Source organism: Coptis chinensis, chromosome 3 (assembly GCF_015680905.1).
Source record: "Coptis chinensis isolate HL-2020 chromosome 3, ASM1568090v1, whole genome shotgun sequence".
NCBI classification, from domain to species: Eukaryota; Viridiplantae; Streptophyta; class Magnoliopsida; order Ranunculales; family Ranunculaceae; genus Coptis; species Coptis chinensis.
This window is the reverse complement of record NC_141458.1, coordinates 20730829-20802917: the sequence shown is the minus strand read 5'-3', so window position 1 is coordinate 20802917 and position 72089 is coordinate 20730829. Positions and strand designations below refer to the sequence as shown.

At 35.3% G+C, this 72089-nt stretch overlaps 4 protein-coding genes across 4 annotated transcripts; 2 read left to right on the top strand and 2 right to left on the bottom strand.

Annotated features, from left to right (window-relative positions):
• Positions 1–33728: 33728 nt before the first annotated feature.
• On the top strand, positions 33729–35349 carry LOC147508556 (EG45-like domain containing protein). Its single transcript, XM_086599143.1, has 3 exons — positions 33729–33887; positions 34619–34895; positions 35048–35349. The coding sequence occupies exons 1-3, from the start codon at positions 33770–33772 to the stop codon at positions 35052–35054; spliced, it is 402 nt and encodes a 133-aa protein (XP_086455269.1). The 5' UTR covers positions 33729–33769; the 3' UTR covers positions 35055–35349.
• Positions 35350–46424: 11075 nt separating this feature from the next.
• Positions 46425–46814, bottom strand: LOC147508555 (uncharacterized). Its single transcript, XM_086597251.1, has one exon. The coding sequence runs from the start codon at positions 46812–46814 to the stop codon at positions 46425–46427; it is 390 nt and encodes a 129-aa protein (XP_086453377.1).
• Positions 46815–61470: 14656 nt separating this feature from the next.
• Positions 61471–62908, top strand: LOC147508554 (EG45-like domain containing protein). The gene is made up of 3 exons (XM_086601020.1): positions 61471–61657; positions 62216–62492; positions 62654–62908. Exons 1-3 carry the CDS (start codon positions 61546–61548, stop codon positions 62658–62660), a joined length of 396 nt encoding a protein of 131 aa, XP_086457146.1. The 5' UTR covers positions 61471–61545; the 3' UTR covers positions 62661–62908.
• A 6187-nt stretch (positions 62909–69095) lies between these two features.
• On the bottom strand, positions 69096–69830 carry LOC147508553 (uncharacterized). Its single transcript, XM_086597250.1, has one exon. It carries the CDS (start codon positions 69828–69830, stop codon positions 69096–69098), a length of 735 nt encoding a protein of 244 aa, XP_086453376.1.
• Positions 69831–72089: the final 2259 nt, after the last annotated feature.

Genomic DNA, 72089 nt, shown 5'->3' with positions numbered 1-72089 from the left:
TCCTCTCTCTGACTTCTACAAAGCCTTGGCGATAGCCCCAAATCTTGCATCGTTCTAGCGGACCGGTGGGGATTTCGAATCCCCAAATATTTTTAATTTGTTACCCGCTTTTTTCATGGTTTAGACCATGAAAAACCTTATCAAGACACGCGTAGGATTGAACAAGTCCTAACAACATTCCACCATCCTACGGTTGGTGCGGAACAAATTAAACCGAGGGTATTCCCTTTCACCTTAGCCCGATAAAGCGGCGTCTTGGTTAAGCGCCCAAACGCCAAACTCGTGGACTCATAGGCTCAACTTGTTCAATTGTTCATGGAACAATTTTACCCACCACTAAAAGCCGGATGAAATGCTTCAAAAGATTCATTTCTTCCGCCCGGAATCCTCATGAATCCTTTTCGAGGCCTGGAATCGTTTCAGCGATCTTCTCATTGAATGCCCGCATCATAATCTTCGCGAAAAGACACGCTTTGTTCATGCCTTCTTCAAGGGGGCTTTTAAATCGTCATAAGGAGGTTCTAGATATCATGACTGGGGTAGTTTTCTTAGTAAAGGAGCCTTGGAGGCTTATAAATTCTTAGAAGATCAATCTAAGAAGAACAACAATTGGGGGAGGTAACGATTCCTCCCGCTCCCTCTCCTTCTTCTCTTGAGGTTAAACATGATCCCGAAGCTTAAAACTCTTATCGATGCCCTCACTAAAAAAGGTAGATGCCATCTCTCGTTCAACAACAACCCACTCCAGTCATGAACATTAACTCTACTCGTTGTAATGTCATTTGTAGTCTTGAGCATTCCGACTTCTATTGTCCTCTTGTCTATGCACAAACACCACCACAACCATCACACTTCAACCCGGTTAACTTAACATCAAGGACAAGGGAACTTAGGTGACGGAATAGAGGTTTAGTACCCATAACCCTTAACTATCAACATCAAGACATGAACATTCAACAAGCTTTAATTCCAATACAACCATCTACAGACAAAGTAGTAGTGACCTTGTTGGAGAAACAAAATCAAATTATGCAACAAAACTCCAACTTGATGAAAGATCAGCATGATCAAAACTCTAATATGATGAAACAAACGATGCAAATGATGCAGTCTTTGTGCCAAAAGGTTATTGACATGTCTTCTAACCAAAATAATAACCAAACCGGCGTGTTTCCAAGTCAAGCAGTGCCTAATCCTAAGTCAACAAACACCCCCTTTGAAATAAACAGTATTTACTGTAATGGTAATATAAACCAAGGGGACCTACAGGCAGTCACTACCCTTCGTTTAGGGCGAGTAGTTGATAACCAAGTGACTATGCCTAAAGATTACCCGCAAACTAAAAATGATACCATACCAAATACTATAATAGAAACTGAAGACCCTACAACTGTAGAAGTACCAGTTAAACCACAACCAAAAGGGAAAACATTACAAGACCCAATAATAGAAAGTGAAGACCCTACACCTGTAGAGGTTCCAATATGGACACCTAGATGGAAAATGGATAGAGATAAAGCAAAGACTAATAAAACTTTTATCCCTTCTGCTAAAAATAGCGATAAAGCACCATATCCCCAAAGACTAGTTGTGTTTAAAAGGGCGAGAATTTTGATGAGATTAGGGAAGTGTTTAAAAATTTGACTATAAACCTACCTTTTCTAGAAGCTATAAAAGTACCTAAACCTAAACACGCTAAGTTTCTAAAAGAGTTGTGCACCAAGAAAAGGAAAACCAACATACCCCACGAAGCATTCTTAAGCCGAACAATATCCCTATTTATCCGACATAACGGAATTGTTAAGTACAAAGGACCCCGGTTAGATCCCCATCAGACAATGCACCTTAGGTGATACCTTCATAACAACTGCTTTATTAGACCTGGAGGCAAGTGTTAACTTACTCCCTTTTTATTTATATAAACAACTAGGTCTAACAAAACTTCAACCAACCAAAATGACTTTGCAGTAAGCCGATCGTTCTATTAAGTATCCCAAGGGTGTAGTTGAAAATATTCTCGTTAAAGTTCAGGATTTTTACTATCCAGCCGACTTTGTTATTCTTGACATAGAAGTTGCTCATGATTCCATTCCCATCATTTTAGGGCGTCCTTTCTTGGCAACCGCCAATGCCCAAATTAATTGTCGGGATGGCTCAATGACTCTTTCTTTTGAAAATCTTTCTGTAGAAGTTAAAATGTTTAGACAAAAACAGGGACAACTAGGTTTGCCTGTAGAAGGAGAAGTGAAGTCCATTGAGAGTTTTGTACCTCACATTAGTGCGGCTGACACTTTAGTCCCCACACTAGTAGATACCCTTCTTATGGAAGAAGACAAGGATCACAATTTCTACTCCCTAGACGTAGATAACATCAAGGAGGATTTCCTTCGACTCTTTTGCAACCCTTCTTTGCCGCCTCGCGAGTTCTCTCCTATTGACATCCATTCATCTCTTGACGCCATAACGAAAGAAGAATTTTTTGCCCTCTATCCCAATGATTCTTCTTACCCACCTATTGAGGAATGTCTTGCATATCTCAAGGCCTCTGATGATATAGACCTAAGAACACTAGTTGAACACCATTCACCCACCTCACATCCTCATGTCACTCATTCACCTTCCATCATGAATGTTCCTCGCCCTCTACCTTTTCAAAGAACCATTGAGTTTGTACTTGACCTTGGTGTTTCTCCTATGCTTCATAACTATCTAAAACCATTTGGTGAAGAAGTAGCTTGAAGGACAAGCCACCTGACACTTTTTCATTTTTTCCATTTTTTCCTTCTCAAAATTATCCACATCCTACGTATCTTCCACAACCATCAATTTTCTCACGTTCATTTACTTGGCATCCCCTTTGTAGGAGGACAAAGAAGAAACTGTATGCTCGATTAGGTTTTAGATCTATAAGGCTTTGCTTTCATTCCACTAAGCTACGTCATAGGAAATTTTGGTGCTTAATTCTGTTTGATGGTGCATTCCATGTTAATTATTTGTGGAAAGACCCACAACTTTTTCGATTGTTGATATATGGTAAACTGCATTTTAATACATATATATTAGATAAAGTCTCGAGTAATCGACTTTAAAAGACTCAAGTTTTCGTAACAATGCCATCTTTTCGAGTATAGGCCAAACAAAATTTTCAAACTTAAAAAGAGTTTTCCAATTTTGTTTGGGGGTAAATGATTTTGGTATTCATTTCAAATCATGTTACCACCCTAAGCCTGTCATGTTTACTCCAATTAGAGTTTGTGTTAGTTAGTACATACCGGTTTAAGCAGGCTTCATATTATCATATCATCTTTACAATATTTCATTTACAGTCGCCAATTTTGCCACGTTTCTATGGTAAATTCTTTCCTTATCTCTTTACACTTTGAGGACAAAGCGTTTGATTGTTTTGGGGTGGGATAGAAACATTTGCCAAAATTAGACACTTTTAGGATGTAAATTACGCACTTTTATTTATAAAATGTTAAAAATTTTAAAAATTAGTTAGTTACATAATTTAATTGTGCTATTGAATTGTTTCATGAACCCCCTTCTCCCAAATTGTTTGGGGGTGGTATAGAAACACGATGTAAATGTTAAGCACATATTAGGTTATATATTACGTATTATTTGTCTTAAAAATAATAAAAATAAAAATAAAAAGTTTATGCTATACACTTAGGAATATTGGTATTGTTTCTTTCTCTATGCTCTTAATAATCTAGAAGTCTCACGTAGCTTTTGCATTAGAATAGTTTTTAGAAACTTAGGTTAATATGTAGGTAATAATCTTTGCATCTATCTATAAATATATTACATGAGTATCTATGATTGTTTGGCATTAAGTTTCTAAAATCTAGGCTAGAGTACTTATTCTACAAATCCTATGAGAATATAGCCTAAAACCTTATATGAGTGAAACATTTGAGAAATGACACAAGGGAGAAGTATATTCCGAATAGAGAAATCACACGTCCACTTGCTTGACCACTATATCATGTCATAAGAGAGAATTTAAGCCCTTTTTGGATCGATATAGCTAGAAATTCTAACCTAAGTATATTTTCCGCTTAGTAAGCCCCTAATTTGAGCCTTTCATTAGCCCTTTTCATAAACCACAAATCCTTTACCACATTTACAAAACAAAACAAAATAAAAATTCAACCTACCCAATTTAGATAAGTTTGAGAATAGAATGAGGAAGAAAGAAGAAGAGAAAAACCTGTGTAAACAAAAGTTAGTTAATTGCTTCAGAAAATAAAAAAAAGAAGTTTCCATCCAAAGAAAAGAAAAATAGAAATAAAAATAAAATAAAAACTCCAAAAAAATAGAATAAAATGAGTCAAAAGCCAAAGAAAAAGAAAAAAAATATATGGCTAAGGATGGAAACAAAGTGTAGAAGCAAAAGAACAAGGTTTTCTCTAGTTACGTAATATGAAGACCCTATTATCTCAGACTTGTCTTTTTGAATATCCGTTTCCTTCATTCTTAAACCATCTCCTAATCCCATGACACCTAATGAAGACCTCTAGCTCAATTAGGAATAGGTTAGTGGGATAGTAAGTGGCAGATGTGTTTGATCAACTTCGGCTTCCTTGTGTGTCATTGAGATTGTAAGGTAAAGTATGCCCACCGCATTAATTGGAGTAGCAAAACTTGAGTGGAAAAATCGGTGTGATTTTTGTCTTGACTTTTATGTGAGAACCTACTTAAGGACGCTATTCCAAAGTTTGAAGCGGACACATTCTTGCATTTCATAGCATTACTCATTGTATATATGTTTATTAAGTAGATGATTGATTATTATGCATATATTAGCTTAGGTTTCAACATGATTATTACGTATTCATTGCTAGTAAGATGTATAGATAATTGAGACATAAATAAAGGAAACAATAGTTTTATTTCTTAGTCGTTGTAGTATAGATGAAGTTTGTGAGTATCTTCTTTGGAAAACTCTCCACGAGGCTATAACTTCGTCCACTAGGGAATTCCTAGTGGTTTAAGGCCTTGTGCATATGGTCAATGATCAGTAACTCAGTAAAAGCGAGAGATAGAACTCCATTTTTGGTCACTTATTCTAATTTCTCATCTTTGCTTGAGGACAAGCAAAATGCTGTTTGGGGGTGGTTTAATAAGAGCCCAAAACTGTAGTTTTAACCCCTTAACAATCGTACTTTTAGACCAATTATGTGAATAATAAGTAAGAGTTAATATTGATTACGTGTTTTTATGCATTTCAGGCTTCAAAGTCCATTATGTGCAGAAATGTGCCACTTTAGCGAGATAAAGGAGAAAAAGTCGGTTGCTAAGGAGTTCTGTGATTAAAGGCCAATTTTCAAGAAGACAAAGCCTTTGTAAAGCCCGGTCAAAAGCTGAAAAGTCAAAGTCCACGCGGGCAGAAATAGTGCACAAAGTCAGCAGAACTTCCGAAGACCATAGCTTTGGACTCAGACCTCAGAATCGGGCCTACCTTATGTCAAAATGACCGGCTCGAAAAGAGCTTTCCAATGGTCCAAGCCTTGGCCCAATCAGAGAAGCAAAAGTGGACGAAACATCTGTCGAAGTCAACTACAGCTGAAGAGCCCATTTTGGACTAAAGAAATTGGGTTTTGGGCCCGATTTTCCGGCCCAAAACATGGCTCCAAGCCCATGCACGATTTTTGGATCTAAAAGTATAAAAACAAAAGCTTGGCTCTTTGTTAATGGCAGTTAGGTTAGGAAGCTAATGTTAATGGAGTTTAGGGTTAGAAAAAGATAGATCTAGATTAGTTTTTAGATCTAGATCTAGTTTTTTTACATTCATTCAATTAGTTAGTTTAGAATCATATTTTAGTTTTTAGAATAAAGTATTAGTTCTTCATTTCAATTTAGATTATTGCTTAAATTCTTATTTAGATTTAGTTGTCTTAAATTCATAATTAGTTATTCACAATCTTAGTTCTAAATTAGTTTTAATTTTAGTTTAATTTAATTATGTCTTATTGTTATTATTGTTCTTGTATTGGGAATGGTAGTATAGAAATTTCACATCAAATCATTACTCTCACCATTGTTCCTTTTGGGTTTGATTAGTTGAATTCGATTTAAGTCTAGAGAGTTAAGAGTGGACGAATCCTTACTCATTATATTGCATGATTATGTTTTGAGAGTAAGAAGAATTGATTTAAACGTAAGAACGGTAGGATTACGTATTAGTGTTGTTAACATTAATATTTAAGATTCTACTATTGTTTTTACGGGTATCAGTTGCGTACATGATTCGTCAGAAGTTGTCGATGCCTTGACATGGCGGAATGTTAAAATGGTTGCAAACTTCAACATCTAACAAGGATAAGGGGAAGCGGAGACCAGCCGCTATTTGCCCCATGGTGGCTACCAAAAACCCTGGCCGCAGCGGTACTAAATGGGGAAAATGAGTGACCCCTGGTACATGTTCTAAGACCACATCCTCAGGGATGTCGTAGGCCACCTTTACAGGGGCCAGGTTGGGTCAATGGTAGTGAGATGGAGGAGAAGGTAGTGCAGAGGGTCTATTGGAGGTGGATGGAACAGCGGCCCCACGGGTTGACTCCGTGGAGAGAGATTCTGGGTGGTCGGTGGAGGGACCGGAAGATTTAGATTCCACTGTAGAGCCAGATGATCTGGAGGTCAGGGACACAGATCTGGTAGATCCGGTAGCAGAGGAGCCACCGAATTCGGAGCCAGACATGGCACCATAGTAGGATGAACCAGACAGACGGGGGGGGGGAAGAGTGATGGACGAGCAGTAGGAAGAAAGAAATGGTCACGAAAGAGCAAGAACTAAAAAAGAAAGAAAATGATGACCAACTAATTAACGCTAACAAGAAAAGGAAACTAGAGAGGTATGGGCGCAAACCTGAGCAAAGAAGACGATCGGCGCGGGGAGCGTAAGTGAGATGCAAAGAGAGCTTCAGAAGAGAAAAAGAAGAATAGCACAAGAAAACTGGAGTGAGGGAAGTTGAAGGTACAGGTAGCAAAATGAAAAGTGAAGAGTCGGGAAGAGGGAGGAGTGCATAATAAAGGCGTTGGGCGGGATTTGTGTAGTCAGGGGCAAAATGGTAAAAAGGGGGTGGCGCATGTGGAAAATAGAGCCACTAAAGAATAAATGTGTGACATCACGAGAATTGAGGAGGCAGGGCTAGTTGGGCGTGCGCCGCAAGGCACGTGCCTAGGTACGCGTGGCAAGGGTCCAGAGGTCAAGGCAGTGGGTAGCGTGATGGTCAGAAAGATTCGAATGATTGATGGGTGACAAGACAGCGTGGTAGTTTGACAGCTAGGGAGTCTCGGCCTGCAAATCCGTTTGGATCTACTGACCGAGAGAGGGCATTTGTATTAACCCCTTTTTGGGCTACTGGGGTGGCATGTCCGCCGGCCCAAAGTAATATAAGAAAAAGAGGGCGCGAAACACCAGATCGGGGCCGCGGCTCTGTAAAAGTGGTCTGGCCGTACAGCAGCATGTGGAAACAGAGCGGTCAGAGTCAAAGAGGAGGCAACTTAATAGAGAAGGAACGGGGGTACAGCAGCAAGGTCACGGAACCCTAAGAGGACAGGTGTGCCAGTGTGGACCAGAGGATGGGAGGGAGATCAACGGATAGGAAGAAGGAAGGAGGATATAAATAGGAACAGTAGAGCAGAGAAAAAGAAAGAGGTGGAGAGAGAGAGAGGATTAGGACATAGGATCTTAGAGGTTGTAATTTGTGTGCATACATAAATGACACTTAAATATAGAAGTTAGAAGTTATATGTCTGTCCATGCTATTTTCTTGGAGTAGTGTAAAAGAAGATTGGTTTAGCGAAACGTAGGTCGTGATACCTATCAACCATATAGCAATGACTCTGATAAGTGCTTTTAGCTCTTTTACTCGAGTTCCTTCTCCAATTATATGCTAAGCGTCCAAGAGTATTTGTAAATTCTTGCCAAGAATTGATTTTTTTTTTTCTTTTTTATATGTCTTTTCTTAATGATTCTAATCTTGCTTTGTCATATTAACTTTTACTAATGGTTGTTATAGTATTTGACTAATTATTTTCTAATTTGATATTTCTCAAACATGTCGCAAGCATGCAACTTTGCCACCTTTTTTTACATTTGGAATTTATTAAGAAGTCTTTTATGCATTTTCTACTACTAGGTCTCCACAAAGTATTTCTAGATTTGGAATGAGTTTTAATTAAAAAAATTTACTCTTCTCGCTCATAACCCATAGAAGTTTAGCATACAACATGTAAATTAGTTGTATAAAGATTTTTGTGGTAAAGGATTCATTTGTGTACATATCTATGATTGCAGTGATAACAATCAATAATTTCCTTGAATCATCATAATTCAGTTAATGTAGTTTAGTCTATTTTCTTGATTATTGTTCCATTATTTGTTCTATAGGTGTGAATATCAGTTTTAATGAAATTTGGGTTTGTTCCATTATTTGGGTTTCTTTCACGAATTGCAGTGATAATAGGACTTGGATGCAATTAGTATATTATGTTAATCATGTTTATTGTTTTGTATGTCAGTGTGTGATTATGCGATTTGTGCTTCTGTTGAGTTTAAATAAATGGCTATAGTTTTTTTTCGCTTTCAAAATTTCCTTTTCCTTTACTCTTTTCTATGTTGCATGATCTCATTATGTAAAAGTAAAAAGTACTACAAATAAAAGCTTGATGACTCTTGGCCTCAAATATATAGAGGTGAGAATACGTCCAAGTTCATTTTATTATAGGTCCCTATGGGCTATGGCATACATGTACGTTTATGTTCATTTAGACCCTCTCTAAGAATTTGGTTTGACTTTCTAACATACAAACTATGCTGCTACAGGTTGTACATAGTATTAGGTTTCGAAATTGGTTTCATCTCTTTTGTTGTTCTTAATAATGCTCTTTGACTTTTTACTACATCCACTTGCTGACTATCCAACCCATGCCCCATTACATAAGAATATCGGATATACACACCCTTGATTGAAGTGATATTTCAAATACTTTCACTTTCCATCTATCTTTGACAATACATGGTAAATGATTCGGAATTAAGAATTCAAGATTACTATGAGCTATATATGGTTTCTAAGTTGTGTAGTACGTATAGTGCCTTAAAATATTTAATTAATTTTTCAAAAATGTTTTACATAGTATAACTCTACATACTATTCATAATGATTAATTACTGGATTATGAAGTAGGGTTGTTCAATATATATACTAATGCGACCCAAAGGCTCTGTTTGGCATCATAAAATTCTGTAGTACCTAACCATGTTTAGGCTATGTATAATTTGTGGTGGATACCCCAAAAGTAATCAGTCTGGAGACTGTTTGGTCCCTCAGATTTGTCTGGTACTGTTCTTCATTTTTTTTTTTATATCAATTATCCAAATTGAATGAAAATAACATCAAATTTTTCAGAAAAAATAACCACAAATCAACCGAAAGATAACCTGGATTAGTAATTTCAAAATGACAACCAAACTTCAATTCAACATGATTTCAACATAATCTCCCTATTACTTGAAGTCCAACAAAAAAAAAATTGATAATTCAAAAGCAATCCACTAGATTGTGAAGATAGAGAGAAGATTGAGAGTATAAAAAGGAGGAAATTGTCAAGATGGTTCTTCTTTGAATACCCAAATTCTATTTGTGGGTAATGCTTTGGTTTTTTGTTTTTTTAAATACACAAAAGAGAAGATGGTGGGATTTAGAACTTAAAATGGAGGAAGTGACAAATATTTGCAGTGGTCAGTTGAGATCGGAATGGAGACGGTGGAGAAGAAGAAGCCATAGAATGGGTGAAGAAGAAGGCTTTCTTCTGCAAGTTCTCAGTGTCTGTTTTTGTTTTTTGTTTTTTTTTGTTTTTTTGCTTTTTTTCCCTCGCGTGATTAAGTTGAATGAATATCTATCTTACCTTTCCCAAGAGATAACGTAATCCTTATTATCGGGACATTTCTATTATCCTTATTCATAAGTTGTGGCCCATATTCTGAAAATGGACTGGACCAAACAACTAAACACCTTATAAGGGTCTTATACATTATACAGGCTACCCAAACCATGCTACCAAACAAGCCCAGAAGGTACTGTCATGAGATTTTACAAATAACTAATCTTGCTTTGCTGTTTAGTACAATATTCTGGAATCTTGGCTCCAACAAGGTAACTATGTGAATAAGTGAGTTTCTAAATTGAATGTTGTAAAGTCTGTCAATCAAGCTGTCAAAGCTACAGTGAAAAGGGCTCAAGTCTTCACAAGAGAACTATATGAAGCACCAATGGTAAGTTTTGATTTATACAAGTGAGGGTCTGCCCAACCCTAGCTTATTCTCGGAAAAAAAAAGTTTTGTTTTTCCACATTGTCGACAACGGATCAAAGTTACTCGAGGATAGCATGTTGATCTTCCCTAAGAGTTCACATTTACATCACAGGACAAGGGGGAAAGACATGGAATTGATAGGGATCCATAGCTTTTTTTTATCAGTATTACGTAGGAACTATAATTTCAAAACTATCATTTGGATGTATTTCTGCTATTGTCTAGTTACTCTATATTATTGATGTCAATGGAGAAAATATGTGTGATGACGGAGAAAGGGAACATGTCCTCCAGCGTAAGATTGGTGCACTATCGTGAATGGGTGTCATATTCGCAATTCACAAACAAGTAAGTTTTTTGTTTTTGACATTTCATCCTTATGTCCAAGTATTGAATCTGGGCTTGCTACATTAATTTTGATAGACTTAATCATAGTACTAGAACATATGTTTATCATGACTATTAGGTGCAGTAATAAGACATGATGTGTATGGTGTTGCCCTAAAATTTTAATTTAATTTTTCTTTCTTTGACAAAAAATTGTTTGAATCTGTTGGGGATGCCATGAATGTGCTTCAAGTGTGTACATGACCAGTTGTGTTGGTTAATATCTTATAAGTGGTTTATTACTGTAATGTTATCACATGGTCTTCACAATTTGTTTTTCCTAAGAGCAAATAGAACTACGCATGTTTTGTATGTAAAAAAGTAGCTTGGTGTTGTAGTCAATTTTTAATTGATTGGAATCTCATGACTATAGAACAAAATAACTACAGAATTTAGTGTGGCGTTCACATTGGGTAGTTGCAAAATACTTTAGGATGATGGTCTATGACAATGTGTACGTGTTGTCAACATGGAAACTAGAAAGGTAATGTATTCCCTTAAAGAAGACAAATTTCCATTTAGTTTGACCATATTTTCCTGCTCAGCATTAGTTATTAACTGTTCATGGCAAATTGACAACGTAGAGCAGTTTTTTTTTTTTTTTTTTTTAACATCATAATCTTTGACTCTTTGCATGAAATAAAGTTTAAGCATTCTGTAGAGGAACCCTCTACAATTGATATTAACCCACATATGTATTAAATAGATGTATATATTAAATGGAAGTAATAGTGTCTGTTTTGTTTGATAAATAAGGAAAGTAATTAACATGTATTAGGTTTGCCCATGATGGTTGAAGACTTGAAGCTCTTATAACCTACTTTGCTTGCACTAATATGATTACAATGTACTGTAAGAAGAGCTTATTCCAATCACTATGAAGATTATTAGGTCTTTGCACTCTTGGAAGCCATTATGTCTTCCAAGAATAATGATTTATAGGTACCAAAATGAAATTTTTTTCAGTTTGTTGAATAGTTATCAAGGTAATAGACTAGCAAGGTGCGTCTAGCTTGAACTATTAATGAGAACTTCTATTAAAGCCTAATGTATTGTTATTTGAAAACTTTGAGTCTTTTAATCTTTCAGATATGCTTTGAAGTTTGAATTGTGTCTACTTTTCTTAAAATTTCCGTCTATCATAAACTATCATTACTTTTGTACTATGATCTTACAATATTGGCTATTATAACAATTATATTAACATCCATTGTAAATAAGACATTGATTCTTTTATACGTATGAAAAATGATTGTATAGGATCTGAATGTGAGTTACATAACCAATTTAAAAAGGGATAATAAAATCTTAAACACTAGCAAAGACTCAGAGAGAAAAAGAAAATCCACCATGTGAGTGCTAATAACCATGACGCCACAGCAAGCACTTGAGGCTCAAATTACATTAAAAAAACTACGCTGCTTTTAGATAATTTATTTGTACTGAAGTGTTTGTATTCATTTGTGTTGTTCATTTGGTTAGGGGATTAAAACAATTCTTTGGACTATTTTCCAAATCAATAGGAGTGGAGTTGGTTAAGTACATGGTTAAAAGAAGGATATACCTTAAGGTAGTGTTTCTCCTAATGATTTATATGGTTTTTAATGATGATTGCAATTGTGTGATGGTGTTGGTGTTGTGTGTCTATTAAAACCCTTTCAGGTATGTTCAAGGGTCATTCTAAATCTACAAACTTCAAATTTATACACATTTAATAGGTTATTGATGACTTTTTTCAACCTAGGTGACACTATTATGTAGTCTTAAATTTTCATAATTTTTTTTACGAGTTGCTTTCTATATAGATTTTGATCTTGAATTGCCTCAGTAAGGTATAGTTTTCACATTTATGTATTTATCTTACAGTAATATTATTTGTTTTGGTGGGTAAGCATAAGATGTAGGAGCTTGTAAGGCTTTGATTTGGATTTAATGCCTCTATTTGCTTTCATACTAACATATCTAAAGTTTAATTTTGTTATAGTCTAACGGACTTAATTATATGCCCCACATCTGCCCATTAGGCCCATTAGGCCACTTCTTTTTGTTTGGATACTAAGGTTTGTATGATACTACTTTAATATGGTAGTATCATTAAAGAAAGTAACCGAGTATACACCAAGAACCAGACTCCTTCTATGTTGTAACAAGTTGTTTGTTTTATAACCCCTAAGCTTAAGTAGGGCATATAATCAAAAGATGTGTTTCATAGTTTGAGAACATACTCTACTACTCTAGAATGTTTCGCACAGTCAGTTTAGATGAAATGTACAGATTTGAGGTAAACTCCAATTTTAGCTTAGTCCAACTTTCACCTATGTAGGTTTTTAATGGGGCATGTGGATAGTTTGAAGAGTTCTTGAGATGGGAATTTCTATTTGTGTAGTTATGACATTATTGTAATGTGAATCCTTATGAAAAAAGCAACTGTGGACAATCATGTTGAACATGAGTGTTTCAAGGACATACTTATGATTATGGAGAATTTGACTTTGAGAGTTAACTTGATGTAGATTTGCAATCTCTTGACAATTTATAATATATGAACGGCTCCGGCCTTTTTCAGTTTAAGATTTTTATTACCATATGCTAGAAGTATGTGTGTTGCTACGTCTTACTCATGTTAGCATATGTGAAGTGCTAGGTAATTTGTAAACAATTAATCTATTATATTTGCTAATTTATATACTTTTTGTATATGATCAGTAGATAGCTTGATACATATATAATTAATATGCATGTTACATGAATCTTAAAGACTGTTTGAGTATTAATTTTGGCATTTTTGATGTTTAGGTGTTTTTGTTTCGTGTATGTTTGATGCTCTTTTATGGTTAAACTCGGAATTGCCTTCACAGTTCACACTTGGCGGGCTCCAAGTATTCATACTTAGAACATTTTCCTGTTACAAAGTTATAAAAGAAAATGTCCATTGTGGCCTTTCCTTATTTGTTTAAACCATGATTGCCGACTTTGGAAAATTTTACAAGAAGTTGAATTTTATCGGTTTTTTAGCTTTAAGTGGAAAAAGAGTATATGCTACAAAAAGAATTCCTCTGTCGATGCCTATCTAAAACAAAGTAGTGTGTCATAAACCATAGAGATGGTTGGAATCATCTACTTTCTTGCATAACAACATAGACGAAGGGGAAATAATGGGATACAAGGCTGACATTTGATCACGAGTTGAAAGTTAACGATTTCAAATCCATTAAAGGAAGAACTCCCATATCAAACATTTGTCAATTGTTGCTCAGGTAGGTACCATGGTCAATAACATGGTGACCTTTGTGTTAATGTAAGCGATTTTTTTTTTTTTTATATTATTGTTATGTCAAAATTGTGTTGGACTTCAAACAGTAGTAATGTATTTTTTTTCAAATAGTGAATGACAAGTTATTTCTCCTTTGCTTCATTAAAAGTATTTTTTCTATTAATTTCCATGTGTGAATTTTCTTAGGTTTCTAAAATTACAATACTATTCAATATGAGAACTACATTGAAGCAAGATATTAAGAACTATGATATGAGAATGCAGAAGTACTTGGGATGGTAGAGCTAATTAATGTAAATCCTCAATTAAAACGAGATACACTCTTATGGGAAGTACGCAATGTTATCCATGAAATTTAGGAGATGGATAGTATAAAGGATAATCATGATGCAAGAGTGTAACTGGACAATTTGAAAGTGAAACGATTGCTTTGAACCAGTAGACAACAAACAATAGGAAGGAGCCAATATATCAGGTAATTGTGACTGTGAGAGGATTTAACATTAGAACTTATGTAACCTCTGTATATAAGATTTTATGGACAATGTGTCTGACATAATTTAATCTCCATTATAGGTTTAAAGGAGTTTTCTCTATAAACTTCACGTTATGAACAAACTCATAAGTAGGTTGGAAGGATTAAGAACATTCATGTTTAGAATACGGGCTCTACACTTTCTTTATTAAAAAATTGCACTTTAGTATAACTACAACCGTTCATATACTAATACGGTGATATGTAATGGTCTTCTATGCAAACCTAACACATGATCTTTATTTTATTTTATTTTATTTTTGATAAAACCTAACGCATGATTAGAGACTTGAGAAAGTTATTATGTTTTCTAACTATTTTGTTTTCATTAGGCAGGATTACAGGTTGTCCTGTAAATAAATTTTATTATTATAATTCACTAATCAAATTTAAATTTAATAAATATACATAAAAATGGCACCCGTTCGTTGAACGAGTCCAAAAATTGTAAAGGAGTGTGATGAACATTCGTATGTCGAGAGGTCACATTATGTTGAGGGAGTCGTTGTGTGTGGATATCACGTGGCTGATGGGATGTCCCTTACAATCACAATTTAATGTGTATCAGTTTTCCTATTGACTTTATTAGCCTTGACTAAATAAGCCCAATCAATATTGATCAATATCCCAATTTAATTGCATAATAACACACAACGGTTTTTGGAGAGAGGTGTTAGTTCGTGGTGTGGATTGGCGTCTGGGGAGACACGTGTGCGGTCAAGATCTTCTCAGGTTTTAGGTGAGCATCAGGTCTTTAAGTCTTTACATTGTTAATTAGGTTGAGCAGCCAATCAATACTAATCAATATCACAATTTAATATGTATCGGTTTCCTATTAGTCAATATCACAATTTAATGTGTATCGTTTTCATATTGATTTTATCAATGTTGCATGGACACGAACGCAAACACTGACGTGGATGCGGACGCAAACACGGCGACTCGGTTGTAACTCAAAAAAATAGGACGCGGACGCAAATTGGACGCAGGAATTAAATAATATATTTATTTTATTTTATTTTAGTAATTGAACATTATAATTTATAAACTAATTCATATGTATCATAAAATTCATGATTACTCAAAATAAACATCCACAAAATTAAAACAGTAATATATTTCCAAAGAGGAGGTTTTTCTTGTGTACTCATTTCAGTGAAATTTTTTAAACTTAACGGTTTAAAAAATAAGAAGTATAGGTAAAAGTATTTCATTAATGGCCGTGAATTCACTCTAATTACATTCTTTCTATACCCTTTTTTTTCCTCCTATATAGATTTCCAACCAAAGAAAAAATTATTGTTATTTCCAGTGATTCCCATTGTGAACAAGACGTGAAGGAACCCTCATAGCGTTTCCTGGATACTGATGATAACACGTCTTCATTGTCTCTCTCCTCGAAAATGGAGTAGCAGTAGCAGTAGCAAAAGTAATTGGAGTAATAAAACTTATTGGTATGGGGGCAGGGTGTGGGGCGTAGACATGTGGGTAATAGAAATAAGTTTTAGCAGTGGAATTGGCTTTTAAGGAAGTAGCTGATGGAGGTGGAGAGATTTTCTTGATGATTTTTGAGATTTTTAGTGGAGAGCAAGAGACGAGATCAGGATTGCCGAAAAGCAAGGTGAGAATAAGAAGCGATCAGGAGAGCCATGGAGAAGCGATCAGGAGATTGAGAAGCTAGGTCGTGGTTTTTTTTTTTTCTTACTTTGTCTTCTTTTTTTTTTACCTGCGTCTTGACTTGGTTTGACCGCATCCCAAACGCGTCCTGACTTGCGTCCAATGTGATTGACTGCGTCTAGACCGCGTCGGACACGCGTCCATCCCCGCGTCCGCATCCACGCGTGTCCGACGCGGACACAACTCTTTAAGACATGCGTCCGTGTATTAGAGGATTTTATTAACCTTGACTAAATATAGAACCCAAATTGGCCGTTTCGAGTATAAGTATTGAAGGGTTGAGCAACCCAATCAATATCCCAGTTTAAATATCGCCAAAAATGGTTGTTTCCAGTATAACTATTAAAGTACTAATTTAGGAGCCTAATTAATAGCAATCAAGATCCCAATTTAATTAATAACAAGTGTACAGTAGAGATCGAGTTGAACACCCTTGAAGGGTTTTCTCAATAACAACTAAAGTATTTACTTCACAAATTAATATATATATATATATATATATATATATATATATATATGGGGACACATGTACGCTCTAGATTGCTTTCTTTTTGAATTAATTAAATATGAAATTAGAATTTATAAATTAAATGCATACTTTTAATACCATTAAATTTCTTCCTATATTTGGGGTATGGTAACACCATATTATTATTGTTCTCATGTTGGTCAGTTATAACTCTTGGGTTATTACTTATTAGTAATGATTAGATTTTTGGACCCGTTCAACAAACGGAGATCGTTTTTATATAATTTTTTTTTCATTTTATTATTATGTATCAAAAATCTTACTTCCATACTATATTGAAACTCATACAGTAAATTAATTGATTAAAATTCCCAGTGCCAATAATTTGTTATGGCTATTAAACAAAGTTACAAACATAGAGCACTGAGCAAAATCCATTATAAAGTAAAAACTTGCGCTGTTGGTTATCAGTGTGGGGAAGAATGGCACGAAGGAGCTCCACTGGCATTTCCTTATAGCACTTGTTACTTCTAACCCCAATAATTGCAATATTTGGACCCACTAAAGAAAACAATTAATTATACATCTTTGCTTCCACTTGTACTTATAAACGACATATTAAAATGAGATTTTTATATATGAGAAGCCACAATTGGTTTTAATCTAAGAGTTCAACCTAAGTTTGTTTTTCCCTTATTCCAAAAAACTACAAAAGAGAACCAACCTTAGAATACTCATTTTTAAGTATTTAACCTCAAAATACTCATATCATCAAATAAAATTAAGCACAAAACAAAATTTTATTGAAATCTTTCATGCAGCTAGTAGAGTTCATGCATCAAAATCGATTAAACAAAGATATTGAAAGAAAACCCGATAAAGAAAGCAATTAATTATACCTCTTTTTTGCTTCCACTTATACTCAGACTCGACATTAAAATGATATTTTCACAAATGAGAAGCCGCAATCGGTTTTAATCTAGGCTGGGTAATCGAAGCGTTCATTTTTCCCTTATTTAAAAAAAAATAAAAAAAAGCTAGAACTATTGTGTATGTCTTAAGTGTTCAAAGCCGGCATATGAGAACTTAAGATGAGTGGTAGCAATTTGTTCTTAGTCTCATTAGCATAAAACAACCCAAGTTTATTTACCATATCCACACCGTTTTTCAACATTTCCTACAAAACCCAATTCCTAAAATTTAGCCCAAACCCCAAATCCTAAAAAATAAAAAACTAACAAAATAATAAAATAATACAATGTCACTACCTTATTGAAAGTGGAATTAGATGTCATGGTATGTATTTTTAATAACGCTGAAAGCGGTAATTCATCAAAATTTAATTCTCCTATTCTTAAACCCAACTGCAAAAGCAACACCACGAATTACATCTAAATCAAATAAACATATATAAATCTCGATCTATTCAAATGTTAACAATAAGATTTTGTGAAACCTACCATGGTGGTTTTTCTCAATAACGGCTCCTAAAATGATTTCTTCATCCAATCTTTGTATTACTTTCCTACAAATTGAAGTTGCAGAAGATCAAAATTTACATCAAATGGAGGCATTATAATCCATGTTCATTGCAAACCCAAGTTATATGTGCCTAATAGAAATGTAAAGATGGCAACGCGCAGAGTTATTTTGAGATTTGGATAAGAATAGAAAGATATTTAATTGAGAGTCATTAGACCCCCCCAAAAAATAGGGTAGAGGATCTTAAGAGAATTGTTACAAACTATGAGGAGTGCCCACTAGTACATTGTATAGCAGTCAAACTGATAAATAGCACCGAAAAAGAAATACACTAATGCTCAAAAAACCTAAACACAAATGCACTTAAAACCACATACAATTGGTGGGATAAAAAAGAAATCAATAATTACCTGCTTATCATTAAGCAATTGGCACCTTTGATCCTTTAGTTAGTTAACGTCTATGAAAATCAATATATCTATCCCCAATCTAAACATAAACAAAATATCAACATCAGAAAACACCATTTGAGCACATATTCAACAGAAACCACATACAGTTGGTGGGATAAAAAAACAATAATTACTTGTTTATCATTAAGCAATTATTGGCACCTTTGAGCCTTTAGTTAGTTGACGTCTATGAAAATCAATATATCTTACCCCAAACTAAACATAAACAAAATATTGACATCAGAAAACACCATTTGAGCACATATTCAACAGAAAGAAAACAATCAAACAAACAAACAAATGATTTTGAGATTACAAAAAGCTTAAAGTTGATCTTAGAGTACTCTTTGAGTGTTGGTCAACATTGTATCATCCATTCATCAAGGAGCCAACTTAGAATTGTTCGTGGTCTTCTATTTTTTCTATGACTCAAAGTTGGTCAATTATCTATTCTAGAAATTCAGCAAAACTAAGTTGGTGTCATACACAGTCTACACTTATTGAATGCCAAAATTTAGAACACAAACACCTATCAATTCAATTTTGAAGTAAGCCATAAAATTATGAAACCCCCGAATACTTGCAAATGTCTCTGAATATGAGAAAATTGCGAAAAAAAAAAAACAATCGTCAAGAAAGTAAGTATAATTAAGCAACAGATATGGGGTAGCGATTACTTTAAGAAAATACTTCTTGTACACCCTCACTGACTTGATATATCATTTTAAAAGAATTTTTTAATTATATTTTTTGGAAATATTAGCAAATTAATTTAAGCAAATGCAATTGAATGCAACATGAAAACAAATGCATTGAAATAACAAATTTAATGGGAAAAAAGAAGAAGAATAACAGATATACCTTTGACAATGTCTATGATTGGTTAGATAGATAAGCATTCCTACTATTGAAGATTATCATGGATAGATTTATGCATTTTCATTCAAGTCTATGAAGGTAAAAAGTGTAGAAGATATAGTGATTTTTGTTTTTTTTCCTTTCCTTATTTTCTTTTTTTTTTCATCGAGTTATATATAGTTAGTGACCTGTGTCTTTGTGTTTTGTTTTTCAAGTTGAACAATCACAACTTTATCTGGTGGCTTTAACTAATACTAAGACACCCCTATTCAAGGTCAGGTATTTTTTTAGTAGGTCTGAATTGATAAGGAACAACTATAACACTAAATATTGAACTTCCATAAACGAAGCAATGTGTGTTATAAAATTTCACAATCATTAAAAGGATGCAATCAGCATATTATAAGATTGTTGAAGATGCACAAAACATGTCTTATGTCGTATGCTCATATTTGATTTCATGAAAATGGACAAACCAACCTATGCAGCATTTCAGAAAACGTAATATTACTGGAATTTTTTACCCTTCAGCCTTCCATATGTAGTTAAGATTCCCTCCAAGGCAGAATACACCAAGTCATATGTTGGTGGTGTAGTAAACTTATTGTACGCACCAAATTATAACCAAAAAGATAGTGAATCAACAAAAGAAAACTTTACTTAATCAATGTGGGAAGAACTGTAGATGCAAACGTTAACATAAAACCCCCATCAGAATATATCAAACCAAGAACTCAATACTACAAACATTTTTTTTCCAAAATAATTTCTTTAAAGTTTTCCAAAAAACGGATATTTTAAGCATTAAATTTCATTAAACTCAATACTACAACAATTGTGACGCACAGAGGACATAATATATATACTGTTTCCCATATAGAATTGTGAATCTATTCAAGTCCAAGGAAACAATTCAGAATTAGAATATGGAATTTTAAGAGTCTTGTTGAAGAAAAGTAAAAAATACCGACGGAGCAAACAATATTAAACTTTTCTCTAGTTTAGATCTAGCTACAAATAATACTCCTTCCTAAGATGTCAACAAATCTGCTACCCTATGTGTGTCCCTATAAAACAATGTACCCAGTGGAGGTGCAATTATTATGGTAACATGGCTCCCATGCCTTTGAAATCAAGGAATATGAGAAGTATATATATATATGTGTGTGTGTGTGTGTGTGTGTGTGTGTATCATTCTTTAGTCACGTTATACCAATGAATAATCACATATCCGATAAGATGATATACCCATATATACCCATATTCTTATATACCCCGGCCAAATGACAAAGTGGTGAAACCCAAAATTGAGCACTAAACAAATATAACATAGCCCAAACAAATATGAAAAGTATAGCCAAAAATATATTATCAGCTGCATACCGTAAACACGACCAATTCAACTCAAAGTACTTTAAAGTGCCAAGTTACCAACCAAGAAAAATTAACATAGCCAATACTCCCACATAGACACATTACTTTGAACAACACCCCAAGAGACCATCTCTATGGTAGCACTGGATCGATGATATAACTATTTCCAGTAGTTTTATACTTCATAATCATTTCATGCGCATACTCAAGTGAGCTTAATTATGACAATTCTATGCATTTCATTTCTCACAAACCAACTCATTACACATACCCCTTACACATTCATTAATTCAACACATATCAGAATGAGAATGAGGAAAATAAGAGGAGAGAGTCTTCAATTAAGAGCATCATCGTTTTTTAAAATAAAAAAATCCAGCAGAGTCTCCTCTGTATTTTTAACATTTCAAAAACCTAAATCCTACCATAACCTGAAAATCAAAGAAATACAATTCTCATAGATTAACCATACCAAGATATATAACTTCATATTTATACATAACACAAATTACTTCTAAAACTAAAATAGAGCTCATTAAACATTAAAGAAGACTTTACATAAATTTTCACCTGGGACTAATTCTAGTAACGAAAGGGAAAAATAAAATAAAATAAATACTGCAAGCCCACTTATCGAGTTCCTCATTTCTCTCATTCTCCCTTCTATGCATACTACTCGATCACACCAACTTGAAATTGATTAGGAGCTCCTAGAACAACTTCAGATGGTTGCACACCATTCTACTACCCTATATATAAATGTGTCATGGAGCAATGACTGCAAGCATGCATGTCGCTAAAAAATTATGGCAATTTAACTTGGTACCTGCAAGCAAATCACATACACATGATTTTTTTAGACTTGATACATTTAGCATTTGTTTACAAAAGAGATGGTTCTCAAAAGAAAATAATCTCTATTCTTGCTTTCTCCAGTTTATGGCAATGAGGTACAACTGATGGAGAAGGAGTAAATCTTCGATTAGGCCGGGGGCACATATAACATATTAGGGGGCATAGTATATCTTCAATGGGGATGCACATATATCATATTGGGAGGCGCAGTAGGATGTCGTGTTATGGAATTGACTTGGTGAATTAACAACTCCCTTCCCTTCTCTTCCATTTCTTCAGTTTGTGGCAATGAAGTCGCGACCTAAGATACGCCCGTTAATATATTAATATAGTTGTACTTGTCAATAACAAACAATCAATATAATTAATATGAAACAACACTTCCGCTGGAAAACAAATGTCACAAAATCAAACATTGAAATTAAATCAAGTTTGTAAAATAGCAACAGGGAAAAATTAAAGGGGGACAAACGAAGAAGTTTGGAAGCAGCTCGAGACGTTGGGTTGGAAGAGAATTCCAACCACATTTCTAGAATGAAGAGAGCTATAGAAGAGGTAGAGTAATCCCCTAAAAGATTGAAACTCAACTGCAAGAACCCTTAGTTGTAAAGTCATATACACTTCTTTTCAAACTCAGGTGATCAACACATCTTATATCACAAAATCAACTAACTGTATTTCTAATGTAGCTGTAAATGGAAATAACCCAAGTTCTACAAAAGATATTAATAATCGCTCCATCGTCATTATAATATCAAATCTGTAATTCCAACTACGAAATCCTCAAACATTTTTCCAGCATTGGTCTTCTTTTCATTCTGAGTACATAAACTTAGAACTTACACATTCTAATTTGGAATAACTCAATCAACATTCCAAGTGTGACTAAAAATAGTCTTAATCATAAAAACATTCTAATTTACCCTGCGAAAGTCTGCTTCTACAAAAAGCATATGTAACTGGACAAATATTGGTGAGCATACATATATATGTAAAAAGATTAAAAATAAAATGAGAAAAATTTCGTTATCAAGTGATATATAAAAATGGTTATGATATAAAGTGAAATCACATAGTACTATTTCACCATAGTTATGTCATTAACCTTTACAACCCCAATTCGCTCTTTTGCCATGATTGCCTAAGAAGAAAATTATGAATAAAGTTAAATAGTATCATACAACTGAAGGGAGTCCATGATCTCAAAACAAAAAGTGAGTGAAATGTTATACCTAGAATATTGGTTTTGGTTTGAAGGGAGTCCCAATAAAAGAGCATAACAATGGAGACTCAAAGTAGAAAATGATAGAACGCTTAATTGAAAAGCACCGTGATTGGAAGTTTAAATTTGAACTCAATAGACTAGAAAAACTCAAAATTAATACGCTAAAGAAAATAAAAAACTTACAGAATGGAACAAAAATTTTGTCCACTTTAAGAATCTGAATCAAACCAACATATACAACAATTGGAATTTATAAAAAAAATAATGGTGATAAAAAAGTGACAAAATGGTGTGCTGAGAAATGGTGGGAAATATTAACAAAAGCTTCCGCACATGGATGATTCATGCAATTGCCAGGCCAGATTACATCACTTTATATTTTCACAATGTTATTATGCTACTCAATAATTAGTTTCTACAACTGCAAAACACTGCAATAATATTTGCATACAAAGACGTCAACTTCCAATTGAACTCTTCACCCAATTTTGCACACACAACTAAAGAATCAAGTCCAGAATCAAGTTTGCACACTAAGGTTTGTAAGACATGCATAATAATATCTCCGTGTAATGTATAGGAATAAAGTCATCATAAGGGAGGAGCGAAATCCCATTTATTCACAACTCACTCAGCACTGTTTTTTTAACATTCTAGCTCAAATACAAAATTCAAACAGAGGCCAAACAACAAAACTTTCAATTCATTTACAAAGTAAGATTAAGACTTTGATATAAATAGAGTGTAGGTAATCAAAGAGGACAAAGAAATTAATTCAAAAAGAAGAAAAATAAAATCAAAATAATTGAATTGGGTAGACACCTTGTGTGTTCGACGATGATTTGATGAAAATAGCGACAGGCAAAACTAAGATTTGTTGAATTTTGAGTACCCTTCGTATTCAACAGATACACCACGATGAGTTTCAATAATTCTAACAAAAACACCGAAAGTCAGGTTTTTTCGGCTCAAACCCACGACCTGGCATGAAGAGAAGCCCGTAAATACCAAGTGGGAGTCGTTTCCATTAATGTCCCATTTCAGAAATTTAGATCAACACTCAGTAGCCATTCGATGATTGGTAGAAGCAATCCTAACCGTCCTTTGTCGTAGGCTAAATGTAATTTTGTCATGTAGTACTAAATAAAACCCTATCTTATTATATCATTCGTACCGAATGGTGGTTAATCATGCAAAAGTTCAGAAGCTACATAACTTATTTACACTGGCCTTGTTTCAATAAATATTATTTTCAAGAGAAATAAAAAATAGTAAACCTATTAATGGATCAATGAATGATCTTCTTACCTTACGTATATATTTGAACACCATTTCTCTTTGCCCTTAACTTTCTCTATTTGGTTATCATAGCTTATATAACACCCCGGCTTTTTCTTTTGTTTTCCTAGTATAAAAAATAATAATAATAAAATAATGAAAATAGATAATGGATAGATGATAACTATTAGTTAAGGATAAAAGTCCCGTAAGTAATAGATAAGGGTTGTCCTTGTTTTTCGGGAAGTTTTCTCACGTAGAGTTTTTGGGGAAAAACACAGCGAGAGTTTTAGACAGAAAAACGGGATTTTTCTGAAAGAAGAAAAGGAAGTTTTTTCTTGTAGCTGGCTGATAATCGGAGAGCGCTGCAGGTGAGTAGTCATAATATGTTTATATTTCTTTTATTTGTTTCTATTAATCATATCAGTAATGCCGTTTTCCATTTTTGCGATATTGTCAACTCTGTCGGCTGTTAGATACAAAAAGTTTTCAAACACTACAGTAAATAAAACTAGGACGAATTTTAGCATTTAAGCTGTTGAAGTCTGGACACCGGTGGTTAATGGTGTCGCCATCAGCACCAAACCGTTCTTTTTTTTGTGTGTTTGAAGTATGTTTTTATTTGATTTGTGGTGATGTTGAACTGTTAAATTTGAATTTTTATTGATGATGTTTGGTTGTGGTAGTGAAGAGTTGGGTATTAAATTGGTGTTTGGGTTGATTGGGTGAGGGGAAGCTTTGAAACAGCCATTAATGGCGTTCAACCAAGACCCCAAACCGTCCTGATTTTTTATGTTGTTTGAATGTTGGTTGTGTATGATTTTTTGTTGAGGAATTGTTGTTGGGTTGAGGTGGATGTGTTGGTGGTGGATTGGGTGCTGGAGAGGGGACAATTGGAGCTTTACAGAGTGTTAATGGCGTAGGTCGCGATTTTTTTTCAGTATAATAGAATCATTATTTGATGGTATAGGTAGGTGGGGGTTTTTGTGGGGATGAAAACCGCTTGGTTCTTTTTAGTCATAGATGGCCGGTGGTGGCTGCATCGGTGGTGGAGGCGCTAGTGGAAGTTTGGTGAGGAAGGAGATGAACAGTGCATTTTCGATTTGGGCTTGGGCCAAATCGTGATGGGCTCATATGTTTTCACTTTTGGATTTTATTTTTGGCTTAAGTTTAGACTATGGGCCTTAGGCTTTGGGACTTTTGGGTTAGAGGAGTTTAGGCCGGGTTGACCAATGTTATTTATTGACCGAGAGTTATTTGTTGACTTTTGACCAGGGTTGACTTTGACCAGTCGACCCAACATTTGACTTTTTCCTAAAATTATGATTCGGTCTATTAGGATAAGTCTAGGACTATTAGCATGTTTGACTTAGGCTAAGACCTTTCTAAATATACTTATGTACGTGTATTTACTACCCTGTGATATTTTCGTCTTTTATGATATACAACGTTATGATACTTATACATCAATGAAATTAATAACGCGTAAACCAAAAATAATTGAATCAAGATACTCCTTTGTTCTTTGAAATAATAAATGCAATAAGGTTCAATCATGCGTAAACCAATTTACCACCTCTTTTAGAACTCTCTACGCCTCAAGTTTTGGAATTGAGTTTTATGACTGTTGATGTCATATGTTAGGTGGGCATTTATTGAATGTGCTATAAATGGCCCGTTAGCGTTATATATGGGTATTCATTGAATGTGTCATGAATGACCAGATTCTTTGGACTGCCCTAGAGAGGAACTAAGGTATTCGCCTTACGGGTTAGTTGTATTCCTTGAGTGTACGGGAATGTAGGGTTGGGTATTCCTTGAATGTGAAGGGAATGACCTAAGGTACATAGGTACTAAATGATGAGTGTATAAGAAAAGAAATTGATTAATTGATAAGAGAAATTGATTTGATTATGCGAGTGTTTGGGTTACTTTTGAATACCTAATATAATATCTACATATGTTATATAGAAGTTCTAACTTTCTTTTGCAGGAGAGTAGGACTTAATAACATTTTGTGCAGGGACGCGGTCCTACCCTTATACAGCAGTGGATATCGGTAAGTTTTAATTCAATAATTTAAATATTAAAACGAGTTATTAGAATGAGTTAATATAATGAAAGTTTTGCTTGGGAAGAAACTATGCCGGTTGAAATGACGGAACTACCTGTCTTCCAAGCTGAGAATGATTAAGTTATGGGAAAATATAACGTGATTGTTTGGATAATTAAAGTATGATAATGTTTATATGTGGTTAGTCTACTCATACCAGCAAATTCTATTTTTGGTGACCCATGTTTGCTTTGTTTTGGCAACGTGGGTGTGTTCTTGGGAACATAGGTGGAAGGCAGTGGAACCGCGGCGTTTGATTTGGATTTGATCTGAAGCAGTCCATTAGTTCTTTTATTAGGTCTGTTCTTTTTGAAAGGATGTAATAACGTACGTTACATTTTTAGCATGACATGAGAATAAGATATTTAAGAATGTTATTCAGAGAGTTTATTTGATGTTTTATTGGGACGGAAGATAGCCTTTTTATAAAGTAATAAAGAGAATTTTGGAGATTATTTTTGTTGTTAAGATTCTTTTATGATGTGGGTTTTAGGTTTTGACATGTGTTGTATCCACCCCGTCATAGCCTAGGTTTTTAGACAATTGAACCAAGTGATGTTTGAGATATTTATATTTCAAATATTCATTTTTTTTAATTGTTTAGAAATTCGGGCTGTGACAGCTTATGTTTGCTCATTGCAGTGTTAATGAATATGTAAACACAACACCGAAACAAAATTTGGATCAGTAAAGACGGGGACATGTACCCGATAAATGTATTAGCAGGCGAATTCTCAAAGAAGGCAGTGTGCAAATAAGGGGCATATATTACTATATAAAAAAAAAAAAAAAATCATGAAATTATCTTTTAAATTCAATAGATCGAATGTCTGAAATCAATGTAAAAGATCCATATAATTCAAATAAAAACACACGTAAACTACTACCAAACTACTGGAGATCATTTCTAGAAGCAAATAAGCCATTTGAACAGTTCTATACAATCATACGCAAGGATAAGTGGTATATCGAATTGGCATCACTTACTGTGTCCATTCAAGCCCATACAGGAAAATTAAAATTATTAAGAAAAAGAAAATGAAAAACTATTATACTACATTATACCTTGTAGAATCAATCTACTCTTAGATAAATAAGAATTTATCTATGCGCCCTAACGTAGAGACAAATTCATATTTTTCAGGAGAGCACTCAACCTTATGGTGTATACTTACGCGTATGAACAAAATGAATATGTGTTTCTGTGAATCTGACCTATCTCTAAATCATTAAAAAATAATAATAATAATAATAAAAAAAAAGGTTGCAAGCGGAATTGCTAATATCCGGTGAGATGGAATTGTGATGTAGAACCACTACCTATACTCATTTGTATACTCATTTCCTCAATAGATTTGCATAAACAATTTCACTAAATTGTCATATAAAATGACCAATAAAAAACGAAACTAACATGTCAAAGTTCTATGGTAAAAGAAAAACAAAGTTAGGATGAGTATTGCTTCTAGAAAGCGAAACTTTCATTATCTAAAATCACAAAAACGATAAGAACACAATAAACAATAATATCATACCTTATATGTTCGATTGACTGTCAAGTACTATTACTAACATAAAAAAGGGAACACAAAGACAGGGTAAAGCAAATTTATTGGAACTAAGATGAATTTTGAGTATTTTTCACTATTAAAAGAAAGAATCAAATCATATTCGAGATACTATTCACATTGCTTTTCATATATTAATCCAGGTACTTGTCCAAGGAATATTAGAAACTTAAGTCTGTGCATTTGAGTAAGTGCAATACTGCATTTTTGACACATTTTAAAGTCTTTAAGGCAAATGTTTTCACTTTCTGAGTGAAAACAGGGAAGACATACTAATTTTTATTCAAGTTCGATGTTTTTTTTTTTTTGGCGTTTTTTCTCTATGACTTGGTAAACAAAAATAGATACTAAAGCAAATTAAGATCAAGTTATAATAGATACCCAAAGTCTTTCACTCGGTGATCTGAAGAAAAAAAAAAAAAAAAAAAAAAAAAAAAAAAAAAGGTTAGTCTAAATATTTGTTAAGTAGCAAGGGGACACTGACCATGTATTTGTGTTTTTAATTAAAACATGCAAAAACTTTTAAAATTTTATTGAATTGACTATGAACTCTCATATAGTTTTTAAGTTTGTTTGTAGTTTATAGAATAGTTACATTTTTTTTTTCATGCAATCACATAGAAACATCAATAATTCCATCTTCCATGCATGTGTGGTTCTTATATTATCCATGGGAATAGTTGTATTCAAGGGTAACATGAATTCCCCTTTAGTTTCATTCATGCATAATATGCAAGCTTCCACAAAGAATACTGAAGCTGCATATTCAAGCAATGCAAGTAAAAAACTAAAAGTAATGAAATTAAAACAGTAGAAAAAGAAAGGGGAATTACTTGCACGTGATGATTCCACCAAATGAAAGTCCCGCCCTGCCCCAAGCATGTAGTGGAGAAATTTGATATGAGAGTGATGGAAACCTTTGGAGAATTCCCATTGTATCCATCTTAAAGGAACAGATAATTAATAATAGAGTAAAGTTGTTGGCCTTGTAAGTAACTTGAGCTCGGTATTCATCTGGTAGTAGTAATCTAACTTGGTCATCTATGTTGCAAAAGGTGTAATTAATATTCTCAAAGTATTAAGAAAGAATAATCTGAGCTATAATAAATTAAAGTATGTCACTACATATCTTATACCTATGTATTGGTGATTAGCACATTTTCTCTCTCCTTTATTAAAGTAATGTATTACTTTAATGCATTCATTACTTTAATAATGTAATGAATGCAAGGTCAATATGTAGTCAAGACTTTAATCAAACTGTGTGGGGTCCTCAATTATCAATAAACAACTTATCATAAATCAACAACCAAAAAAATTGTGGGTCTGTCCAACTAGCACGTTGTTCACCCCCAAACAGATTTAGACACCAAAATTCATTACCCCGAGGTTTAGTAGGCCGAGAACCTAAACGAGCATGCACTTTTGTTTTTCTTAAACGGAACGGTATTAGAGTAGATGACGATGAGAAAAACGATGCTCGTAAAGCACACTTGGGATGTAGATGTTTAAGAAAGAATGAGAAAGTGGGTTTAGCACTAAACTCTTTGAATGAGTAGGGCTCTACCATTTCGTATTTGAAAAAGAAACGCTCCTATGGTTCGTTCATGGGTATGACGTTCTCGCCAAAAGGATTGAAAAACTAGTGAAGAATGGGAGAGGCGAGAAAGTTAAGTGTAAACACCAGGTTCTGTTGAAAGGGTAGAGGATGGAAAATTGTGGTGGTAGAAGGTGGGTGGGTTTCTACAGGTGGTAACTCATCATAGGCTCTCAAGAATTCGAAGTATTCGTTATCCAGCTTGTCTAGATTTACAGGATAATCTTCATCTACAAAAGTATATGCATCCTTAATGAAATCTTCAATATCCTTGGTAGTGAACTCGATAAAAAAATTGTGATCCTTGTCGTCCTCCGTAAGAAGAATGGGTACCAACGTTGGAGTTAAGACATCAACTGAACTGGTGATCATGTTGATCTCACCATCCATAGATTGTGGCATCAATTTGAACACATTTATTTCCATAGTGAGATTTTCGAAGGACATGGTCATGGAACCATCACGACAAATGATAAGGGCGTTTGCAGTTGCAAGAAATGGACGCCCTAGGATTATTGGAATGGAGTCGTATGCAACTTCTGTGTCCAAAATGACAAAATCAACGGGATAGTAAAAATCCAGGACCTTGACGAGAACATTCTCCACAATGCCCTTAGGATGCTTGATGGAACGATCGGTTAATTGCAGCATCATGGTTGTAGGTTTGAGTTCATGGATACCCAGCTGTTTGAAGAGGTAGTAGGGAAGTAAGTTGACACTTGCTCCCGAGTCTAACAGTGCAGTAGCTGTATGCTTGTCTCCCAAAGTGCAAGGAACGGTGGGTCGTCTTGCGTCCTTGTACTTTATTATGACATTGAACTCCGTCATGGAAGGAAATTGTTCGGTTAGAAAAATGTATTGTAGGACATTGGTTTTCCTTTTATTAGTGCACATATCTTTAAGAAATTTAGCATGTCTTGACAATTGTTTGAGAGCATCGAAAAACGGAAGGTTTATCGTCAAATTCTTAATTTCTCGAATTTCGTCAAAATTTTCATCAGGTTTGTTCTTTGCCAAACGTGTTGAAAACGGGGCATTGGTTTGTATTTTGCAATTGGATCGACCTACTTTTTGGCATGTTTATTTGGAGGGGGACTTAGGGGCTATTTGTTTTTTTGGGTTAAGTTATAAGACGATCTTATATGACCATGTGTTATAAGAGGGTCTTATAAGATGGTCTTATAAAGTGGTTTGTTTTTCATTTTAAGTTCCTCTTATAAGCACTTGTAAAAATAGAAAAAACAAATACATCACATCCTATAGATGGTTTTTTGACAAATATAACCCTACTTTACACCACATTTAACTTCAATAGATTAATTTGAAACAAGCGTATAGTTTGATTTTCGGTTTCAAATCAATTTTGATAATTAGAATATCGATTTTATGAAACTACCTTAATTGGCGGCGGTGGTGGTAGTGGTCTTAATAGTACGGTGGTGGTAGTGGAAGTGGTGGATGTCTTAATAGCACGGTAGTGGTGGTGTACGGTGATAATCTTAATAGTACGGTGGTAGTGGTGGCAATGGAGGTGATGATATTGGTCTTAATAGCACGGTGATAGTGGAAGTGATGGTGGTCTTAATAGCACGGTGGTGGCGGTGGTGGTGATAGTCTTAGTAGTACGGTGGTAGTGGTGGTGGAGGTGATGGTGGTGGTGGTGGTAGTGGTGGTGTTTTTAATAGTTTGGTGGTGGTGGTGGTGGTGGTGGCTAGGGCAATGGAGTTATTTGGAGAAGAAGATAATGAAAAGAGAAGAGAGAAATGAGGCTAGGGGTATATGAACGTGGGTGTTTGAGTCATTTTTCAAGTTATAAGACTTATAGAATTGAAGTAGATCCAATTTTGGTACTTATAGAATTGGAGCCTCTTATAAGACATTTCTAGTAAAATGCCTCTTATAAGAGGCAAAAAACAAACCCAAAAAATGTCCAAAATCACTGGGCCACATCTTATAAGAGGTTATAAGACCTCAAGGTCTTATAATAGGCAAAAACAAATGTCCCCTTACAGAGATTTGTCTCTTTGGGTATTGCCTCGCTGGTGAAATCTACCACCCTACTTAGAGCATTTGCAATGCAGGTGATAGAGGGGGGTTTGTGAAAACTATCACCTAGTTGGGTCCAAAAGTGTTGTGCAATGCAGGGTGATAAACTCGGTGATAGTTTTCCCCAGTTCAAAACAAGGTGAAACCTTCTACCGAGTTTTTCACTGACTTGTTAACCGGGACGGGATGTTGGATTCCGCCTCGCGGTGTTTTTTTTAAAAAATGGGTTTTTTTCGGGCGGGATGTTAGATTCCGTCTCGCATGATTTTTTCGACTTTTTTCGGGTTTTTTTAAAATTTCGGGCCGGGATGTTTCATTTCGTCCGGAGTGTTTTTTCAATTTTTACGCCCGCATCGAATCCAACATCCCGTCCGATATATTTTTATCACCTTTGCATTGCACAGCTTCACCTTGTTTTTCACTGGGTTAGTGAAAAGAGGGTGAATAAGTGATGAGGTGGCGGTGATAGAGAGGGGGGGGGGAATTATCACCTTCATTGCAAATGCTCTTAGAGCCCACGTATATTACTAAACCTCTCATTTTTATTTTTTTTTCCTTTTTCTTTTTAAGAGAAACGAATTAAAAAAATATAACCGAAAAACCAAAAAGAAAATAACGATTTCCTCAAGATTTTCTTCCCTAAGCATTGGCGTACTCCACTCTCTTTCCGCTTCCCTCCAACTTCCATACTCTTCCTGTCTTCCATCTCTCTTCTTCTCCACTCTTCCGTGTTCATTGAATCAATTTATAACAGCAAATACTGGACTTTAAAAAATTCAGATAAAAGAGGTTAATACCCAAAAAGCCAGTTGTAGCAGTTGGTGTAGGTGCAACAGCTATTTTAGGAGCTTAATCCCTTTCTAAAGCTCTTTCGGTATCAACTTTCATGAATCTGGTCACTTATATATACCTGCTTCACTTAAACTTGATTTGGTTCAAACAGGCGATGGCAATTTCCCTCGGCAAAACAAACTGTCGCTCTTAGTATTTACATTAAACATAGTGCTCTTAGGTTCTATAAATCAGGTATATTCAGTAGACCATGTGGATCGGATTCAATCCATTCTATGACTATTGTTGGGTATGGAATAGATTTAATGGTATTAAATATTGGATTGTAAAAAATTCATGGGGAGCTGGTTGGGGAGAAGATGGATACATCAGGATGGAACGCAATGTGGCTGACGCTAAGTATGGTTTGTGGGATTGCTAAGGTGGTAGCAGTGTACCCCATCAAGAAGAGTCCGAATCGTACCTTTACAACTTCAGCAACTAGGCTTGACATGGTTCATATGTTTCTAATCATACTAGAAATACTAATTGCCGTGGGAGATATATAGTTTTTGAACTCACAAAATAGTAACTCCATTGCAGTCTCTTTGTGGGACAGCGGGAGGATATGTATAGTAGTATCATAGCCGTTTTATCGAAGTATCGAACCAATAGATTTGTGACCGCCAATGCATATCCTTCTTGTTCTCGCGCATGAGTCTAAAATTGCGTTATTTGTTGGATCCCCATTTGTTTGTTGGTTTTTGAGAACAATTATTGTATGTTTTTTTTTAAGATGCTCTGGTGACCACCAGTGCCAATGGTCTGACATTCGATCACCGAGCACCCAGGCAGTTATGCTGAAAGTATAGCTTTTGAGGTAGTGTAAGAGGTGTCTAGTTCTTGCGTCCTGCAAGGCAGTGCACACATTTAATGAAAAATTGGCTTGCCATAAAGCCCTCTAAATTGCGTACTGAGAAGGCCGGCCAAATAAAATTGCAATATGTGGACTGGTTTGTCTTTTTGGAGACCGTTTTCTGTATTTGCCAAATTAACTTGCAGGGCTAGCCCCATTGGCTAAGATCTTTTGTTACAAGATCTTGGATGCTGATGGTTTTAACTTTTAAGTGGTTAGTTGATCACTAAACGTTGTAACAGTCAATTTACCACTACTCTTAATCGGTTTCAAGGTCTAACTGTAGGCGTCTGGATTCGTCCAGTCAGTTTTCTACAAAATCATTATCGTGACTGTAAATGACAAGGCATATATGATGAAATCAGCTTGTACTTTGCACAATTTTTGTCTAGAAAAGTCATTTCTTGACCTTAAATAAATGGGCAAAGTAACTTTCAGTAGAGATGACGTGAGACGTCGTCAATATGGCATGGAGGGATGAAGGCTTAGATCGTAGCTATTTTTGTCCTATAAATGGTGGAAGAATTCATTGCTTCAATGCAACACACATATTCACTTTATATATATGGCAATGAAGATGATGAGCAATCTAATAATAGTACTTGTAGGGGCGATTGTTGGCCTATTAGCTGTTGGCTCTGCAGTACCTGGAACAGCTACCTACTATACCCCTCCTTATGTTCGTGAGTATCCTTAATTAGCTTGAAGAGTTTTAATTATTGCCAAATTCTAGAGTACATAGGTTGTACCTGCGCTATCACATCTGGACTCTCCATCAGGCAAGGAGTGAGAGTGTATTGCATGGCCGAGTCTTTAATCAAGGGTGGATTGTACCAGTGCACCCATAAGAGGGTGTACTCTAGAATTGCTATTAATTATTTTGTAAATTAATACGATGAAAAGCTATTCCAGTGCTGCATTTGTTGTATGCCATGCTTAATTTGGTTTATCACATTTTAGCCTGGCATTCCGGTGTATAGTGTGTAGGTGGTAAAATGATCTTGACCAAAACCGTGCCTAGCTAATTTATGAACTACGGACTACAGTGCAAAGTGTTCTGGCTCGAAAGCATAACTTGCATACCCTTGCTACCGGCTCCTTCGCCTATGGTAGTAATATAATCTGTGAAATAATAAATTGAGATTAGCACAAATTCCTACCATGCATGCATATATATGGTGGATACATGCTTAATAGGGTGTTTCACTGGCATTATAGACTATAGTAATAGTTACATGGACATTCAACAACATTTCTGTCTCGCGGCCACATTTACTGCTTTTATTAGGATGCTCTGCTGAAATGTGAGGTGCTAATATTTGTAAAGTTTTCAGTTGATATTTTATTGGCAGTAATCAGTGTGATAATTCATATATCATAACATGCAGTGTTAATTACTATGTATATTTTGCAGCTTCATCATGCTATGGCTTCCAAGAAAATGGAGTCATGATTGCGGCGGCTAGCGATGTCATATGGCACAATAGGGCAGCTTGCGGTAGAATGTACTCTGTAAGATGCACTGGTCCTACAAACCAAGGTGTACCACACCCTTGTCGAGGTAACAGTATCACTGTGAGGATTGTTGATTATTGCCCAGCTGGGTGCCAAGGAACCATTGATCTATCTCAAGAAGCCATCGCAATGATTGCTGATCCTGATGCTGGAAAGATAAAAATTGAATATACCCAGTAAGTTAATTATTCAGAACGAATAGCATGTATCCTTTACTTTGTTGGTTGATTAATAAGCTACATTTAAATATTTACATTCTGTTCGGTTGATATGATTGACCAATCAAGATCTCGAGCATGCATGACCTTTTTTGGTTTTATATGTGCAGGCTCTAATCGCTGAAGTGTCTGAAGATGAAAAGAGCTTCCCTCGTTGCTTTTAAGGATTTTTTTTTTCCTAATAATACCAAGTTCTCTAAAATGTAGATTATGGTTCTTCCAGTAAATAAGAATAAGAAGCTTATATGAATGATCATATATTCTATGTACTGTGGAGCTAGCTTAGCACAAGTTTTAGCCAAAAAAAAGCTTAGCACGCACAAGCAGTTTTCAATTACTAATAGTCTAATACTGTACTATATGTAAATTAAACATGCCAGATGATGAATAAATGGAGCTCTATTTGTCAATTTCTAAATGCCTGAGATTGTTGCTTATATAACACAAGTTCAAATTGGAATCGGTATGTACGTAATAAGTTCTTCAATATGTATACATGTATCAAAAGGAATCCTAATACGTGGTAATGGACAGGTAATGCCTACGATTTTATTTATAGGGGAGGGATCCATATACAACGCTTTTTATACAACTATTTATACAAGACCCTTTTATAAGTTGTATTAATGGCTAATACTTTGTGGGTATGATCTTACTATTATAGAGATTATATCCACAAAATTTCATATCATTCTAAAATCTCTAACCCTTTCAAAGCTTGGTTTGAAAATGTGATTTATTTTAATGACCACGATTTAAAATTTTGCAACCCTCTTTTGACATATTTAGAAATTTTCAAATGAGCCCATTTTTTGCAAGGAAGTTCTCTATGGTAGGAAAATGACATCCACAAAAAATCAAGTCGTAAATAAATTTGTAAAGTGAGATGAAGGCCATTGTATAAACTGTTGTATAAAAAGTGATGTATATGGATCCCTCCCCTTATTTATATATCTCTAAGTTGTAGGGTAAAGCAACTATTTGTCTTCATCTATTTCCTTTGAGTTTCTCGTGATGGTATCATCATCATCAAAGTCTTCCTTTGCCATTGTACGTTTGCCTCTCTTTGCAAAGAAGTCACCGGTGAAGATCGCAAGTAGGAAAAATAGGTTTCAATGTTATCAGATCAATGCAAGACCAAGGATATAATTTGGTTGTTGAATGGAACGAACTTCCTGATGAGATGTTAGAACTAATCGTATGCGAAACGTCTTGTCGTTCCTGATTTTGTAGGGTTTGGATTTGTCTGCTCTTCCTGGAGATCATTTTCCTCAATGGGGCTCTGCTACAAAGGTCGTCTACCGTGGCTAATTGTTCCCTATTACAATGTTGAAAACCAACCCCCGCAATCCAACACCATGGATACCTGTACTATCCCGACCTCGTCTTGGGGTTTTTAGTATTTTGGATGGAGCAACTTATAAAGTGGAGATACAAGAGATACAGGGACGTCGAATATGTGGCTAATTACAGTTCATGGGAATTTAGAGTTTTAGCTCTACGACTTTACAAGAACAAGAAAAGAGTCAAGATGACCAATTTTGGGGAAAAACAACTCTAGAGGACACCGTTTTTTTTTAGTAACTCACAAGGACAAATTTCAGTATTAAGTGACCCACGAACCCACGATTTCAATTTTAGTAACCCTCAAGGACAAAATAAGTTGGCCCGACCTTTTTACTTTTTCTAAAATACCAGTTTTACCCCTCCATATTATTATAGATATAAAACATTTAAATTTTTATTTATTTTTTAAATACCATTTTCACCCTTCTATGTTATGTTTATAAAACAGAGAAATTTGGTGATTGTTTGTACCCAAATAGGTGAACATACCTCATACACTGTGTTGATGTATGAATAATAATTGTTCATATCCCAAATATATATGAACAATGATTGGTCATACTCCAATAGGTGTTCTTACTAATCATATATTGTGTTGATGTATGAACAGTGATTGTGCATAACTCATGTTGAGGTATAGTATGAACAGTGATTGTGCATAGCTCATGTTGAAGTATGAACAATGATTGAAGTATGAACAATGATTGTTCATACGAACAATGATTGTTTATATATAACTCATGTTTGAGTTATGAACAGTAATTGTTCATACGATGAATAGTAATTGTTTATAGCTCATGTTTGAGGTATGAATAGTGATTGTTCATACCCCAAATAGATATGAATAATGATTAATTGTTCATACTCTAATAGGTATTCTTACTGATCATACATTATGTTGAGGTATGAACAATGATTGTTCATAGCTCATGCTGAAATATAAACAGTGATTGTTCATAGCTCATGTTGAAATATAAATAGTGATTGTTCATAGCTCATGTTGAGATATGAACAATGATTGATATATGAATAGTAATTGTTCATACCCCAAATAGGTATGAACAATTAGTGTGCATACGAACATTGATTGTTCATAGCTCATGTTTGATATATGAATAGTGATTGTTTATACCCCAAATAGGTATGAATAATGATTGTTCATACTTCAATAGGTGTTCTTGTTAAATCATACATTTTGTTGAGATAAGAACAATGATTGTTCATAGCTCATGTTGACATATGAACAATGATTGTTCATACTAAATATACTGGGTCATTTCGGTTGGGCTGGGTCGTTTATTATTTAACGTCAGGGGTATATTTGACCTTTTATCTACCCCAACTGTTTTTTATTTTGCGTCAAAGGTATACTTGACCTTTCATTTACTCGGTCATTGTGAGTGGTTAAAATAAAAGGTGGTGTTGATCTTTAATTTTTCGATTGTTTTGTCCTTGAGAGTTAGTCACTCCCTGATAACAAGAAAAGTAATCAACCTTCCTCCACTCACCACGTTCCCCTTTACGCAAGACACTTGAATTTCTAAAACAAAAAATAATGCCTTATTTTATATTGTTAAAGTTAGATTTAGGGTCTTCCCCTAACATGGAATGGGACACAAACCGCATCTGCAATCTATACATGTATAAGGTTATCACGTATGTCCCCTAATGCTAGTGATCATACCAAATCTCCAATTGTCATATAGCATGTTGCTTTGCTATAGGCCCGAAGAGGACAACGACAAGCCATTTGCTTGGAAGAGAATATGTAATGACCCTAGCTACTACCATATACTCAAATAATGTCGATATTGTCCCCACTTACGTCACCCAAAGGCCCAGGTCCAAAACCTGCCCACAGTTAAGCTATCCCCACTACAGAATGTTTGGTTGTGGATTCCATATTTCGAATATGGAATCCACAGTTAAGCGTTCTTGGTTGGAGTAGTCCAAGGATGGGTGATCTCCTAGGAAGATGCTGTCTAGAGTTCGAAAATCCTACACTGTCGGAAGTCTGCAATGTTTAAGTGGGGGCCGTATCAACCTAGTAGGGTAAGGCGTGTTGTTATAGAATGGTATCAGAGCCAGCTAGAGCCAAAGACGGCTCTCTCGAGGTTGCGTCAGGTGTCTGGAAAGGCGCCTAGCCCGGGGGTGATGGTTGCGCCAGGTATGCATTCTACCATCTAGGAAGTTGTCTAAGATCCTAGTTATAAGTAATTAATCAATCAGATCCTAATGTTCAGGCCTTTTGAGTTAAAACCCCACACCTATGGTTTGGCAGACTTTGGACCTAGGCCTTTGGGTGACGTAAGTGGGGACAATATAGGCATTGTTTGAGTATGTGGTAGTAGGGTCGTTACAGAATACGAGGTGGCCAAAGATTTGTAGTTTACAGACAACACATGGCTCCAGTTTGCTTAGCTCAGACATTACATCTTACAAAAGTGACTTGTACGCTCTGTGGTACGAAGGAAATGTCAATCTAGTGAAGGGCCTATATAGCTTTTCTCCCACTAAGTCCTTATTCATATAACCCAACATGGACTTGGGCATGTCCTTGCAAATGTATGGTTCCAGACACAATTACCTCGTGGAATCTTCAACTGACCTTTTGTTGGTCGAGAGGTACTATGGCCCTTGTATCGAACATAAAGAAAGAGAGTTATATCTTTTCACAGTAAGTTTCAGGATTTTCAAACTAGAATTTGCAAAGCATAAGTGGGTAGAGGTAAAAAGTCTAGGTGATCGTGCATTGTTCTTAAGACCTAACAACTCTCTCACCATGATTGCATCTGATTATCTTGGATGCCAAGGAAATGTATCTACTTATGTTATGACAATGTGAATGTTATCAACATGGATAAACGTTTTTTCGATCTTGATTATGGTACTATTAAAAAAGTTTGTACAATTGATTCAACTATTGTTTGTTCGCGTCCCTTATGGTTTTCAGCTGATGCATAACTCGATTACCCGAAACCTTGTTTAGCCGAAGAACTTTCCAAGCTTTTTGTAAACTTATTGTTAAATTGCCAATTTCTCTATAAGCTCGAACTTATATAAATGGTCAATTCTATTAATATATTAGAGTAAGCTAGATGACACTCATATATGTCAACACTCCCCCTCATCAGGACACGCTGGAAATACACAGGTAGAAGGACTAGACATCTTCACCTGGTAGGAGTTGAACTCGAGACCTCTCAGAAACTAGAAGCTTTGATACTGATAAGAGCCAAAAATTATAGTTTTAACCCCTTAATAATATTACATTTAACCAATTATGCTTATAATAAAGAAGAGTTAGTATTGTTTACGTACGGTTGTGTATTTCAGGTATTGGAGTTAAATATGTGAAGAAATATGTCACTTTTGCAAGAGAAAGGAGCAAAAGTTGGTTGTTAAGAAGTTCTATGGTTAAAGCCCAAGTTTCAAAGAGAAAAAACCCTTTTAAAGCCCAGTCAAAGCTAAAAAGTCAAAGTCAACGCAGGCAGAAATAGAGTAGAAAAGTTAACAGAACTTCTGTAGGTCGTATATTTGGAATCAGACATCAGAATTGGGCCTACTATATGTCAAAACGATCGACTCGGAAAAAGCTTTCTAATAGTTCAGGCCTTGATCCAATAAGAGGAGTAAAAGTGGACAAAAAGGCTGTTGCAGTAATTTCCAACAGATAAACCCTTTTTGGACTTAAGTAATTAGGTTTTGGGCTTTATTTAATGGCCCAAAACATAGCTCTAAAGCCCATGCACGAAATTGTAAGCCTAGCCCTCTCCTATATAAAGAGGACTAAGGCACAACTCTCTCTCTCTCCCATTAGATAATAAATTAGTTTTCTTCTTTAGTTTTAAAACTTAGTTATTATAGTTTTATTAGCCTAGCCACCATTAATTCAATTCAAGTTATCTTTAATAAAGTAGTTTTTCATTATGTTTTCTTCTTTCTTTTATTATGTCCATGATAGTCCCATAATTCATAGCTAAACCTCCATTAGAGGGGTTTGATTGAAGCTTTGATGAAAACTTGATGTGTTAGTGTAGAATAGTTGTAGTAAGATATTTTACTCTAGAGAGTAGTTAATTCACCATGAGAATGAGTTTCAATTGCCTCACATGCTAATTATTAGTTGGTAGAGATGCCATGAATAATTAGGGATAAAAAGACCTAATCTTTATATGAAAACCTAAAGATTAGGATTCCAACAACTCCGTACTAGCATATTAATAATTAATCAAGGTGGAACCAAATCCCCCTAATCTCTTATTCTCATTAAATTGTTATAGTATAATTTAGAATATCTTAATTATATTTTCTCTATATTAGTATAATTACACTATTGTTCTCATTGATATTATAGAATTGTTTAAGTTAGTGAAACTGTCACGTTCTAAGCAACTAGAAGTGGAACGAATTCTTTACTCTAAGTTTATTACATGATAATTGAGAGTAGATACTTTGATTAAACGTAGAATAAATAGTGTTTCTTATTCCTAGCATAAATAATTATTTATAGGATAGAAAAGTTTTTATTTACATTTTATCATATACCATGTTAAATTGTCAATTTCTCTATAATCTCGAACTTATGTGAATAGTCAATTCTATTAATGTATTAGAGTAGGCTAGGGAACACTCATATATATCAACACTTATTATATTTGAGTAAGAAATTCATTTCGGTTACTTGTCTTTGTACTGTCTTTGTTCTCTGTAGCACTATTTCATTTTCTTTTGGGGACCTTATGGTATCATTTGCAGGTCGTGCATGCATCCCGTAAATTTGCATGATAACTAATGTCCCCCTTTTTTTTTTTTTTTTTTTTTGTAATTTCTTCAATGGCTTGAATTTCCTCACACCATAAATTTAAATTGATCATGGTATGTTTATATATTTTGATATCACCATTTGTAGTAGTCTCCTATATCTCTACTATCTCATGAAGTATTCAACTATCATATTGCATTCGTAGAGGTTCTATAGTTGTTTTCTCAAACACGACATTTTTTTTCGTTTTGGTTTCTTGTACGACGGTATTATTGTTTTGGCTCTCTACCTCTCAATATCACTATTTTTCATTAGCACTTATGGGATTCGTACCCCGGTGGTAAAATGGTTGATGTATAATGGTTGTCTCAAGCAGAGAAAAAAATTGCTCCTTGGGTTGTTCGCTCATTGCGTCATTGCCCAGTAGAAACATTACATGTGGCACATTTTTTGTGGGAATTAAATTAAAAGAAAACTGTGACAGAAGCAAGATAACAGAGAAAATATTGCCCAGAAACAAAATACACAAACTAGGATACTATATATAAGCAAAATAGATTGGGTTATAATTATCGAAAAAAGTAAAATGTAAAATAGATTTGCTTAAGAGACCACGCACTTCATCTTCTTCATGGTGTCCTCTATAATTCTTTTTCCATCTTTAATTATTCCCTTTTCTTGAAATTTAACAAATATATGAAACTGAAAGTAAAATAAATAAAAACAAATAAAAAAATTAAATGCATTATTACAAGTGAAGAATTGGTACAACTAATTAGCCAATGGATTGTATTCTTTTTTCTCCCTGGTTTGGAATTTAACTATTAACTATTTGTTTGATATAATTCCAAAAATGATAATGATTATAGAAAATATCAAACCATTAGAAAAACTGAAGGCAATGCTTCCCTACTTATGGTTTTCCATATGTGAAGTGGTTCTTTGATTCTTTAGTGGCCATAAGAGTCAATTTCAACCATTCCTGATAAGTATGCAAATTTTTGTCGTCTTAAGCAAGATGAATTTAAAAATAGAAAATGGAGAAGACAAAGTTGATTAGGGAAGTTGTCAACATCTGTCCCTTTTGATTATTTAGTTTCTTATTTTGTGTTTTCTATTGTTTTTTCGTAATTCATTCTCCGTTACCATGCCTCTCTCACAATTAACTTTTGAGTTAGTTATCAAAAAAATGTGCCACGTGTACTAGCCAATGACGCAAGGAGCGAACAACCCAAGGAGCAAAATTTTTCTCGTCAAGTATATCTCATTTTCAAGCACCCTAGCTCAGACAGATGATTACACGTGACAGGTCATTACTATGGAGACGACACCTCTATGATGCAAGATACTTTAGCAGTTTTTAATTTTTTTTCTTTCTTAAAACAAGATAAAATATATATTTATTGATTATATAAAAAAAAAAAAAATGCACAGAGAAAGGCGGCAAACGCGTTTTAAGTTGTGCCACTATTCTCTTTTGAATAGCAACTTCTACCCTCCTAAAAACCACATTGTTTTCCATAACCTTCTACAATATTTTTGAGTAGTACGTTCAACCGAATGTGATGCCAAAAACCCAAAAGTGTCAAAGGCAAATGAGATAAAACAATGTTGTTTCGCCCTACAAACCTCCTCATGTTTCTCTACTTTTGTCATTGCTGCGTTATTGCTACTTATCCCACCTCAAAGGCACCATTTCCAACTCTTACAGTTGTAGAAACTCCAATAACATCAACACATGCATCTTTGTCCTCAGACCAACTATAAATCAAGACATCTGCTGGTCGAAGTGTTGGTCTACTATCGCTTAAGTCTATGAGGAAATTACTAGGAGACTCTTTCTTCACTTATACCCTGACCTGCCAAAACACATTACATAGTATTTTTATTTTATTTTTTTGGTTTCTCATGACTAGAAATCTATGCGTAATAGATTTTGTGGCATACACGTGTCATGAAAACAAAGTGTGTGCGCTAACTTTTTATCATTCATTCGGCACTCGGCCAATGTGGCATACCAATTCTCACAACACCAAGGTGTTGCGATAACAAAATTTTGAGGATAGCTCTTTTCTAGTTACAATTTCAAATTACAAAAAAAAAATGATTATGGTGGTGCTTGACATAAAAGCTAGTACCATACATTATGACAGACCAAAACCCAAAACAACTAGGTGCGGGGAGAAGCAAAATGTCAAGGTAACTCTATGTCGTGAGGAGGAAAAATATATAACATGCCAAAAAAATATCGAGGGAACTTTGGGACCTATTGAACCAAGGTGAGTGATTTGTAACCATTTGTTTTCTCTCTCAATTGAAGCTTCTCCTTTGCTTGTGGATGCAAGCACGACTTGCTAAACTACCTAAATATTGTCTTCACTAGGTTGGTTTATCTTGCGTAGTTGGTACTTTGTTTACTTTGATTTGCTTATTACATCACTCATACAATTTAGTTGTCATATTTGTTCTCACTTATGCTTCCATTGCCTAACAAATTGGGGTATGAGAGCCCTTGGTTCTACCTAGGGTTGGTACTTGTGTTCTTTTGAGAAGACCAAGTGTTTCCAGAAATTCCCAAGCGAATTTCTAAGTTGATTATTATGGTTGTGGTATTTGGGTTCTCTTTTGACTGTCAAGTGTTTGTTGAAATTCCAAAGAGGGTGTTTCTTTTTAGTTTATTTGATTGTTTAGGAGTGTGAAAGTTTGAGAATAGCATGTATATGATTCCCATTACTCCTACGGGTACTACTTCGATGGTTCGAACAATTTTGATGTGGTGTTGTGAAGTCATAGATGCAATATACTAACAAGACTTGGATGATGTGTAAGACAAAAAACCATCAGATATAGAAGAGAGTGTTTGGGCTAAAAAATATAGGCGAGCTTGTGGTATCATAAGATCATGTTTGGCTAGGGATGTGATATACCTTGTTCTTTAATAGACTTCGGCCAAAAAAATTTAGAGAATCCTTGAAGAGAAGTATTTGGAAAAGACAATAGGAAATCATATATTTATGAAATCCAAGTTATATGATATGAGAAAGAAGAAAGGTGTTATACTATCTCGGCATATGAATGATTTCAACAAGTTACTTCCCGACTTGTTGAATATTGAAAAAGAAACAAAAGATGAAGACAAAGCTTTCCTTTTGTTTAGATCTTTTGCCAATAAGGAGTATGGGCATATAAAAACCATCATTATGCTTGGAAAGAAAACTTTAAACTATTATGAGGTGTAGTCTGCATTGATGAGCTAGGATATGATGTAATGAAAAGAAGTAAAGGAAGTTTTTGTGGTAACCGATCGAAGTCTCATGACTGCCCAAATTCTGGTTGTCGAAGGGGTAAATTTTGTTCCACGTCAAAAGGGTGACGTTCAGCTTGTGATGAGTGTGTTTTTCTCACGACGTTAGGCATTAGAAGAAAGACTACAAGAAGTTGAGAAAGAAGAAAGACATGGAGCAGAAACAAGCCCAATGTCAACATTGCTCAGAGAGATATTGATTCTGATGGTTCTAATTTTTCTTTTACCAATTTCTTTTTTAATCAATTAGAGGGGGGTTAAACGGACCTCAACCTACATTAAGTCAAAATCTGTTGTATACAACACCATTTCCATCATCAGCTAGGATTACATGTAATTGCTTTGGAAAGGGCCCTATATTATAGTTAATAGCTTGAACACTCATGTTGCAAAACTTAGCCATGAAGTGAGCTGCTTAGTTCATTTCTCTTAAGATGTGGCTTGTCTCCACCTTATCAAACTTGGCCATCTGCCTTTTGATTGCTTCTAACATGTTCATTCATAACCAAGGAATAGGTTTTATGCCATTGATTATATTGGCCGCCCTCTTTGAGTCTGAGTTGATCTCAATTTGGTGAATACTAATCAACTTTGTTGCCTTCAATCCTTCCAAGATGCCCAAGAGCTCCTGGAACAAAATTGACTTGCATTTGGAACTTCCATTATAGGTTAACAGAACTGTTACATCCTTGTCTCTGATTACTCCTCCATACCCTGCTCCTTGTAGTTGCATAGTTCCATCAGGGTTAAGCATTATAGTTTTAGGTTTTTGGCACTGACACTGAATCACAGTTTGTTGAATCCACCCTAGTTGTAGCCCCATGCAGTTCATCATTCTTCTGGCACCTTCTGATTTATTTGCATTCTTCAGCACTTGTTCCAGATAGAGTTTCATCTTCTTCAAGATGTCATATACTACTTGTGCTGATGTGTGCTTCTTTCCTCTGAATCTATGGCTATTTCTTTCATTCTAGATGTTATAGATTATTGAACAGGCCATCGCTTTAATGATCTCAACTTTTGTTGCACTCCTTCTAATCTTCCTCAATATGTAGTACCATTCTTGGTTGGAGTCCAGCACCATAGGGTTCATACCAAGGTTTCTTTTGATATCAGCCCATATTTTCTTAAAGCATGGGAAATCAAAAAATAAATGATGAGAGTTCTCTCTCTCTCCTGCATACACAAACAACATTATGACTGATGGAGAATTTTCTTCTTTATAAGTATATCCTGTGTGCAGAAGCTTCCACTAAACAATTGCCAGGCTATAAAGGAGTGTTTTGGAACTACTAATTTCCCCCAAACAAGTCAATACCGTTTGACTTTTTCTCTAATATTTTTGAGACACATGTATGCAACTTGGTAGAGAATTTTCCTGTTGGGGTTTCAGTCCACACGATAAAGTCTTTTTGTAACATGTTTTGTATATCTATACTCGGAATTTCATTCTTGAGGTCTCCATCAGGTAGGTTGTGTACTTTGTTATTCCACTACTTGTTAGTGAAGAGCTATGACACTCTTGCATCTTCATGAAGTTGCAACTCTCTCTTGGCTTCTGTATTCTCTAATAATGGTTGTTTAGAGCACCAAGGGTGGCCATAAACTAGTTTGCTCTCCATTAACAATCACATACTTGATGAATTGCGCAACTTCTTTTCTATGTTTGAGAATGGACCTCCATACCCAAGAGCAATCTGCAGGGATTTTCACAGTCCATAACTCTTTACCTTTTAGCTGATACTCCCACATCCATTTGACCCACAAAGTTTCTTCTTTACATGCAATCTTGTAGAATAGTCCACAATAGGCCGCAACATTCCACACCTTTGGGTCTACTATATATACTAAGACCACCTTCACTCTTGTTGAGTCTTATAGTGCCATGACTAGCTTTATGTACTTTTCTCTCCAACGATAGACCTACCTACAAAAATCTATTAGTGATCTTTGATACCTTGTCCAAAACCCCCATAAGCAAAATGAAAGTCTTTGCCCAATAATTATGAAAATAAGATAAAACTGAGTGAATTAGTTGCAATCTTCCTCCAAGAGTCAGAAAAGAGTTATTCTAATTTGAAATTCTTGTGGTGATCATTTCAACTAAAGGTAAGCAATCTTTAACCCCTAGTCTCAATGTAGTCAGAGGAAGCCCCAGATACTTGATAGGTGGAGAGACAAGATTCACACCCAAAATACCATCCAAAGAGGTGCTTGAGGGATGACTTATACTACCAGTGAGAAGAGTTGTTTTCCCTACATTGAGTTTCAGACTAGTAGTAGATGAGAATGAATGTAGTACCTCCTTAACTCCATGTATAGAGGTTGCTGCTCCTTTGAAAAATAGCATAACATCATCTGCAAAGCATAAATGCACTAGTCTTACTCTCTTGCATTTTGAGTGGTACTCAATAGCTTTCTTATTCACTGCTTGCTTCAGAAGACCTCCTAAAATCTCCATGTTAAGTGCGAATAGGTAGGGAGATAGTGGATCTCCCTGCCTTAGCCCTTTTCCACCTCTAAAATAACCTTAGGGTATCCCATTAACTAATATAGAGAAACTAGGTGTAGTGTAACACATCTTGATCCATTCCACAAAAACTCTTAGAAACTGAAATCATAGCAAAATTATTTCCATTGCTTCCCAATCAACAGAGTCATAAGTTTTCTAGATATCATTCTTTATAGAGCGCCTAGCAATTCCATGTACTCGATTATACCCCCTTAGGAGTTCATGAGTAAGTAACAAATTATCCTAAATAGGCCTTCTAGAAACAAAGGCAGACTGGTTCAAATTAGTGAAAATTGGCATGACAGGTTTCATCCTATTGCTTATGACTTTAAAGATGCATTTATAGACCATATTGCAGCACACAATTGGTCTAAATTCATCAACTCTGGATGGTTTATTCTTCTTTGGGATCATACATAAGAATGTTGAGTTTACTCCTCCTTGAATCACCTTACTGATGTATACTGACCTAACAACTTTAGTAAACTCCTCCCCCACTATAGACCAGGTTTTCTTGATAAAAAGGCATTAAATCCATTTGGGCCTAGTGATATGTTATCCTGCATTGAGAACAAAGCTTCTTGTACCTCCGCATGTCAGTTACTTGCTCAATCAGTTTCTTTGTCGTTTCTCTATCGATAACATTTCTTACCTCTAGTTCTTCTAGCTTCTGAGCTTCACATTGTGCATCAGAAGTGCCTCCCAGTAGTGATTGGTAGTAGTCTACTAATTCTTGGGACACTTCTTTCTGGACTTGGAACCTGTTGTCCTAAAAGTATTCCAGTGCCCAAATGTAGTTTCTATTCTTCTTCTCATTAATGGCATTATGGAAATAAGCATTGCATTTATCTCCGAGTTGCATCACGTCACACTCTAGTCTCTGCTTGTAATCTTCCTACTCTATCTCCAACAATAAGCTTAACCTTGTTCTTGCCTCTCTTTCTTTGTTACACAAAAAGCTATCAAGGGAGTTGACCTATAACATTCTTTGAATTGCCTTTAAATCCTCTCTTGCAGATTCCACCCTCTTTTGTAAGTCCGATAGATGAAATTGAGCACAGCTCTTCAGCCTTTTTTTTTCACAATCTTCAGCTATTGCATGAGAACATAAAGCCTATTACCATACACTTCTGTGTCCCAACACAGTTGCACTGTGTCCAAAACGTCTAGGTGTAGAGCCCAATAATTGCAAAATCTAAAGGGATAGTACCCTTTCTCCTTTTCATACAACCATACCACCATAGGGGAGTGGTCAGAGACACCTTGAGTATGAAACTTCACTACAGAGTTTGAGAACTCTGTTATCTAGTAAGAATTTATCAAAGCTCTATCAAATTTTGACCACTTTCTACTATAATCAGTAAAGTTAGTCCAAGTAAAGAAACTACCAGTGGACTTAAGATTATCTAGCCTTGCTTGTGTAATGAGCTTGGCAAAAGGGGTTGTTTCCCTTGGATGAACTTGCTTACCACCTAACCTTTCATGTTAATATATATAAAACATTATTGAAATCCCCAATAAGCATCCATGGAATAGAAATGGAAGTGTTCATAATAAGCAGATCATCCCACAGTTTTAATCTTTCTCTATTACTATTACTTACATAAACTACAGTTAAAACAAAATTTGCATTATTGTGCACCAATGTAACCTTACAGTGGATATACAACGCACTTTCTTGCATCTTTTGCACATTAACGTTCCTATCATCCCATAGTAGCCAAATTCTACTAACATCACTTGAGTAATTATGTAGCCATTGCCAAGATGGCTAGCATGCTCTCAAAATACCATCACTTCTACATTGCTTTACTTTTGTTTCAAGCAAGCCTAGCAAACAAACTTTATTCTTGTCACTAAATTGCTTTACTTCCTTAGCATTAATTAGAGACTTGGGTTGATGCCCCTCACATTCCAAACACTTAGACTCACTTCCATGTATTTGGTGATTTCTTTTTACTTCCCTTGGACTTGCTCCTATCCTTGCTTCTCTTTTCAGTAACTTGTGAAGTCACCTTATCTGATGCTCTCCTTTGAGCTCTGGTCTTTGATTTTGTTGGTCTAACTGAGCTCTCAGAGCTTGTGGTTGTTGTCCATGCTGCACTAGTCACCCTCATTTGCATGTTGCTTGATCTTAACATCTCTTCCACTACATGATCAGAGAATAGATCATCTTCCTTTTTTGAAATATCATCTTCCAGTTCTTCATTTTTGTAAATTGATTTCTTTTTGCAAGACATTGCATGTCCCTTCCTTCTGTTGTCCTTCCATTGTTGTCTATAATTCTTAGTTCCCTAATAGTTTTGTTTTCAGTGTTTTGGTTTCTAAGATTGTTTGAGACAATAGTTTGCTCTCCCTGTTGCACTTTAGAAGTTATTGCAACTTGTCTTGGAGATAAAAACCCCGTGTGAGTTCCTTGAGCTACTGCCATAATGGCTTCTTGTACTTGTGTCCTAGCTTCTGGTGTTGCAATTTGCACTCTCATCCTGTCAGTTACTTCTCTCTCTGGTGCTGCATAATTGACCATAGCTTGGCCCTTTTCTATTGAAACCATAGCATTCTTGTTTCCTTCAAGAGTAGCAGTGGCAACATCAACAGCTATTAGTTCTGGCTCTAGTTTTGTTGCATGTGTTACTGCACCTTGTTGTGCACTTGCAACATTTGTTTATCTTGTTTTTGGTTCTCTATTTGGGCATTGGTGTTCCTTGTGACCCAGTTTGTTGCATAGTTTACAAATGGTTGGCAACCATAGTATTCAACTGTCACATCTGCAACCAGTCCTCTTCTTATTTTGAGCCTCACCATGTGGCTTTCCTAGCCTGCTCCCAATGAAACTCATACCTCTTCTGGACTAGAGTTGTTTTGGGAACATTCCATAACTTGACCCAAACGGGGAGGGTAGTCATATTCTTTCTTTGCAACTCCAGATCCTTTGTCCATGGTCTAACCATGAAACCCTACCAGCTATAAATAAAGGTCCTTTCTCAAGTACCATCTGTTTATCTTCATCATCATAGAACTTGAAATAAAATAGTTCATGATCCGTGGCTATGTCATAATGAGCTTTAGTTTTCCATGATTTCTCCAGCACTCTTTCAACTACGAGGAAATGTAGTCGCTTGTCCACAAATAACCCAATTACATGTTCTCTCCAAATATCACAACCTTCCTCAAGAATATCTTTTGGTACATCTACAACATCTAACTCCAAGTCTGTTTCAATCCAGTCCAGCGAGCACTTGAAAAGTGAGAGGATGGGTTTGAAAATAGAGAGCTCCATGTCATTCCTTGTGAGGTTGAACCTCCATCTAAACCTACTAGTTGGGTGCCATGTTATCCTACTCTTGCTAGGATTGAAACTAAAAGTTTGAAAGTGGACCTCAACTTCGCTAGAAGAAGAAAGTCATGTCTGTTGGGATATTTGGCCTTTACAAAGCCAATGAACATTTATTGTTTATACATGATGTTTAAATACACAAATGTTATTATTATGAATATGGGTGAATTAATATCATATGATGAAACCATAAGTTTCATAGGTAATAGAATTAGAAAAATCAAGCATATGAAGAGTCATGTGCTGAAGATTTGATTGTATCTATTTACCTAGAATGCTCACAGTTAGGGGTAAAGTCGAATGCTTTACTTATAAGACTGTAATATACATAATTGTTATATATATGATAGGATGATGATATCTCTATCATTTGAGTATGACTCTAAGTTTGTATATTATTAGTGTAATCACATGACTGACACTGAGGGGACCAAAGTGAGAACACACTATAAATTCGATGTTAAGGTTAGTGTGCAAATCTCACTCTACCAATTAATCCCTAGACTTGAGAAATTGTGAAAATTCATTGTGTCTCAAATTTATTACTTTGAGACGTTAAAAAGTAATGTTTATTCATAGACTAGACTTGACGTTTTGGGTAATGAAAGTAGGATGTCTTGAATCATGAATTCTAATAAATTATCCACCACTCTAAAGAGTTATGTATTATGAAATTGTGACATATATAACTAATTGAACTCAAACCTGACCGGTATAAGAAATAGTTTCTTAATGCTCAATTGATGTTGAATGTCACATTCGGTCAATTAGACATGGGTGTGACAGTGAAGAACATATTCCCAATGTCTAATTGTGAATACAAGTGAGGTGGAGGGACTTAGATTTAAATAATGGTAGAAAATGACTTTCTTCATAGTTCCATGGGATTTATTGTAAATATGGATTTGTTAATGGACACTTTCCATATTAAAGAGATATATATTAAAAGTATAAGTACTTGTATGACAAGGACTTGTCTTCTTTGAGATAAGACTTGGAATCCTAAGTGGATCCCACTACACACACTTACGTATTCTCAAAGTTTATCTATAAAAGATAATGACTTTTTAGTGAAAGGGACCATTAGTCTTTCTAGGAAAAGTACAACTAAAAGTATGAAAAAAGTAAAAGTGTTTTATAGTATGTTGTGTGGTGAATACTACTAGAAGGCTGAAAACTAAGTATTTTGGATTCAACTTTGGAAAGCTTTTCCTTATTATCAATCTGCAATTCCGACTTTGAAGGTATTTTTCTATTAATTTCTTTTTGATCAATAATATATTAGCATGTTAAAGATTTAGAATTAAAGAATTCCTAACAATTGGTATAAGAGTTGGTCATGCTATAATCTAATTTTGATTTGTTTATAATAAAATAATCAGATCTGAAAATTTTATATGAGATATATGGTAATTTCATATCTGCATGTTCTAAGTAATAAAGGTGCATTTTTTTTTAAGTATTGATATATACTATAAAAGAAAAGAGGGTGACATATATCACATACTGAATAGTGCATGCAATATTAGTAATATATGATTGTTTCCACTGGGTATTATTATATTCATACGATTCAATTACGTGATAAACATTTTTTTTTATTGTTGAAGTGGTACTGTAGTTGTATTCTAGAGGATCAAAAGTTTGATTTCGATTGAAATGCCAATTTACTTGTTAACATATCATATGCACTAAAGGACAAAACTACTATTCACTAGAAGACGGATACAATTGTTTCTTACAGTTAGTATTGGGCCTGTCAGTAATAGTAAACTATATGCCTAGTCTTGTTTTGTCCTGTTATAACACATGGAAACTTTACACTATGTGCATGTATGATGCATGCCTATGAAAATTAGAATAGGAAAGGACTGAATATTCTCATGGTACTAAAGATTGAAGGAATACTATACACTATGTGCATAAGGACTTAACACGTGGCATGCAATGTTTCTTTTCCAATACATGCATACACAGTTAAAACCTTTTATATTGTTGCTTTTATTGATTCAAGGAATAAGGCAATAGTAAATGATTGAGAAAGTGGTGTAGAATTGACATGTATTAGTACGTCATTATTCCATCTTAAGTACTTATGGCATGTGATGTCTTCTTACTTTTTACAATTCAAATAATTTTTGAAAAGCTTGTTAATAATCTGAATAGTACTGACAATGACCTCTTTTAAACATTCAACAAGTGTTTCCATGTTTATTTAATACACTGTTGCACATGTATACAAAGTGTACTAATTCTTAGTAAAGGAAAAAGCACCACAAGGACGGAAATAGTGATTAGTTAGTAGACTATTTGGTCAACACACTTTTATCTACTAACACATGCAAGAGAAGCTTGTAAGGCTTCTAAGGTTTATACAGTAGACATGGCTAACATTTTTTTTTATTGGTTATTGAGATAACTGAATATGCTTTTATTGATATATTCACGGTAAAGTAACAGTTGAAATTCATGTGCTATGGTATGCTACTATTAACAATTTTTAGGTACACAAATTGCATGCTAGCTAATTAATCTGATGTTTCGGTTAGATGCATACATGACATGTACCAGAGAATTTCAACATGTATATGATACTGGCGGTTAGCTAATCCACTATTGATTTAGTATCACAATAATATATTTACATTTATTTATTGTTGGCATGAAATGCATGGTTCGTTATATAGGTAGTATATAACATCATTGTTAATTAGTGACATATACATAATGTTACATTCATATTGAGAGTTGTCGATATATGTTGATCATTAATTGTTAATACCCTCAGTCTATAAGAGTTGTCAATATATGTTGGCATGAAATACATGGCCCGTTATATAGGTAGTATATAATATCATTGTTAATTAGTGACATATACATAATGTTACATTCATATTGAGAGTTGTTGATATATGTTGATCATTAATTGTTAATACCCTCAGTCTATAAGAAGCAAGTGGTCAAGGCATTTAATTTACAAACTGAATCCCTTGCTACACCATTATCATCAATTTGATATATTCCTAGATGTGATTAATATGATATCTATGGATAAATTAATTGATTGCTAAAATATTTTTGTCTATTGTTTATTCTTGAGAAGAAAAATTCATATATGACTAGTGGGAGTGTTTTCCCTTACATATTCATTATCTCGTTGTTACATTAATGAATTATGATGATGGTACACTTGGCTGAAATATAGTTGACAGCCGCACGGTTTATACAATTATGTTTTAGTAGTAAAAGGAATGATAATGGAAATCATATTACTTGTATGTAAAATTGATGGGTCTAGTAGAACTCGCCTGATTAAGCTGAATAATTTTGATGCCCTACGGAATAGAGATTATTTATAAGTATTAGGTTTGTCTTATTGATACAAAATGGAGGGTGTTGTATTTTTATTATATAAGCGGGTAATTGGTTTATTAAATTCCCAAAACCAATATTAAATGCATTAATATTATAATAATTTTTTATGTATATGTAAATGTTCCAGATATGTCTCAATCAAATCTCAATCCCTTAAAATGGATGAAAGTTGGGCTAAAACAAAGGGTAATTGTTACCATTATGAAAAGTCTGGTCATTGGAAGCGGAACTGTATGGAGTATCTGTTTTTGAAACAAATAGATAAATAATGTATACAATCTTTTATTCTTGAAACCAATTTGTTGGTTTTTCCTTCTAACACCTGGTGTGTGGACTCAGGAGCCACTAACCACGTTTGTAATATTTTACATGGGTTTCAAGAAACAAGAAGGTTAAATGAAGGAGAGGTGTACTTAACACTAGGCACAGAGGCAAAGGTTGTTGTAGTATCGGTAGGAGTTTATTGTTTAGCATTAGGTGAGAAAGTGTTGGTTTTAGAAGACTGTTACTATGTTCCAGAGATAAGGAGAAATTTGGTTTTTGTTTCTGCACTTAATAAGTCAGGATATTCTATTTCGTTTTGATTCAAATGTTGTAATCAAACTAAATGGAAAGTTTATTGCCTCTGGTACTTTAGAAAATGGTCTATATATACTTTCTCCTATGCTAGACATAAATTGTACTGTTATTAGTAATTCATCAAAGGTCTTGCCTCTAAAGAGAAAGTCAACTTCTTTTAATCTAACGTACTTATGGCATTTAAGACTTGGTCATATCAATCTAAACAGGATTGATAGGTTGGTGAAAGATGGAGTTTCAAGTTCACTCTCTTTATAACCTTTCCCAACTTGTGAGTCTTACTTAAAAGGAAAGATGACTAAGAGATCTTTTAAAGCTAAAGGGTCAAGAGCCACAGAGTTATTGGAGTTATTACATACCGATGTATGTGGACCCATTAATGTGAAAGCAAGAGGTAACTCTAAATATTTTATCACTTTAACTTATGACTATTCAAGGTATGGTTATGTATATTCGATGCACAAAAAGTCTGAATCTTTTGAAAAGCTCAAAGAATTCAAAGAAGAAGCTGAAAAGCAAACTGGTAAACTAATTAAAACACTTCATTCGATTAGATCGAAGTGGTGAATACCTCTCAAGATGAGCTCAAAGAGTACTTAATGCAAAATAGGATTTTGTCTTAATTAAGTTCACCAAGAACTCCACAACAGAATGGTGTTGCTGAAAGAAGCTAGGAAAAGAACCTTATTGGATATGGTTCGGTCAATGATGAGTTATTCAACTCTACCTATATCTTTTTGAGGATACACCTTAGAAACAGTGATATATATTTTGAACTTGGTTCCTTCTAAGTCAGTTCCCATAACTCCTAGGGAGTTATGGTCAAGGCGAAAACCTAGTTTACACCACATACATGTATGGGGCTGTCATGCGCATGTACTAAAAGGAAAGATTGACAAGTTAGAATCAAGAACAGAAGTATGTATGTTTATTGGGTATCCAAAAGAAACTCTAGGTGGTTTATTTTATAATCTAAGAGAACAAACAGTGTTTGTGAAAACAAATGTTAAGTATCTCAAGGAAGATTATATTGTGAAAATAAAACCTCGTAGTGAAATGGTCATTGAAGAAATGATGGCAGATATTCCTGGTAATGTTCAATCTGAATTAACTCCTAGTTTAGATGAAAACCTTCCAAATGAAGTTCTGAGTTTACCTGAACCTACTCCAGTACTCCGTCATAGTGAGAGGACAATTAGACCTCAAGGAAAGTTAACCCTATTAAGGGAAACTTTCAGTGTTTTATCAGATGACAAGGATGTAGATCATATAAAGTACGAAGAAGCAATTTCTGACATTGATTTGGGAAAATGGGTTGAATCAATGAGATAAGCAAGGAAGTCCTTTTAATTCCAACAATGTCTGGGAACTTGTTGATCAACTGCCAAATATTAAGCCTATTAAGAATAAGTAGTTATTCAAAAGGAAAAGATCGAGGAGCTGATAGAAATGTAAAGACTTTTAAAGCAAGACTAGTGGAGAAAAGTTTACTCAAAAAGAGGGTATCGATTATGAGAAAACTTTTTCGCCGGTAGCCATGAAAAGTCCATTAGAGTCCTTCTAGTGATTACTGCTCATTATGACTATATGATTTGGCAAATGGATGTAAAGACCGCGTTTTAGAACCTAGAGGCTTTACAGTTCCTATAAGCTTTAAGGAGTTGGAATGTAAACTTTGATCAAACAATGAAATCCTTTGGTTTTGATCAATGTGAGGAAGAACCTTATGTTTTACAAGAAGGTTGAAGGTAAGATAGTAATGTTTTTAGTCTCATATGTATAAGATACACTATTCATTAGGAATGATATAGTCTATGAGTACCAAACACATACTATATATTAATATATGTTTATTCAGACCTTTATATAAAATATATAGGTCTTAGAATAGTTGATAAATGGCTTTGAAGGCCAGTGGGAGATTGTTGGGATATTTGGCCTTTACAAAGCCAATGAACATTTATTGTTTATACATGATGATTAAATACACAAATCTTATTATTATGCATATGAGTGAATTAATATCATATGATTAAACCATAAGTTCCATAGGTAATAGAATTAGAACAATCAAGCATATGAAGAGTTATGTGCGGGAGATTTTATTGTATATATTTTCCTAGAATGCTCACAATTAGGGGTGAAGTCGGACGCTTCACTTATAAGACTGTAATATACATAACTGCTATATGATAGGATGATGATATCTCTATCATTTGAGTATAACTCTAAGTTTGTATATTAGTGTAGTCACATGACAAACACCGAGGGGATCAAAGTGAGAACACACTATAAATTTGCTGTTAAGGTTAATGTGCAAATCTCACTTTACCAATTAATCCCTAGACTTGAGGAATTGTGAAAATTCATTGTGTCTCAAATTTATTACTTTGAGACGTTAAAAAGTAATGCCTATTCATAGACTAGACTTGACATTTTGGGTAATGAATGTAGGATGTCTTGAATCACGAATTCTAATAAAGGATCCGCCACTCTACGGAGTTATGTATTAGGAAATTGTGACATAACTAATTGAGCTCAAACCCGGCCGGTATAATAAATAGTTTCTTAATGCTCAATTGATGTTAAATGTCACATTTGATCAATTAGACATGGGTGTGACAGTGAAGAACATTTCCCAATGGTCTAATTATGAATACAAGTGAGGTGGAGGGACTTGGATTTAAATAATGGTAGAAAAGGACTTTCTTGATAGTTCCATGGGCCTTATTGTAAATATGGATTTATTAATGGGTTTTTTCCATATTAAAGAGATATATATTAAAAGTATAAGTACTTATATGACAAGGACTTGTCTTCTTTGAGATAATACTTGGAATCCTAAGTGGATCCCACTACACACAATTAGGTATTCTCAAAGTTTCTCTATAAATTAAAAGAGAATGGTTTGTTTAGTAAAAGAGACATTTAATCTTTCCAGAAAAAGTACAACTACGACAAGTATGAGAAAAACAAAAGTGTTTTGTAGTGTGTTGTGTGATGAATACTACTAGAAGGCTGAAGACTAAGTATTTTGGATTCAGCTATGGAAAACTTTTCTTTATTGTCAATCTCCAATTCCGACTTTGAAGGTATTTTTCTATTAATTTTTTTTTTATCAATAATAGATTAACATGTTAAAGATTTAGGATTAAAGAATTCCTAACAATGTCAACTCTTAGAGTTTCGCAAGAAGAGAGTAGGTGCTCTACATAGTGTTTTGAAAGGTTCAAAATGATTCGCTATAGAATCCCAGTAGTTAGAATCACTCTAAACCCTTGAAGACAAGATGAAGAACAAGAAGAAAACAGGCTAAAAGTTGTAGATAAGGATGATGGGTGAGGATAAGATTTAGAAATGACCTTACAAAACTTTCCAGAAATGGGAGGGAAGACCCAGTTTTGAGTTGGTCTACCACTTTTACCGTTATGTCTAGTATTTGTTTCATTGACTCTAGTGAATAAATTTTGGATTCAGGTGAAAACATGCACATTTATATATGCATTATGAGCAATATGAAGAATTTGTGTGGACATTTTCTATACTGTAATCAATATGAATAATATTTTTATTTTTATTTTGCTAAAAAGGTGATTGATTAATTAAAAGGAGAAAAAAGATTGCAAGGAGAAAAAATAAGAGAGATATGAAGTGTCTAAGAAGGGTATTATCATCTTTGTATGAATAAGTAGAAATTGAGAAATTTTATAATGAACAAGGAGAGTAACGTTTGTAAAATAAACCAATCTATACGAAGTTGTGTATTTGGTTTTTCTTTTTTTTCAAGTCAAGTGCATATAAGCGATAAACTTAAGATGAAAAGCAAACCAATTTTATAAGACATCTTATAAGACCCTATTATCTCTACACTCTATGATAGCCGGGTATTTAGGAACCCCTCTCCAGTGTCGAGTAAGCAATTTGTAATCTCCATAGTTGCTCAATTTCGAAACACCTCCCTCACAAAAATTAGAACAAACCCCCTATTTATTAATAATTTAGAAAAGCCTCCCTAATATCACTTAAATTATATAATTATTCCCAATTTCCCTCGCTAATATTAGAACAAGCTCTCTTTTATTAATAATTTAGAAAAACCTTTCTAATGTTACTTAAATAACATAATTATTCCCTATTAAAAAAATAGATGAGCCTTTCCTGCATAATTACAATTAGAATCCAAAAAAATCATGTCAACTATCGAACTCGAGGGACGGGTTTTAAGACTTTAGGGGAAAAAAACACCAATGCACAGCATGTTTTGCATACTTGTATCAACAAATGGTGACTGCTGCATTCTCGATATAATTTTGCGCAACATGATATTTCAACGTGAAGGAATTTCGATGGTCCGATATGTATCAGGCAGTATTCATATTTCGGGCTACCGAAATTCTAGTGGAAAAAAAACACACCATCTGCAGTTTCTTTCTTTATTCGTTTCGAGAAACCATCACGCTAATATGTTCCTCGAATCAATTGGGTACAGGTAGGGGTGGAACTCGGGCGGGTTGGGTCAGGTTGAGGTATAACCTGAGCCCAACCCGAGTTTCAAATGTTTCAACCCAAGCCCAGGACCAAATCCTAGACGATCCTTAAATTTTCAGTCCAAATGCTAGCCCGACCAATTCGGGTTAGATCGGGTTATGTCGGGTTGGTCAAGCTTCTCGAGTTGTTTTTGGGAATTAGAAGGTAAAAAATACCAAAATTTAAATATTCTAATAAAATCAAAGAGATTTGATTGTTTGAAAGGGAAATAACCTTGTAAGACAAAAGTACCATGGGCATTGCAACACAACAAAACAATAATACCAAATTTGCAATACAAGTCTACGCTGGGCCTCCAAGTCGTCTGTAATGGGGCAGAAGTACTTAAAATTCAATTATTGATGCTCACAGCCATGGTGGAGGTGTAATGTAGCTTCAGTTTCCTGTAAATTTGTGGATTTCATTGCTTTCGCGTGGCAAAATAGAAACTCCTTCCAGTCCTTTGTGGTCCCTTTGCAGAGATAGTAATAGACTAATGGGTTATTTAGGCTTTAGTCCTACTTTTTATGGGGTATTTAGGCTTTAATTCTAAAATTATCGATTATTAGGTTTTAGTCCTATTTCCATCTTCAATTTTCTTAAATGACCAAAATACCCTTAGAGCATGTTTATCACGTGACTTGAAATTGCATAAAAGTATGACCAAAACCTAATTTACCCAATTACAGGAGGGATAAATCCTAAAAATGAGATTCGACTACGCAATAATTTCTAACATTTTTTTAACTAACATTAAAAAAAAATGTATTTTGGGAAAAGTCATTGCATTGTTTTTTTGTGCATTATCACTCTCTCTCTATAAGTCTTAATTTTAAATTGTTCGACTACACAACATTGTGTTCATTGAGTCCTTTGAATGGAAGTGCTACATTCATAGGATAAAACTACAAATACAAATATTGACGAGTCGCGTGTTTAATACAAATATATAGTGAAGAATTTACCACTCGAATTGAGGTTCTTCTCTAAAGAGAGTACCACGTAGACAAAGAGACCTTCCAGCTCAGAAAAGCCCAAGCCCATAAATGGTTTTAGTGAGCCCAGAATCTATTACACAGAGTTGGTTTTACAAGTATAGCCCCGCTTTTAAAATATTTATGATTAAAACTAAATGGGCATTATTGTATTAAACTAGTGCTCCAGTAGGGCTAAACAAACGGGGGAAAAAAAATTGAAATCTCCACCCACTTGTCTCCGCTCACGCACTCGTAATCTGAGCCCAGAATCTATTACACAGAGTTGGTTTTACAAGTATAGCCCCGCTTTTAAAATGTTTATGATTAAAACTAAATGGGCATTATTGTATTAAACTAGTGCTCCAGTAGGGCTAAACAAACGGGGGATAAAAAAAATTGAAATCTCCGCCCACTTGTCTCCTCTCACGCACTCGTAATCTGAACGAAATGAGGGGAGTGAGAAGAATTTTCCCTCATTATCTTACCTAATTCATCAAGATGAAAACTATCAATGATCGAATGGCAGATGTAATTTATGTAGGAAACTTATTATAAAATTATATTTATTGTTACGTAAACAAGAAAATCAAATTGATACAACAAATATGTCATTAACAAACCTCCTTTAGTTCAACAAACTAACTTAATTTACCAATGCTTAAATTTGATCCTAGTGATAATCACTATGTCTTTATTAAGACAAATTTACTCCCTCTCGGTGCTCAAGGTTGATGAACAATTGTCTCCCAAGACAGAACGGATTTCAATCCCATAAATGTAGTACTCAAATTCAAAAGACTCAATGAACACAACATTGTGTTGCGTAGTCGAATCTCTTTTTTAGGATTTACCCCTCCTGTAATTGGGTAAATTAGGTTTTGGTCCTACTTTTATGTAATTTCATATAAACATGCTCTAAGAGTATTTTGGTCATTTAAGAAAATCAAAGATGAAAGTATGACTAAAACCTAATAATCAATAATTTTAGGACTAAAACCTAAATACCCTATAAAAATAGGACTAAAGCCTAAATAACCCTATACTAATATACAAAGCCGTCCTATCGAACCGTAATATTAATTTTCTTGTGAGTCTAAAATTGCGTTACTGGTTTTGTTTTTACTATCACATTGTTGATCCCCATTGGTAAGTTGGTTTTTGAGAATAAATCGTATATTTTTTTTAAGATGCTCTGGGGTTAAGATGCTCTGGTGCGCCGGCATGAGTGCCCAATGGTCTTGCATTTAATCATTAGAGCGCCGAGGCAGTAATGCTGAAAGTATAGCCTTTGAGGAAGTGTAAGAGGTGCGCCTAGTTCTGGCGTGCTGCACACAGTTTATGATAAACAACTTGTAGATAAATTGGCTTGTCAAGCCCTCTAGATTGCGTACTGGGAAGGCCAGCCAAAGAAAATTGCAATCTGTGGACTAATTTGTGTTTTTGGAGACCATTTTCTGTATTTGACAAATTAACTTGGCTAACCCCATTGGCTAAGATTTCTTGTCATAGTCAATTTATACTCTTAATTAGTTTCAACTTTCAAGGTCTACTGTAGGAAAACTCAACTCACATACATTTCTAACCGTAGGCGTCTGGATTCGTCCGTCAAATTTTCACAAAATCATTAACCGTAGGCATATATATGATGAAATCAGCTTGCACTTTACACAATTTTCGTTTAGAAAAGTCATTTCTTGACCTTAACTAAATGGGCAAAGTAATTTTCATTCGAGAAGACGTGAGATGACCGTCATGCATTGAGGCGTGAAGGCTTAGGTCGCTACTATCTTGTTCTATAAATAGTTGTAGAATTTATTGCTTCAATGCAACACACATATTCACTTTACATAGTCTCTTGAGAAGGCGGGAAGATTATTTCTATTATATGGCGATGAAGATGAGCAATCTAATAGTACTTGTAGGGGTGATTGTTGGCCTTTTAGCTGTTGTCACTGCAGTACCTGGAACAGCTACCTACTATACCCCTCCTTATGTTCGTGAGTATACATCCTTAGCTGAGTTCTAATTATTTTGTAAATTAATACGATGAAATGCTCTTTCAGTGTTGCATTTCTATGCCAGGCTTAATTTGGTTTACCACATATATAGTACTTATTGGAACCAGATTTTAGCTTGGCATTCCGGTATATAGTTTGTACGTAGGTGATAATGATCTTGACCGAAACCACTCCTAATTTAAGCACGTACTATGGACTACAGTGCAAAGTGATCTAGCACGAAAGCATGCTTCGCTACCCACTCCTTCGCCTATGGTAGTAATCTATGAAATAATAATTTGAGATCAACAGAAATTCCTACAATGGATGTATATATATGGTGGACACATGCTTAAGAGGGTTTTACACTGCCATTATGGTTATGGGTCTTAGCACTAGATACATTTCTATCTAGCTGCCACATTTACTGCTTTTATTAGCGTGCTCTAAGAACGTGAAATTCTAATATATTTAAAGTTTTTAGTTGATCTTTAATTTGCAATCAGTGTGATAATTCGTATTCAGAACGGCCAGTGTTAAGTACTATGTGTTCTGCAGCTTCATCGTGCTATGGCTTCCAAGACAATGGAGTCATGATTGCGGCAGCTAGCGATGCCATATGGAACAATAGGGCAGCTTGCGGTAGAAGGTACTCTGTAAGATGCACTGGTCGTACAAACCTAGGTGTACTACAACCTTGTAGACCTAGCAGTGTCACTGTGACGATTGTCGATTACTGCCCACCAGGGTGCAGAGGAACCATTGATCTATCTCAAGAAGCCTTTGCAATGATTGCTGATCCTAATGCTGGAAAAATACAAATCGAATATACCCAGTGAGTAAATTAATCAGGACTCATAGATTGTATCCTTTAATTTCCTGGTTGATAGAATTGCTTACATTCTAAATTCTACATTAGTCTGTTCTGTTGTTATGATTGGTATTTGGTACCAGTAAAGATCTCGAGCATGACCTTTTTTGGTTTTATGTGTGCAGGATCTAAATTCGCAAGTGTCTGGAGTTCAAAAGAGCTTCCCTGGTTGATTTCGATCAATAGATTAATACTGTACGTCCTCCAAAATAATGATGATTTGTTGAAATGTAGTATTATGGTTCTTTCAGTAAATAAGAAGCTTATATGAATGATCATTTATTCTGTGTACTGTGGAGCTAGCTACAAGCAGTTTTCAATCACTGATACATTACTATCTAATATGTCAGATGATGAATAAATGGAGCTTTATTTGTTAATTTCTAAAGGGTTAATTAGTATTGCCCCCACTAGATGAGCCAATTAGGATTTTTAACTTACTAGACGGGGAAATTAGAGTCTCCTCTAAGTATACTCAAAAAAAAATTAACTTGGGTTGACTGTATTTTTTTTTTTGTGTATTTGGAAAAATATTCTAATTTCCCTATATAGTGGGAGAAAAATCCTAATTGGCTCATCTAGTGGGGATAATGTTCGTTAACCATTTCACAATCCCTGAGATTGTTGCTTATAATATAACACAAGTTTAAATTTCTTGGAATTGATATGTTTTAAATTCTTGGAATTCCCAGTCCATTACCTATTTGGAGTTTTGATACAGAGAAAATGACCAAAAACTACGTTGAACTTTGTCCTTGGTTTTAAAACAGGCAACCCTACTTTTTTTTAACTCAAATAAACACTGTACCTTTAAAAAGTTTCAATTTAGGAAACCTTTCAATTAATTGGATGTCAAGCTTATGTTATTGAGTATACAAAATTTCATCAACTGATATCTCAACTGATATTGAAATTCCAACATCACGTGAGTTGTCTCCCCATTTCCTTTTTCTCTCTTTCTTCTCATTCTCTTCTCCAACTCCATTAATGGTGAAAACCACCCCCGATCTACATATTCAAATCTGTCTTCAAAATCACCTCAAACAATTAAAAGAAACAAATTAAACTTTGGGTATATATCAAAAACTAAAATTGTTGACTACATGATTGATAAACTTTTGGTACATATTCAAAAACTGAATAGTATTATACAAGCCAACTTTGATGTCGTACTTGGTAATCATCAACAAAGAGGACGCTGGGAATAATTTCGGTACTGAAAACGCACAACTCATGGGTCACCCAAATCGTCTTGCTTAGATTCTTTATATGGTGTGATTCTTGATTCTTGATTCTTGATATGGTGCTAGGCGGGAGGTTCTTCCTTCAAACTAATTCCATAGCATTAAATGAGCTTGGATTTAACAGACTTTGGGAGTTTGGGGCAAAGCAAATTTAACTATGTCAAAACAAGACAAGATTTCAGAATTCTGACGATGAGTTCATAAATTCGAAACAGTGTGAAACTTAATCAGAAAAAATTTACACAGCTCGTGATTTCATGTTCATTCTCATCCCACTATTATGAGTAGAAAATCTATTTATGCCAAAAAGACTAATCAGATTACGATGCTTAGAAAACCTTGGCCTAAATTTCTATATTTTTGTTGAGAACGTCACCACTCTCGCCACTTCTTCCTCGCTTGATTGATAAGTTGTTTGTTTATCTTCTTATCCTTCTGAGAATGATTGATGGGGAATTTCGAGTATCCAAATTTCAGCCGAAAGTTAGTTTCAGGCTTTCAGCTTAGGTTGTAAGATTTTGAAAATAAATTGGAATTTGGATATTTTGAAATTTTGGTCACAGTCCACCTCACTGTTGTGGAGCTGCCACGGAAGTTGGACACCCAATTAATTGGACAGTTTGTCCAAATTGATTTTTTTTTTTTAAAATACAATATTTATTTGAATAAAAAAAAGAGTGAACTAGTGTTACCCCCACTAGATGAGCTAATTAGGATTTTCCCTCTACTAGATGGGAAATTAGGGTCTCTCCCCTAAACACACGGTCAACTTGGTTTGACCGTTAACTTTCAAGTCAAACAACTGAAAATGATATAAATACCCCCACCTAATTAAAATTGAACATTTTCTTTTTGAAAACAATAAAGACATTTGTGTAATTTTCAATTGTTTGACTTGCAAGTTAACGGTCAAACTAAGTTGACCGTGTGTTTAGGGGGGAGACCCTAATTTCCCATCTAGTGTGTGTGTGTGTGGGGAATAATACTAGTTAACCCTAAAAAAAAAGTATATTGTCTGTTTGGAAACCAAATGCAAAGTTCAATGTATTTTCTGGTCATTTTCTCTTTGATACAAATAAGTTCTTTAATATGTATACATGTATCAAATTAAAAGAACTCCAAATATGTAATGGTCTGGTCATGCTTTCTAGAATAACCCTTTAGTAACTCATGAGCTAAAAGCAGATTATCTTGAATCGACCTCCCAGAGATAAAAGCAGATTGTGAACATGAGATCAAAGAGGATGTACAAGTCTTCATTCTGTTAGTTAGAACATTTGACAATACACACATTGTAAATGATGTTACAGCATGCTATGGGTCTAAAAGAATCAACAGTAGAAACATTCTTCATTTTAGGAATGAGACAGAGGAGAGTGGAGTTTATACCTCCTGTCAACTTCTTATGGAGAAAAGTGTATTTGATTGCTATGATGAAATCATCACCAATAGTAGCCCAACTTTTCTTGAAGAAACATGCATTTAAGCCATCAGGTCCAGGTGTATTGTTATCCTCCATGGAAAAAAGACCTTTTTTTTATCTCCAAATCAGTTATAGGAGATTCTAGAAAAAGGCTTGTATTCTGGTTAATCTCCATCACTTGCAAGTTGTTAAGAAACCCAGTATCACAATAAATAACTAATGGCACTCCAAGTAAATTAGAGTAGTATTGTAGGAAGGCAGTGGCTACTGGTTCTTTTCCTTCTCTTATAATTTCGTGTGCATCAATGATGTCCCATACATAGTTTCTAGTCTTCTTTTCCTTTAGAGCATTAAAGAAGTATGCACTACATTTATCCCCGAAAGATAACCAATCAATATTAGTTCAGTGGAAAATATCAACTTCCTCCATCTTTATCAAATAACAGAGCTTTTCCCTTAACTCAAACTCCTTAGCACTGATGAGGGAGCAATCCAGTGGATTCTTGTGAAGAGTTTCTTGAACTGACTTCAATTGTGCTATAGTTTCATCCACTATTCTCTGAGTATGATGACAAAAGGTTCTTGCCCATCCTTTCAAAACTATCTTCAAACTTTTCAGTTTTCTTATTAACATGTAAAGAAGACTTCCATGATTTGTTATATCCCAACACGTTTTAAGAGTATCGTCAAAGTCTTGATGGATCAGCCAGAAGTTACAAAATCTAAAAGGGGGGTGGCTTCTAAAGGAGGTTAGGAAAGTCATAACTAAAGGATAATGACCTAAAGCTCCTTGAGTTAAAACTTCCACCTTTGTAGCCAATAAAATAGATGACCAATCAGCATTTACAAGGCACCATGTCAATCTTTGACCATTTTCTAATGTTATCACCTCCATTGTTCTAAGTGAAAAACACTCTGTTGCCGAATGACCAAAAAGCCCTGCAACATTCAAAAAACTTGCAAACGGTTGTGTTTCTCTAGGGTGAATTACCCTATCACCAATTCTTTCATGGGAGTATAAAAACATTGTTGAAATTTCCCATTACACGCCATGGACCTTGGATTCTTGCACTAAGGACCTTCAACTCTTCCCATAAAATAAGTCTATCATGGTTGTTATTACTTGCATGCTTAGATTGAGTTAAGTAATTATCATTTTACCTATGACCAGTAATTTCAAGCTTATAGTATGGAAAAACATCGAACCTGGTACTAGCATAGGTAAGAATGCATGGCCATATTGGAAGGAGTTAAACGAGTACTTGAGAATGGATGGTTCAAGATATGGGTGGAAACAGATTCAACCACTGCTGCCAAAGATTTTGGGACTGAACATATACCATGGGAATTGCAACCAAGAGGGCAAAGTGCCAAACTTAAAATTCAAAGCTTCAATATCATATCTGTGTGGAGAGAGGCAATTTTTTTGCAGGCAAAATGTGAATATATTAATATAAATATAAGGTTACATGTTACATATTACATGAGGGGTTCCCACCACCTAACAAAAAGACTGAGCGTACTCTAGCTAAATCGAAAGTACACCTGATCAGGGCTCTCAATTTTGGGTACAAAAGATGGCCGTGATGCACTCCATTCCGATGCATCCATATCCAAAGTCGCCCCATGCATCCATATCCAAATCGAGAGAGGCAATTTCACTGTGGATGTGCTACCAAAAGTAGGAACTTCTCTAACACGTACTAAATTGTGTAATGACTTATGAAGGAAAGCCTCCATGGATACTCAAGTGGGAAGCTCCCTTTGAAGTATTCAGGAGATTTAGTTAACTTTGTTAGAGAATGTAAAACACGCCATCTCTATGAATAGAGTATTAGTTATTAGAGTGATTAAGTGTGAATGGTGGAGAGGACATTCTTTTGTAGTTAGATCTCCACATATCCTTATTCTCTTCTTTCTTTTTTCTCTTTTCTTCTCCCTGTATTTTCTTTCATTATTTTAATTGAATTTAAACTTACCTAAAAAAAATGAGAAAACGAGAGATGCAATGCGACAGTGAGAACTGGGGAAGGGCAATGTAAATACCAAAATAAGTCTATTTAGGACTCACTTTAATATCACACCAAATGATATTATAACTAGGCTAATCTAAGTTGAGTGGGGAAGGTTTTGGGCGTTTGTTAATGGTTGCTCTCTTTGGTGGAAGATGCCTATGTATCCGGTTAAAAGGAGGGATCCATAATCAAGACAACGTAGTTCTAGGGTTGGCTTTTATGGATCTGGTGTGAGGGTTTGAATTATGATCGATGACAAAGGATGTAGGTCTTGGATGAGAATATGGCTGAGAATGTGGAGAGGTATGATTGTTGTAGTTGGTATAAAGGATGGTGATTGTAGTAATTAGTGAGGCAATGGTGCTGCTTGTGCAGAGATGGTGGATGATCGATGGTTCGTACTTGATGCGTGTTGGAAGGGGGGGGGGGGGGAGGGGGTATGTAACGTCCTAGCATGTACTTGGTTTAGGGCGTTTTGTTAATCGTGTTGAGGTTCGTTGGTCGGTTGGTTGAATGGATGTGGTGAGAAGGGGCGGGGCTGTTAGGAGTATATGGTGTCAATGCGCGAGTTTTAGTCCAGGTGAGATATCTCCAATTGGTAGAGTGGTGCTAAGTATAAGGCGGGGTGCCTTATACTTATGCCTTTGACTTGATCCAATGTGTTGTTGTCTTATTTTCCACGAGTCGCCTCGTGAGTGGTTATCGGGTACTGAATGAATATATGTACTTACAGGTAACAAAGAATGTGACATGGAATAAAGGAAAAAGTTATATGATCATTATTATTGGGAAAGTTGATTTAAAGCAAATCTAATAGGATCTTAATCGGATTAGTCAATTTTATCACAAAACCGAATCCTAACCCAAATCTGACTAAATGATGTCCAACCCAAACCTGACCTGATAATCTAAGCAGATAGTTTTTTCTTACCAAATCCGGGTTATGTGGATTTTGATCAGGTCGGGTATCGATTGAATTCAACCCAATTCTATCCTAATGAGAGGCAGTGTTCTAAAAAACGCTAGGCGGTAGTCGGGCAGTGGGAGAGCGCCTAGGCCTTCTAGGCAGTGCCTAGACGAGCTAGGCGGTTTTTTTCTTAATATATATAGTAATACACACCTATACTACAAGAAATGAATAAAATCATTTACCATAACTCAAAAAATAAACACAAACAAATATACTTATTACCACTGTTCTAAAAATAGGTCTAGGTAGCCGCCTAGGCGGTCTCTAGGCGCTAGGCGGTGCCCAACCGACTTGCCTAGGCCCTAGTCGTTTAAAAAATCGGTGGGCCGACTAAGCGGGTCTAGGCGGACCGATTAGGCGGGCTAGGCGACCTCTAGGCGGTCCAGTCAAGTTTTTTTTTTTTTTTTTGAATGATTAAATGACGAAAATTAAAAGCCTGTGTAGGCTTAAGATTTGAATGAGTTTAAAAGACTAAAGTCTAATGTAAATTATATGTCACTATAACAAAAAGTATGTTTTTATATAAAGTTGATATTCTTCAATTATTATGCATTTTTGTAATAAATATCTTTGTTTGTGTTTATTTTTTCAGTTATGGTAAATGATTTTCTTCATTTCTTGTAGTATAGGTGTGTATTACTATAGGAAAAAAACCGCCTAGCGCCTAACCCATCTAGGCACTGCCTAGAAGGCCTAGGCGCTCTCCCACCGCCCGACTACCACCTAGCATTTTTTAGAACACTGCTTATTACAAAAATACGTAATAGTTGAAGAATATCGACTTCATATAAAAATATACTCTTTTGTTATAGTGTCATATAATTTATTTTTTTGCTAAGGGTAATTGTATTAATAAGAAATATATTCGAAGTACAAAGAATAGATAGGATTGATAGTAAATCACTATCTCAAAGCTCAGTTTACAATTTTATAATACGTGGTGTTCATATCCTCAATTCTATGCACGAATGTAGGCCTACCATCCCAACACTTCTTCTCTCCCTTTGCCAAGTGAGTTGCTTCTTTGGAGCAAATGTCCGCACCAAAATTAACCTCACGCCAAGTGTTAGTCACTATGATCCAGTCTGCTAGCCCTTTCATTTTGTCCCAAGCTGCACGAATTTGCCAATGTACATGATCATTCTGAAAAGATTTCACTGCCGCAGAAGAGTCGGATTCCACCCAGATAAGTTTCCATCCCGGTTCCACCGCTTTTGAGATGCCCTCCACTATCGCAAAACTCTCCGCTATAAAGTTTGTGGCAATACCAAGGCCTCCTATATATGCGTCAATAACCTTGTCGATACTGTCTCGAAGAAGCGTGCCCCAACCTGAAATTCCGAGATTCCCTTGTGAACAACCATCAGCATTCACTTTTATCATGGTACTTGGAGGTGCCACCCAATAGCATTCAAGGATGTGTGGAGCCCTCCTTAGCTTGACCGGTAACTTCCAGGCCTTCAGAACTTCCAAGTCTCTAGTGGTGTTGTTCATGTGTTTCTTCGATCGATCATATGCTCTTTTCACCGTTCCTTGAACTTGAAACATGATGGAACTTATACTTGACTTCTTGCTGCCATATACATTTCTATTTCTCCAAACATGTGATTGTGACTGCCTTCCACAAATCCTGTAAGAGATGGCTTTCATTTCGGCATTTTATGAACATATCCTCCCTATTGGCAATCTTCGATTGATGCTGCATGTTCTTTGCTATGAGCTCCCAGCACCTTTGTGCAAACCTACATTCAAATAAAATGTGGTCTTGAGTTTCCTCAGCCACCGTACAGATGCAGCAGTGAGATGCCAACTGGAATTTCCTCCCCCTTAGTTTCTCGTCTGTATGCATGGCACCATGAAGAATTTTCCAACCTGTCCCAAGCGTCCTTGGCAACACCTCAGCTGACCAGAGAAACTTGGTCTACAGCGGCCCATTGACCCTCTCTCTTATTGCTTCATATGCCGATCTTACTGAAAACAAGCCATTGGTGGATTGACGCCAAACTCTTCTATCTTCTCTGTGCTAATCCGGGAGCTGCAGCTGGCTTAGATCTACCCTAAGATCGATAAGAATTTGTTTCAAGGAGTCAGGAAACTTCCATGGACTCCCCTGAATGCAAGCGTTGAGGGGTGCTTTGAGTTTCTGCAGAAGCCTTTTGTCCTGGATATAGTTTCCGATGATCACTTCCCCTATCCAGTTGTCCCTCCATAAGCTTATGTTCTCTCCTTTTCCGATGATCCACCCTTGATGCGTATCCATCTCTCTAAGGGCCCATTGTAATCCGGTCCACACTGTAGATCTCTTGTGGCTCGACCAACCACCCAATTTGTTCCTGTATTTTCCATTCATGAACTCTGACCAATCCGAAGTGTCATTCAATAAACTCCAAGCAAGTTTCATGAGCATAGATAGATTTATATCTCTGAGCATACAGAGACCCAGTCCACCCTCTTCCTCTGGTCGACAAACCTTTTGCCATTTTACTGTGATGAATTTCCTCTCTACTGGACTGCCACTCCAAATGAAATTTCTGATAATGCCCTCGCATTCTTTAATCACCAACACTGGCCATTTATAAAATAGCCATGTTATGCACCGGTATGCTATTGAGCACCTGTTTTGCCAGAACCACTCGACCCTTGAAGGATAGCATCTTTCCCTCCCAACTGGCTGCCCTTTTCCTAATCTTGTCGACCATAGGAGCTAGCGTTGCTCTTGTAACCCTGCCCACAGTTAAGGGAACACCCAAATATCTTTTCGGAAGGAACCCCTCTTTTATGCCCATGATATCCTTGATGTCCTGCTTTCTTCTATGTGTCATTAGACTCAAGAAAATCTTGCATTTATATTTGCTTATGAGTTGCCCCGAAGCCAACTGATAGGAATCTAGAAGCTCCATAAGATTAATAAGCTACCTCCTTCTTGCATTGCAGAAGATAAATATATCGTCAGTGAACATAAGATGTGTATGGCTGGAGTAGTTGCTTTGCATCACCATTCTTTGAATTTTCTTGTTCACACATAACCATTCCAGACCCTTACTCAAACAATCCTCAGCGAAGGCAAAAAGTATCGGAGAAAGAGGGTCTCCTTGCTTGAGCCCTCTCTCCGTTGTGAAACATCCAATAAGCCCTCCATTAAAGAAAATAGAAATGGTATTATTTGTTACAGCTCCCTGTATCCACCCTATTAGTTTCCCATCAAAACCCATTCTCTGCATAACTGCCCAAAGAAAATTCCAATCTAGAGTATCAAAGGCCTGCGAGATATCCAGCTTGATGCCTATATTACCACCTCTTCTCTTAACATTCAGCTCATTGATGAGCTCACTGCTTGAGAGGAATTCCGATTGGCAATGAACCCATATTGTTCTTTTGTGATGATCCTCTGAGCGAGAATATTTAGCATTGAAGCCAAGATTTTTGTAATGACTTTGAAACCAAAGTTTGCCAAACATATCGGTCTGAATCTATCCAGTTTATTTGCACCCTTTTCTTTTGGGATCATTACCAAGAAGTTTGCATTAAAGCTACCCAGAATGCGACTTCTGATGAAAAAGTATTGTACCGCTTTGACCATGTCCAACCCCACTATATCCCAGAAAGTCTGAAAGAAATGGCCTGTGAAACCATCCGGCCTAGGGGAACTATCTGGATTCAAATCAAATACCGCCTTCTTTATTTCCCTCAGAGAGGGCAACCGAGTCAAGCTCACATTATCCTCATCTGTTACAGACCTTGGCATCAACTTGATAAGATCATCATCAATCGGCAACTCGACCCTTTTCAGTTTCTTAGAAACCTGTTGTACCATGAAATCTCCAATCTCCTTTTGATCAGTGAGAATCACCCCTTCTTTGTTTTTGAGTTTAGAGATGTATGATTTATTTCTGTTCATATCAGCTAAGG

Excerpts from the sequence above, each read along its gene's own strand:
- LOC147508556 (XM_086599143.1), top strand. The coding sequence starts at position 33,770 with ATGGCAATGAAGATGATGAGCAATCTAATAATAGTACTTGTAGGGGCG. Across the intron at positions 33,888-34,618 it reads CTATACCCCTCCTTATGTTC|CTTCATCATGCTATGGCTTC; the intron begins GTGAGTATCCTT and ends TATATTTTGCAG.
- LOC147508555 (XM_086597251.1), bottom strand. The coding sequence starts at position 46,814 with ATGGAGATTTTAGGAGGTCTTCTGAAGCAAGCAGTGAATAAGAAAGCT.
- LOC147508554 (XM_086601020.1), top strand. The coding sequence starts at position 61,546 with ATGGCGATGAAGATGAGCAATCTAATAGTACTTGTAGGGGTGATTGTT. Across the intron at positions 61,658-62,215 it reads CTATACCCCTCCTTATGTTC|CTTCATCGTGCTATGGCTTC; the intron begins GTGAGTATACAT and ends TGTGTTCTGCAG.
- LOC147508553 (XM_086597250.1), bottom strand. The coding sequence starts at position 69,830 with ATGAAAGCCATCTCTTACAGGATTTGTGGAAGGCAGTCACAATCACAT.